Here is a 71,361-nt window from a genome sequence, read left to right on the forward strand (position 1 = left end):
CATGTGCAACCTAAACACTTAAAATAATCCTAATATTCCAGACTTCATTCATGGGGTTTCTAGTTTGTTCTTTATCATGGGATTTTTGTATTCTCAGAAGTGGTTCACAGACTGCCCCTAACACCCACAGGCTAGAAACTTTTAAAACTTAAAATTTGACAAATGCAGCTTTCCCCAAGCATCATTACATATATGCTGATGCTCATATACAGATGCGTTTTAGAGACGTCAACCTATGCAGCTCCAGTTCAATTCACACAGTTCCCCAGTTAGTATGGAGCAGAAATGAAGCCATTGTAATGACAGAAGTTCAACTTCAACATACACCTCACAGAAAACCAACCTGGAGCACAAGCCATCTGCAAACAGTAGCACATGCAGCACATTTTGAACTGTTGGGCCAGGGCCAAGCTGGAACCCAGGACTGGCAGAGGGGACAGGATCCCTCAAGTGAAGCAACAGAATGGAGACAAAAGGAAGGCCTGGACTGCTGACAGCAGTATAAATTATGATATAGTGTTTTGTTTCCATTTTAGTTGATACTAACATTTAACTGCTATTATCATAGATTAAAATAACCACTGGATCTCTCATTTTTGCCTGCCGTCCCAGGTGCTTACGAGGATAACTCTCCAAGAAGTGTCAGACGTGTTCCTCACACATATCTCATCATCAATATCCAGTTTTGCAAAGTGACTTTTATATATATATACAAGCTGCTTTCTACTTTGTATCTGAAACAAGGAATTCAAGGAGCGGAAAAAAAAAAAAAAGGATGAAGCAAGATGCTGTGGTTTAGGATGATCTAATAGCTCATAACACCTGAAAAGGTGTCCTGCCCACCTCCTTCCTTAATGCCTGGCTCCCAGACACACATTCCCTCACCTCCCTGCCATGTCAGCTCCAGTGCTCATTGGACCTCTTACTGAGATGCTTCAATTCATAGGCCAGAAAACTAGCCCAGAAAAAAAGGTAGGTAGGTTTATTCCAGGTTAAAAAATGGATTAATCTCCATAAGAGTCCAATGCTGCTAGAGCCAATGCAAATCTCAGCTTATGCTTGACTTGGGAATTAGCCTTCTAACATTGATTCAGCTTTAACATGTAGCTTCTTTTCAAAGAAATGCCAGCATCCTTGGCTAGCTTGAAGGTCAAAGGCAAGATCTATGCAGGGGTTTCCATTCACAGCCACCTGGGATATGCATCCCTATCCCTGAATTAGGCTGTGGGATCACGACTTCATCTGGGACTCCTTCAAGGTTGCTATGAAATTCCTAGTTTGTACCATGCCACATAAACCCAGAAGGCTTTCTGGGGTCATATCCTACGGCAGCACTGTTAACAACAGGCTAAGCCACACTGCAATGCTTCTGAATGAAAACAGTGGGAGAAACACCTGACAGCTATTCAACTTTTGAATAGCTTTTGTCTTTACTGCTAGGGTGGATCACCTGACTGAGTGAAAATTTCACTCTGGTTTCAGCTGACGGTACCAAGCAAGACTGCTGAGCCAGGTCAAAATATGCCATTAAACTCAAGCAATTGCATCTTTTATATGGAAAAGATAGATTTTCAGACAGATGCCTAAGGTAATTTTGCAAGAGAGATGTAGCTTCAGTGCATGACTGCACTAATACAGTGTTCCCGAATGGCCCCTTAGTAAGACAGCGCAAGACTTGGTAAGCTTTATGCAGCCAAAAAGATCCCATTCTTAAACCTGAAATGTTGACACAGCTTCCTGAATGGTGGACAAGACAGAGACACACATCTGATAGCATGTGGAGAAGTGCATTCAGCCAAAAATTTGGTAGAGCTCAGCACTACTAACTCTACAAAAACACTTTCCGGCTCGCTACAGAGCCTGGGGTGGTTAAAAGCGTCATCTTTTCAAACTTCAAAATGAATAATTGTGCAACACTTCCTTTTCTTCAGTACTTCCTTTTTCTTCAATAAAATACTAAAAAGTCTTTATTTGAAGAAGAAGAAGGAAAGAAATCTCAGTCTTGCTGTCTTTTGGTGTTCATGTTGATTCGTTTGCCAAAGAACCTTTCCCTCAAAGAAGATAACCACAATCTTCTTATCGCTTCCCTGTGTACTGGCAGAATTTTTTTTTCCTGTACACAAAAGACATAAACTACATTAATTTTCATTACAGAACTCTTTAGTTATCATATTGATTTTTTTCATCATGTTGAATGACTAACCGTTAGACTCAGTAGAAGGAAAACCTACAGGATACTTTATTAAGAGGCTGGTTTTATTCCATAAATTTATGTCAGTCTGTGACAGAGTATTACATCTTTGTACAACATCTGCATAAGGTTCCCTCTCCAAGGAACTGCTGTAGCTGTTTCCTTTCATTTGGTAATATCACTCCCATCTTGTTTGTACTAACCTTCATCCATATGCTGTCAGAGAGATGCGGGATGACTGCGCTACTCCTCTGTATTAGTCAGTGCTAATAGGATGAGAGCATAGAAGGTGGTATCATTATCATGTGGATATATTGGCTGTGGTTTATTTCCTAAGGAGGGGAACACCAGTTTAAATTTATGAACTGAAATCTATTTACAAATTCCAAAGTCAATTTAATCTGGTATAAATCAGCTCTGTTACAGAAAGGGGCTGTCTGTCACATGGCCATGGCTGCTTATCCCTGCCTCCTGCTTCTGCCAGCACTAGTGCTCATGTGGTGAACCACATCAGGGAACTGATCCAGCTGAAAACTAACCATTTTTTTTTGCCAGCTGAGTTTTCATTCAGATAAAGTCCCTGCTCCAGTTCACTCATGGCTGCGTAAACAGTAATGGCAGTGTGAGGGAGGCAGTACGAACAAATAGCCCATGGTATAAGACAAAGAGGGACTCATCCTTTTAGCAGCAGTAGCCATTTATCCTACTTAAGTTGATCATGGACCTGTGGCATTAGTTAAACTGGTGCCAGCCACTGTATGGATTGTCTTATTTTCCTGCTTCTTACCTCCTCAAGTCAATTAGTGGCAGATTCCAACTAAACAAATGTAAGCCATTCTTAACCTGGAGTGAAAAAAGCTGCTCGGGGCATTTATACTGCTCATTTGAACCAGTGCAAGCTCTTGTGCCTGTGTATGATCTCCCCTTCATACACACACAGAGATGAAGAGGCAACAACAGCAATCCCTACACGATCCTACAGGAAATTCCTGACAGTAGTAAGAACTGGTCTGACCAGCCCCTGTCGGAAAAGTTCTGTGACAACAAGAAAATCATTCAGTCCAACTGTGTTTTAGGTTTACATAGCCTTTAAAAAGCAAGAATGCCTGGGTAGCTGTCAGAAGTCCTAGTAGCAGCTGCAGCCAACAAAAAATAAACAAATAAAAATAAAAATATCGGGCTGGCTAGTATTAGGTCTTTCCATCCAGGATCCTTACCATTTAATGAGTTAAGCACACCCTGAGAGCTCCCAGCCTAGACTGTCCGGGGTCTGCCCTTTTCTCAGAAAACTGTAAGTCACCCAGGTTGACAGCTTTGCTTCACGGAAGTCTCTATTCCCAAGATTTCAATAAATGTCCAGGGGGGGATAATTGCTTTCCATTGATTTCCATAATATTCTGCATAACTGATTTAACATTGCCCAATCTGGTTAGAGTCTGGTTAGAGTTGCCCAGTCTGGTCCTAGCCCTAAGCTGGAATTTGGGAATGTAAAACTTTCTTGTCAGCAGACACTTTGGCTGAACTTTGCATTCCTCTGAGCAGGCTTTTCAGCACAGCTCCCAGGAAGCCAGGGACACCCATATTTTCCTCACCCTTGTTTCTTTTTTTCCCATTGCTGCCTCCAGTCCTTATGCATCTACTGATCCTGAAGCTCTCAGAAATACTGAGTATTTACACAGGAATACAGTTGGTATGAAACACTTACATACCAAAAACCAGCACATACTACACACATTTCAACTTTCAGTGTAGTGGCCCAGTTGCACGTTGGGAAACAGTGCCAGAAGATGTAGGCTACAGACCTATAGTTCCCTGGATGATCACAAGCGGGGTTATGCAGACTAATAAAGTAACACCATGTTTTCCTACCACCCTTATCCATATAGACTACTTGACCTGCTGTCAGAACTAAGAGCACTGAAGGCCCCTAACTAATGGTTACCCATCTCCTGTGTGCACAGGGCTTGACTGAAATGCTCAGGACCAGCTCTTTGGTTGGCTCCACTCTTATCTTACTTGATGTTGATAAGGGGGGTGCATCTTCCCTAACTGCAGCTCCTCGCAAATCCCTGGGCAGAAGCAATCACTTTCTGACAGATTCTGTCAACAACCAGCAGCACTTTTCCACAGTGTGACACCAATCTCACCTCTATAGAGCAGTCAGGGAACAGCAGCATCTAAGCAATTTATGTTGCCCCATTCCTATGTGTGTCTTGCTGGTAAGGATGTAGGGAGAAGGAAGGAAGAAACAAGGTATCACAGTGAGAAATATTTACCAACTGCTTTCCAGTTCCCCAGGTTGTTAGCTCTTGCTGTTACAGGGCTGACTTCTGATCTTAAACAAATGGCACAGGGTGTGAAAATTGATCAATATTTCTTTACCAGCAGCCCTACTTTGAAAGTTAGCTCCTGCATAGGGCTGGGATTCTGATACCCAGAAAAGCTCTCCAAGAGAACTATATTGACACTGCATTTAGTAAAAAAAAACAGTAAGTGTGATGTTCCTGTGTTTACTTACCTCTGTTTATTTTTTCTGCCTTCGATCTATGGGAAGGGGAAAACCAGCAAACTAGATGCTAAATGACGGCGTTTCAGCATATGAATATTGTAACTTAAAGTGATACTACCAGTTAGACTAAACTGAAAATTAATATTTTGTTCCTAATATAGTAACAAAGAACAGCGAACAAATGTAACTACAGCTCTTCTTTTTAAACTCAAAATACTAACCCCATTATACCCCTGGAGAACTCAAATGAAAGCATGAGTTGTTTGGATTGTAAGTATTTTCCACAATTAAGCATTTTCATATGTTGATAAAACAAACATACATGTTTTGTGAATACACGCAAAAATGACATCTGTTTCATTTTGTGTGAAACATCTCACAGTCCTAATTCAGAACAGCATCTGTTGTCATGACAGTACTTGAACACATGTGATAGGTTTTAAGCAAGTACCTAAACCTTAACCCATGTTTAGTTTAGAAGTTCTTGTTAATCACAGCAGGTAGAGGCAGACAGCATAAAGGTGAGAGTAATCCGTCTCTTCAAAATTGTTGCTATTTAAGATAAGAAAAACAAAATCCCTTCCTGAATTAACATGTTGTGATTTTTATCATAACATTCTTTCTATTATATATCTTACCTACAAGTGTTAACATATAAGTTCTTCTAGCGCTGATTTAACTGAGTTACACACAAACGTACATCACAGACTCTCAATTCCAAACGACTTGGTATTTCAGTACAAGTCTGGAACAAGAATAGCTTCATCTAAATAAATTTAAACTAGTAACAAACATGGAACATACCATGAAACAAGTTACCATGAAGCTAAAGGAGTTAGCCTACAAGAAAACGGTTGAGCTTAGATCAATTGGAGTCAACAGTTGTACCAGCGCTAGAAATGCCTTATCCACTAAGATTGACGTAGCCCAGCAGAGCCCTCCCTGCAAGCATTCCCTGCACAAACAGCCATTTCACATCTCTAGCCATGCACCTCTATCCTCTTGTTGAAGATCAGTGTCTCCACTGGAGACATGAAAGAGCATGTCCTCAGAACACTATCCATCTGCTTCAGTGCCAAGCAGGTTGACTCAATTTGGACATCACTCTTTGTAAATTAAGCCAGCCTTTGTACCACATTGGATGAGGGGTGTTCACAGATTCCAAAGCATTAGTTTAGATCAGGCAAAGCTGACAAGTGTCAGCCACAGGGAGTTACAAACAAGAAGACATGACAATGTCTTTAGCCAGTACAGCCATTTCTTCAGTGAAGGTCTGACCCATATGTCTGATGTGATCATGTATCTAGCCATGGTACAATTTGATTGATTTGCAGTGGCATAGTGAAAGCATCCCTCTTCCACATGTCCCCCCAAAACAAAACAAAGTTGTGTCGCTGCAGTTTTGTGTTACAACTTAGGTAAAGGCCACGTGCACTCTGGGGTACAAGTAGAGCCATTTGAGAAAAAACTGCCCAAAGCTGCTTTCTTACCACTGTCCAGCTGCACGTCGTTTTGCTGATGCTGCTGAGCCATACTAAAGTTGTGTGAGTGGTCCCAGCCCATTTCAGCGCACATGGTAAGTTAAATCTAGGTATCTGCTGATATTGCATGGATCCAGACTAGCAATATGCACTAATGGGTCTAATTTTACTAATAGTAAAAAAGTTTCAAAAGGTATTTCAAGAGTTTATGAACAGCTCTTTTGAGACAACAAACCTCTGTCAATAACCTTATATTTGTTTCTGTAGTACTTTTGGTAGAAACCTCTTATGCAGACTGTAAGGATTATCAGTGCTGCAAAGTGATACAGTTTCATAAAGTAGAGCCGCCTGTGGAAAACCCTGGTAGAGACAAGGCATGTAGGTAGAGTTGAGGCTTTTCAACTTTCATTATATACCTGCTGCAGTTTATTATACATCTATTGCAGTTCTGCAGAACAGTTTTTTTCTTCCCCATGCAGTATGTGGTGGTACAAGGTTTTTTATGTTAAGAAATAAACTGGAGTTGAGATCTTCCTGTCTTGGGCTTTTTTGTGGTCGTGGGCCCTTAAGTCTGTCCCCAGGAGTAGGTGCCTCCACTTTGCTCCACCCTTCAGCAGTGCATGTAAATCAGGGGCAGGCCACAGAGTCCCAGGTTGGAGAGATGGTCCCTGCCTGCCAGGACCTCACTGAGGGCTCAGCAAGCGGTACAACTGGGAACTATGTCTTTTCGACATTGTTATAAGCTGGACAGAAACAGAAAAGTTTCATCCACCCTCCTTTCTCCTTCACTTGTTGCCGTGTATGGTATGAGGACTGCTGCATGCAACAGCCTTCAGTGAGGAGCTTTGGACCTCTTGCTTCTACTTAAGCGTTCCTGGAGGATCTCACGGGTGTTTCAGGCTGCAGGAAAATGTACTGGGGAAATCATGTTAGGTAAGGCTGCCTGAGCTGCCAGGCCCTTCTCTAGCCAAGGATGCTTTTGCTTTTAGCAGTGCTTTTTTTTGGTTGATAATCAGGCCAGGAAGCTGAAAGGAACAAATGTACCTGGACCTGTGGGTGAAGTGAAGGCTAATGTTTTCCTCTTGCCTTTGCTGCTTTTGTAACTACTGGCAACAGCATAGTTGTGGTAAAGAAATGTACAGAAAGAGAAATTTTTGACTGTTTGTTAACCAGCAAATGTATGGAATCCATCGCTTTCCAGAAGCAAGCCTAATCTGTATGTCCCTGTTCTCCACCTCCCAATTTTCAAGCTTAATTTGAGGTTTTTGATGCGTTAATTCGAATTACTGCTGGCATAAAGTATTTATAGTTTACATTATCAATGGTTGATAAAGCTTTGAAAAAGCTCCCTCCCACCCATCTTCATTTTGGTGTTTTGTGTCTTACTAGCACAGATTTATTTCAGCTCTTTGGTTTTTTGTAGAATTCTTTTCACTGTGACTCTGGTGTGGCAGGCTGTTCATTTAGGAAAAGGTAAGAAAAATTTTGTGTTTCCCCCCACCATCCCGGATTTCACTTGTACATTTACAGTATACATTGCTGTATTACAAGCTACCCTTCTCTTCCATATTTGCACTTCTTGTCAAGGCCGTGAAAAAGAAGAACATGAAGATGTGAAAAGTCTCAATGCCACAGCACAAAAGCAGCAGCCCAAGAATGAAGAGACTGTTATAAATGTTCTCAGTGACATGAATCAGAGTTATGAAAGCAGAAAGCAACAGAATTCCAGGGCATTTGTGCCTTTCACTGGGATTACAGAGAGTAGGTAACATCATTTATTTAAACAATGCCATAAAATTGCTTTTAAAAATATTATATCATAGTAATGCTTGGACTGTTGTCCTGGAAGAGTCCAGCCGGTTAGTTTTCTGTGGCCACTCCTTTACATTAGTCCCGTGGCCGCCTAGGAAATGGTGGTTAAAATTTAAGGTAGAACCGCAGACCTCTTACCTGCAAAAGGTGGTAACAGAAAACAGGGAAGGATACTAGGAATTAAGAAGGGGTTGGTCCTTTGGATTTGCAAAAGTGTTTGTAACATTTTGTAAAATTATGTTCATTTTCTAAAATTCACCATATTTCATGAACAGAAATTATTTAATTTAAAAAAAAAAGTTTGAGCTGTCTGAAGGCAACAGCACTAACAGAAAAAAAAAAACAAGGACAGGCTTATATTTCCTCCTACATGTATAAAGTTTTAGACTGGTACTCAATCCCAGGAGTCTGAGAAAGGCTTAGAGAGCGCGCCCCTCCCCTCTCAAAACTAAGCAACTCTTCCCAGAAACAAAGCCTCCTTTCTTCAGAAATAAGCACCACTGCCCAGTAACAATGCCCCATTTCTTGGTGTGACTGAAACCTGCCTCCATCAGTGAAATATTTCACTTGAATATGTGCTGCTGCTGCTCCTACGGGCGTTGCTTCTTGACCGTCCTGTAATCCCTAGTAGTTTGCTTCTAATCCTTAACTAAACAAACCAGGCTTAACTGAACAAACACTCCTAACAGGCAGATAATTTTATTGTCTCTAAAGACAATAAAACTAGATACCCTTAAGATCCTTTGGCAACTGGAGAGACTTGAGAGAACGAGTGAGGAAAAGGGGAGGTTCAGAGCCCTGGGGATGTTTGGTAACCTCTATAATATTGTCTTGCAGGTAAAAAACTGAACAGACACTGCTGCCAAAATGGAGGGACCTGTATCCTAGGGGCTTTCTGTGCCTGCCTAAAACATTTCACTGGCAGATACTGTGAACATGATGAGCGGCAAAGGTAAAAACCAGACAAAAACCAGAGAGAGTGAGTGAGCTGCTCTGGATGGTTATTTTCTGTGGTGGAATCAGGGACGTACCAAATGTCTCCCTTGTCCTTGACAGCAACTGCGGGAGCATTGCCCATGGCGCCTGGGTGCTGAAGGGCTGTTGGCTGTGTCGGTGTGGCTATGGTACTCTGAACTGTCTCTCAGAAATCATGCACGACAATTGTGGTAAGGAAAGGCGTTAAATCAACTATTTTTATCTTGTGGGTAACATAATTGCTTTCTGCAAAGGTGGGGTGCTCCAAGGATGCTGTATGTGCTTTATTTAGACTTCTGCAGTGGCCTCTTTTGCTTCAGAGAATGCATTAGTGAGACAGTAAATAATATCGCTGTTGCCTCTATAGTACATCATGTAAAATACTTTCAGATCTTTATAATCCTGTGCAGTAGGAAACTTTCCCCCATTTTAACTGAAAATTACAGGGATTAAATATTTCTCTGTTCTGCAAAACCAGCACATGTCTATGACTTCCCACTTAATGAGCACAATTAGTACAACTACATCCAAGCATACAAAAATGTTTCTTGGATGAGGAAAGACAAAAGACAGCAGTGTAAACTGCTGTGGTGGAAGTTGAAACCAGTATTACACTAGAAAAACAAGTACTGAAAACTTGAATGCTCTTGCATAAGCTACTTAACACATAAATGGCAGAAAACTTGTCTGAACCTTATTTTAAGATCTGTATCTTAATCTTCAAAATATTCTTGTACAGCGTTCTAAGACTGAGCACAGGCCACAAAAAATGTGTACCCATAGTCCTGATCAGTGTAAAGTAGTAGCACCCAGTCTCCTCAAAAGCACTATATTACTTTAAGTCAAGTCTTTATACATCAGCCTGTGAAAACCCCTGTATAAAGGTTTGAGTATTTTTGAAAACAGTGTATCAGCTAGCATAAAAACTTGAAGGATTGCTTTACAGGTACTATTTTCCATGGATAACTGGCTACTGAGATCCAGACTATTTTCAATACTCTGAGATGACTAATAGGAGTTTAATATTATTTTATCTCCAGTGGCAAAGTTAGTGCAAAATATTCTTGCCCTTCTCCATCCATGATGTCTCAATATCACTCTTTGTTGTACTATACTTTCCTTCAGTTGTGCCAACATCACAACAGACCTAAATAGCTTCAAGATTCATTTGCACCCCAAGGAAATACCAGCCTCTTCTTTCCTGACCAGATTCCTATCTGAATAGCGGTGCATTGAAGCTGTGACTCCTGACTTATACCACCAACTCAGAAGTAAATAAAAATTTCAAAACTTGAGCCTCTTGGGTCCCCAGGATATGCCCTGCTGTGTGATAAGCCCACAAACCCACAAAGAAGTGAAATGCGAAAGAAAGGTGACATTTCTATCTTGGCAACCACAGACAAAAAAGAAGGGGGGGGGGGGGGGGGAAGGCAACACAAACACCACTAAAACCAAAAACATACCACCAAAACTACTTTTGCCTTGAAGTCTTCTGTATTGACTAATTATGTGTGGCACCCAACTTGCTCGTTAAACTCTTCAGAGGAGTTAAATGCTCAAGTTCCCTTGGGTGTTCACCTTTGAATCTTCCCCATTTTTTCCCATTACAGGAGCAAAAGACCTAACAGGCCTCACCGTGCTTGGTAAAAACAACTTAAGCTTACTACTCTTGAGCTTAGCTTAACAAAGGCAATAAAAGTGGCAGTGGAGAATCATCTGCTTATCCTCTGAGCAGGGACCCAGTGGCTTTCACATGCATGAGAGTATGGCTTTCTGTTTGTGCTAATAAATGAAGCCCCTTCTTGTTAAAGGAAGGGTTAAAAGGCTACATGCAGACTTGAGTGCATACCTCTTGTGAAGATCTTGCTCTTGCTTTTTCTTGGTATTTACTTTTGATTATTCTGAGATTAATGCCTGCAAGAGCTGATAAGTGCTATCAGTTGCTCCTCAAACGATCATTGATGGGGCACCTATTCACATCTTCCCCCTGAGAACAGCCTCTTTGATTGGCTTTAACAGCTGATACCTTTAACTTAAGTACCTGTGAGATGTCGGAGGACTTTCAAAGTATGTTGAAAATCCTTATGTTTAAAAATTTACATATTTTACTCATTAACTGTTTTATTTTCTTGAATTTTTTTTTTTTTTTTAGAACTGAAATCAGAAAAGGAGGAAATTACCAGACTATATTCTAATGGGCTAAGAGTACAGCAAACAGTGTTTGCACTCGCTTGCCTGCTCACTGTCCTCCTGGAGCTCTGCTGCTGGCAGTTGTGAAACTGGACAAAGACAAATATCTTAGGGTTGATGTAACCTTCACCATGAGTCATACAGCTTTTTTCTTCTGTAAGCTACAGAAGACATTTCTACCTACATGTTGGAGGCAGATTAAAAAGTATTAGTTAATGCTGAAACACTTGGATTATTATAAATTCAGATTATATAAATGTGAAGTATTTATTATTATATTATTATTTTATTACTACTATCAATATCTGATTCTAATGGTTCTTTAGTTCTAAAATACCGTTCTTCCAGTGGAAGCAAAAAACACCCAATGTTCTATGCCTTAAATATTGTAAATTACAGTAATTTCCTTTGTACACAGTACAACTATTTTAACAAATAAATCCGATTTCATTTCTGAAGAGCTTTTATGTTTGGCTTTATTTAAACTTGAAAACTCTTACCTACCATTTGTCATTGTATTATATCCTGTAACAAAACAATAAGAAAAGGGCAGGGTAGAATGAACAATCTGAAATTTGAAGAGATAAGGAGGGTTTTAAGGGTAGGTATATTTCAAACCCTAATATACAGAACTCTAAAAGTTATATACTCTTTCAGTTTTTATTATTATTTATTATGGCTAAATCGTATGTATGTATAACCTTAGGCAGGAAGCATATGTTTCTTAAGAACACATAGCTGATACTTATTTGTCTTTTGGAGGTTTATTTTATTTCACATCCTAGAAATATGAGCTCCTCTTTTCTTTTTAAAAGGACAGCAAAGAGCAACGTCTTTAAACTTTTTCTATAGGAAATCTGTCTTGATTTATATACCATATAAATATGAGTATTTCTAGGCTGTAAAATAAAAAATGTTTGGAACATGTAACTGCATTTGTAATGTAAGTTTATAAAACATCAGAAACATGTTCGTTTAAAAAAAAATTGTAAAGAGAAGCCTAAAATGTACCTTCATTCTTTGAACGTGGAGCTATCACATAGAAACAATCTGATTTATAATTTTGTTAAAAGACATCATTAATGTATAAAATCCTTAATGACTTTAAAAAGTTCAATATATTTAATTCTTAAAATTTCTTTATTAATTTCTTTGGTGTCACAAACCACAACATTAAGCAGAGAAGGATGCATCACCAACAAATGACAAAAAATTGTGGCTGCCTTTGAATCTATGACTATTCGGTAACAGATTTTTATAGGGAGCCATTGTCTAAAAACTTACTCATGTTAAATACTGCAAAGGGTTCAGACTGCTCCTTTTCACACCCTAAACTTGAGTGAAAACAGTAAAGTTTCTCACTCTTCACATAAGATACAGTAGACCAGAAACAGTCCCATTCTCATTATTTCCCACAAACTCGTCCACACCCATATGCCTGTGTTTCCACAGACTTTGAAAAGGAGGTACCAGCTTAGGACAATTAAATATCAAAGAGAACAGCTGGAGGAAAATACTCATGCCTTTATTTATCACATGTTGAAATTGCAGGAATGCCATTGTGAAAACATCTTGGCTTGCCATAAAGTATACCTGAGAATTCTGTAGGCAATACAGCTTCTAGTGTGCTCCAAATAGGCTTTACCTTTTGAAGGAAAGCAGCAAGATACGTGGAAAGTACATAGCACAGTAAAAATATATCTGAAGTAATACTTATTTTTTATCCCTGCAGAAAACATACAGAGCCATAAAAGGTTGCAATTAACAAAAGGAAAGAGTGGTCTAATACAGGTCTTACAACAGAAGAGCTATTTCAGTTGCAGTAACATCCACAGCAGATTTAATCAGGAAAAGCTGATTTGGAATGACTCCTTATGTAGATGAGCCTATGTGCCTGCAAGAGGCACCCTGATGGAGCTGTACGTTATTGGGTCGGTATGACTTGAAGAATTAGAGCAATTGAAAAGTCTAGCAAAGCAACATTTTCCTGCTGTACCAAAACATCAGTCCAAAGCATCTAATTAGAAGCAGCAAGGTACAGTTTCTACAGTTTCAAAGCATTTCATGGGGAACTTAGCTCGGTAAGTGATTCTAATTAATGTCAGTGTAAATCACTGCTCACTCTGAATGCTAGGATTTGAAAATTTGCTCCTGTGTATCTGGAAGAAGTGATGGAAGGTTTTTGTTTGTTTGTTTTTAAGATAACAGTTCCTTTTCTCTCTCTATCTTTGTATTCTGTGTTACTAGAAAATCTGAAAATGATTACTTCAGGACTGTTTTACATCTACCATACTATGGCAAAACATGTCCTCAGTGATGGTTAGTTGTGGAAGGTGTTTGTCTGGTCTTTGTGTCAGGGCTCTGGAAGTTGCCACGAGTAGGCAGAACAGACCACAGAGTCTTGTTCTTGCATACCTCTGAAGCAGACGAGCTGAGTTTGAGGAGAAACAGGTATCTCCTTAGGTTAAAGAAAAAAAGAGGAAGAAAAAAAGAAAAAGCATTCAGAAGCTGTCCCATGCATAAGTCTCATTCGCAAATAAAAATATAGCTAAGAAGGAAGAAAACAGAAAGCACTGAGGAACAAAGGAAAGCACATAGTCACCATCTTTGCTTAGGTTAAAGCTGTCTCCGCTTTTATCTGTCTCCAGCTGTTTGCAAGAACAGATAAAACAAAGCATTATTTTCCTCCCCTGCTACCATGTAGGCCTGGCCAATCTTCTAACACTGCAATTACAGGCACTTCGGTAAGGTTTGTTTACAGCAAACAGCGATGCTTGTTCTCCAGCCTCATGCTAAATCTTTATGGGCCCACTCTGTCAAACATGGCACGTCCCAGCAAAATAGACATCTGTTGCCACAAGTTCATGCATGTGCCCTCCCTATATGCAGCCACGTTTGGGCAGGCGGAAGGCCCTCAAAGAGAAATATTTATCAAATGCTTCACAGGCCCCAGAGCCATTAGACCTTTCGCTCCTCGCAGTTGACTCCAAAACTAAAACAAATGGTGCAGCCTGCGACGAGCCTCCGCGGCTTCACCCCTGCAGTCACTCCAGCCTCCACCATTCCTCGGGGCATGCTGCTGATAAGGACCCCAGACTGGGGGAGCAGCATGGTGATGGGAGCTGCCTCCTTTGCAGCCAAGAGTCCCCAGAGCTGGAGCTCCGCAGCCTGGCACAGGTCCACAGGAGGATGCTGCCATCTGCCCTAAACACACTGCCTGTTTAAAGGAAGTGATTTGTTTTGCATAAAGGCCATCTAGTGCACCAAGGTTTCCTCATACAAACCTGAAAAACTAACTTGCAGGCACCAGATGCTGAGAAAGTGTCACTCATTTTGCTTCTTGAGTATCTGATGGTTATTTCTCAAGGTGACTTTATTCCTAGCAAGGAGAGATGAATTTCTGTCATCCTTGAGAAGAGTTAATGGTGCCCATAGATGCCAACAGCTTTCCCTCACCTACAGCTGTGAAAAAGGCCTTTTTTTCCCGGCCAGCCAAAACAGAATCAGAAGTAATTTCCCACACTTGTTTATCCAGAGTTGGTTTTTTTAATTGGTGTATTTAAGATTGCTGAGGTCTACCCCCACACATTTCGTTATTCATCTTTCATTGACTCTAGCAGTGTATCAGCAAGCTATGTGTCTGGATCATTACACCCACCAGTTTCATGTGTCTGAGTAAGTAGATAGCAACTTTATATTTTGGCTTCCATTTATTGGAAGGGTGATATACTACAGCAGGCTGGCTCATGTACTGAGCAGCCCTGTGAATTGCAAGTTATAGGCGTATGTCTTGTGGAGGCCTATCTAGTCACCCTGCAATCATCGTCTGTAATTCACTGCCTGTCTCACCTTTTTACAGCACAGTCATGTATGAGTGTGGGAGACTTAACAACAACCGAGCAGCAGTATACTTATGCTCTGCAAAATTACCCAAGTGTCGTGAGTACTCCTTGTGCTTACAAAGTACATTCTCGGTCAGAGAGACATTAAAACATGTAATTCCCTCCACATTTGGCTGATTGACCTTGCCCTTGGCTGATGCTGCTGTGAGGGTGACTTGTTGTTAAGGGCGTGAAGCTGCCGTATGCCACTGGAATAAAACCAGATGCCTTATGCATATTGGGCCTAGCGTTTGCCTTCAGGTACATGCTGGCACAGAAATAGCTTTCATTAGCAGCTGTCTTCATCTGCTGCAGCCCAACCACATCTTTACAAAACTACAATTTATAAACCAGCCTGTGAGGCTTCAGCTCAGATATTTGTATGATAACTTCTGGATGAAATGCTGGGAAAGTACCACCAGGACAGAAGCACTGGTAAAGGCTCAAAAGCAAACAGCCAGAAAGGCATCGGCATTAGTCCCACTAGTTAGAGAAGGCACATTTTCCTGGCTAAGCCTCCTGGCAGCTGGCTTCGTGGACTCAGCAGATCTCTTTTTCTGCCAGATGAGATACTTCTCTGAGCTTCACACATTGTCTGGGGCATACTTGGTCACCTTTCACTAGGCACAGAGACTTGTGAGCAGAAATAGACATACGACCTATGAGGCCCCAGACTGGGTCTGGCAGGACTATGGGAGGCATTTTCAACCCATCCATACAGAGATTTCTGTCATCAGACAGCACAACAGTGCTGAGCATTAACTTCCTTTATAGCCATGGCACGTAATATCCTGCATCTCTTACCAGCAGTGTGTCTTTTGCCCCTTCTCTTCAATATGATATTTCTATCTTCCCACTAAACAGAAAGTTTTGTGTGACTCATCCTACTCATAAAGCATTTCAAAAGGTTTTAATTAAGAGGAAATCTTGTATATAGACTAATGAAACAGACAGTTCTGTCTCCTGTACTGACAGAAACTGTCCAGTCAAATTCTAGAAAGCTTTGTAGGGAAAGTTGTGCTTCCTGTTTTCATATCACCAAGATTACATCTTTCCAAAGAGTAAGGAAAGGAGTACCATGAAAAATTTAATTAAAGATTAAAAAGTGGTACAATGCTGGAAAGACAATCTTTGCAAGAGCATCTTTAAACAGAACAAGCAGAGAGTCAGGATCAAAAAGAATAGGTGTTAAAAATCCTTCCCACCTGACTTTGTACATGAGCTCTTCTGAAGCCTGTTTCTTGGACCAAAAAGTTTAAAAAAAGAAGTAAGATTAACAGACTTGTCAAGTCCTATGCTTTACACGTCAGCCTTGTTCTTTCAGTCACAATGTTACGTTTCCTCACCTCAAACCTGTACAATGCACCACCAGTAATGAAGCTGCTTCTTGTACAAAGAGGAAATCCCAGCTGGAAAACAAAAGTGTCAGTAAACATTGTCTTTAGCTTTCAAGGTAGATTATGAAGGCCATGTGGTGCTGAAAATGAATTGAGCTCTGTTTTCCTGTCTGCTATGCTGGTGTTGGTTTGCTAAATTTAGTCAATACCATTCATGATGTATATTGGTAACACAGCTGGAAATTTCCTATAGCTTTTAACATTGGTCTTCAGAGGAAACAAGAAATGTAGGAGTCTCCTCCCTCCTCTGTGTCTCTGCCTTCCCCTGTTCTTCACAGAGGATATATTCCAGCTCTGTCTGTGTGGACATGTAAGTAGCAACTCAGTGGAAAAAAAAGACTTGTGCAGAAATGCTATGCAGTACACCTCCAGCAGTGCAATAGCATGCAACAAAAGCCAATTCAGTACATTCCTATGCTGTGTTCTCCTTTTATCTGAGCATATCCTCTTAGTGATATGCCTGTCATGAGTGATGCTAACCAAAAACAACTGCAAAAGTTCAACAGTAAGACATCAGTGCTGAAATATATGTAGGCCAGCCTCCAGTCCAACAGCTCCAACAGGGAATGATCTATGCAGATAAAACTAGGTAGCAAATGCTAATTCCAGGTGCAAAGTATATGCCCAATGCTGCAACTTTCTCAAGTAGTTTGAGGTGATAACAAGACCACAAAGATGTGTCTACTCTCCCCTTTGTACTGGTGTCAGGCACAGCCATGCTGTCAGCCAGGTTCACTTGCATAGCCATCCAAAATTTTCTTTTCTGATTTTATTGGCCTAGTTTCCAGCTAAACCATCTTTACTGACACAGGGATGTGGCAGAGACATGCAACAAAAGTGAAGCAGTTAGACAAGCCAAAACTTGCTACATAATCACTGCTTTAATGCTAATAGCTTAGTTAGTTAGAAAGATTGCAAGTCCTATTTTCAAAAGAAGACAGCAACCTGGAATGCAGACACAATGGAAAGAACTAAATGTTAATGGGCAGAAAATCTGCTCATGAATTCCCATTACAGTATATAAAAAGTACAATATCCCATGGGGACAAGAGAAAAATGTAATTATGTTTTTGGCAGTAGTGACACCATTAATGGAATGTTACATGCCATTTTGCCATCTTCACTTTGTAAGGGATATTGAAATTTGTAGAAGTTCCAGGAAAAAAAAGATATAGGCATCATTTAAGATATGAAAATATACACTACAATGAAAAGTGCAGCAAGCTCTGTCCATTATGAAGGCAAGAATAACCATTAACTTCATCCCTCACAGGATCACATGGGATGATACTCAACATCATCACTTTGTTGAACTGACAGGGCCATTTTCACTGTTTTACACAGAGGTGCCCCAATGCAGCCAGTGTACCTTTCTCCAGGTGACAAAAACGCCACTTATTACCAGTGTTAAAAATTTAGATTCATCCAATATTTGCAGAGAGGGTGCTTATTAAAAGTCTATCAAGCCAATGAACTGGCACTGTTGCATGCATGTTGGTGTGTGCACGTACGTACCTGGTGAATGAAAGCAATTCTGGAGCAGGCTTTGATACCGCAATCACTGAAGGTGTTACAAGTGAAGAAAGAAAGCACAAAGAAATGGAGCGAAGAAGATGAGACGTTATTAGCAATCTGTGCACTGATTCATTGCAAGCAATAACATTAAAAGCCATGAACATGAACTGCAAGCAACATCACTGTGTCAAAACATGGCTATATTATTAGTAGAGTGCCTACAAGCCCTGACCAAGATTGAGATTTTGCTGTGCTAGGCACTGTACAAGTGCATAGGAAGAATGAACTGCCTTCAGCAACTGACAAAAACTGATGGATTATTTTCTGACAGTTAATAAAGTATCTGTCACCACAGTGTCTGACTCCATACTCCAAGGCAAAACCCTTAGTGTGCACACAGTCCTACTTCAGTCATGTTTTTATCAGCCCTGTTGGTTTTGCTGCTTATTTTCCATCGTCTCTGTACTGCTCCTAGATCACACCACCAGCACAGGCACCACTCACCAGGAGATGGCATCATTAGAAGTTAATAACACTGACTCTTAACTTTGCAGTCAGATACAAGTGTGAGACTGACTATAGCACTAATGAATGACTTCCTGAGCCTCACACTACTGATAAAACCTAACATACCCAAAGCAAACCACAGCAAATATTTGAATGCAAGGTGTCAGTTTTTTAAATGTAATTTTCAAAAGACGAAGCTGCTACTATCTGCTACTTTGGCTACAAACCGTGTATCTCCCTGTATGTACTAAGGTTGAGCATACTGTCAGCACTTAGCAAAGGCTGGTTTTACATTCACTGTAGAATCAATGACAGACAGTTTTTCCGAGGCATTTAAGAAAAAGAAAATCTGAGGCTGGTAAAAAGGAGCATGCAATTATATAAAGGTTATCACAGAACTAAAGTTATGGGCAGTAATACATTATTTTTTCAAGTGGTTTTCATATCATCATTCCACTCTTGTTAAATCAAACTTGCAGCAAGCAAATAAGCGTGATCCGACCTACTGCAGGGAAGAGAAGTGATTCTTGTATCACTATGCTAAGACTTACAGAAAGTGAAATAATTACCTTTAATCTTACTGTTCTATCAAAGAGACCAAGGAACTCACTTGCTGGGTTAAGTGTGTCAGAAAGACAAATTATACCAGCCCTGTGTACATGGATTCTGAGGTGCTGAATACTAATTTTAAAGGAGTTTTATCAGATAGCCAGATGAAAAGAAGTAACAGGGACTTGTTACTTTTCAAGACTATATGCTTTGCCTGGCTGCTGGCAGTTAAAGTTTGACAGTGTGCCAAGATACACATACAAAATAGGCTTGAAAATATTTGTTTTCAAAAATCACTATTTGTATAAATATTCAGATCTTGGAACATTTTATATGGTAGAGGTAGAGAATAGACTATTGTATTTTGATAATATCATTTGGGGACACCATAAATAAGTGCATGATGATAGGTTAATTAAAGTACTTCACAGAACTCAGCCTTATAGATTGATGCTAAAGAGGAAAATGTGTCAGTGCATGAAATAACATTCCCAAGAGATAAATTAGTTATCATCTGCTGCATTTATTGTTTTTCCTTAACACTCTCATGCACTGACCTTGATATTCTGCATATGTGATTATCTTAGCTACAATAAAAATATTTCTTTAATAATTCAAAATATATTGAAACAGGTACTGTGGTATATGCTGCCTGATCTCCTTTACTGTATCATTCTGCTCCTGAATACTGATGAGAACTGCTGCTAGGCAAACTAAAGTTGCTCTAACCTTAGAAAAAGCTATGGGTAAACAGCTCTGCCTGTGATAACATTCTCAGGAATTAAGAGTAAAAAGAGACTGGTACTTTAGTTATGCCAGTGTACCCCAAATCACAGAAACGTTAAGGTCAGGAAAAATTGTATGGTGCTCTGGGCAGTGAACTGCCTTCTTTTAGTGACCTGAGGAAAAGCCTATGCTGTATGCCCATTTTCTATCTTCATACAAAATCCTTATAGGTACAGCTAGGCTAACACCACACCTGTGTCACCATTAAACAAAAGGCAGTCAAAAAACACAGATATGTATCTCTTCTGCCAAGAGACTTCCATGTATTTATATAATACTGCCTCACTACCCATTCATTCCCTGCCAAAATCTACCTGCAAACCCATATACATTCTTCAAGTGCTACCCCTTCATTTCCAAATAGCATAGTCAACTCATCCCCAGTTTCCAAATATAAAAGTGTTTTCTGCCCAAAATGCCTCTAGCTGTCACATGGAGCAGACAAGCGCTCATAGATCTGTGGAGAACCACCTCCCACACAGCCCACCCTCTACTACAACTTCAGTTTAAACTTGAAAGATCTGAGATCTGATTTCTACCCCTTCTGTAAAGAAAAGGCACCAAGAAAAGCCAAGGGAGCTGAGTTTCAGGACCAGCCTGAAAATAAGGTAGGTAAGTATCAGCTCTGATAGCCAGTTGATCAAATAAAAAATTTGAGTAACTTTTCTTTTAAGGGCAGGTCTAAGGAGCAATCCAGGAAAGAAGAAATGCAGGAGCAGTATCATACTTCAAAGCCTTGTAAATGCTACTTCTCATACTTAATCTCACCAACAGAAACATGACATAACAGGAAGGGATTTTTCAGCTGTGGCTGATTATTGCAACAGATGATTCTATAGATAGTGGGTAGGATTTAATTTTGGTTGATGGGTCTATGTTTCTTCCTAGACTGACTTACAGCACATTTCTTTGGTCCCCTTTTTATTATCCACCAGCATTTGTGATTCAGGCAGGAATAACAACCCATAATCTATGAGACTTAATGTTTTTTAATCACTTTTGCAGTTACCTGGTAAAAAGTAACCCCAAATTTCTCCAGCATCACTGGCTGTACAGAAACCACAAGCCTGGAAATCCATTCCAGAAGATGGGTCTGGAAAGGAGAGGTCAGTTTCCCCATAGTACATGATGAACTAACTCCTGGAGCGTCCTTTCCTCTTGGTTAGTGAGGTTCAGGAATGCTGAGATACGTACAAAACACATGGGAATATATCATTGGGACAGATGTGAAGTCATAGGATATAGGGCATGTGTGACTTGAAGAACGAGTCATTAACATGAGTGTTAGATTTGCACATTTCATATAACCTTACATGTTTTACCTTGGTCCATGTAGTCACCTAGTGCAGCTAGTTAGAGGAACAGCTCAAGGACCCAGACTAACACAGCTGTTAGTAGATAACTTCAGCCCCAGCTAATGGAGAAACCACAGCAGAAAAGGACGAAGTAGTCACATAAGAGCAGTCACTTTCCAGGACCATAATAGGAGCTCACCAGGGTGAAGGGGAGGTACCTCCAATCAAATTCCCCAAAAAGGCTCAATGTCCTTGAAAATAGTCAACTCACTTAAAGTCTTCAAAAAATCAATTTAGAAATAGCATCAGGACCACTGGAAAGACACCTGCAAAAGATGAACATCAACAAGATCTGTTTTTGTGATGAGGATCACATATGTCTCTCAACTGCCTACACAAGATCATGAATATGAAGTCAAATGGGGAAGTTACAAGGGGTTCAAGCTTCATTCTCAGCCCTGGCAGCCTTCTTGCCAGGATCAGAGGAGCCATTGGTACTGATTTCATGGGGCTTACATTATATTGAAGAAGGTTACTATTTCAGGCCTATTTCTTTTATAGGGCCATTGCTTTACATAGTTACCTTAACACTGGCACGTAAGAGGGAGTTTTTGCACTCTCTGCATCAACAGTCTCCTTTGTCTATGTGGCTTTTCATTTTCAGAGGTGCTAAGCACTCATGACTCATCAAAGTGTATTCTGGCTGCTGACTCCAAGGCCCCAAGAATATCTACATGACTCGTGGCACAGTTTGAAAATGGAGTAGATTCTCAGACCAAGATAACAAGAGAAGAACCTAATTAAGGAATTCTCAGCGATTTCCACACTTTCAGGTCTTTACCCTACTGGTTCAAAGCACTCAAATTAATGCACTTCCATTAGGAACTTCCACAGTCATCCAATGCCCTCACCCATGAAGCACTCCCCTGACAAGAAAGTCAGAGTCTGATTCATCCCTGATTTCCCTTCTTGAAAGTCAAAATGTATAGCATTAATTGTATTCAAAGACAGAAGGCAACCAATACATAATACAGTCCACTAGGGCCAGGTTCTCTTGTAACATTACAATAGGTAGCTTCCCAGAAGAGACTGATATGGTAAATTTGTATGCATATACACAACATAATGGCCAGAAACTTTGAGCAGTTAGTCTACAGAGATAATTGGAGAGCGGGGGAAAAAAAAGATTTGCTTTGAACATGAAGCAGAGCAGAAAACATCTTCTTTGCTGAGTGGTGAAGCCCAGGGGGTACTGTGCTGTCCTGATCAGAAGTGACAATGACATGAACACTGACAAGAATAGTCTTCCCTTCAAGACAATTTCTAAACACAGGTGGAAAATGAAATGTATATTGCCTCCTGCTGCCTACATATCTTGTTCCAGACATAAATAATCTTTCTGTACTTGGAAGTTTCCAATTTGCTGGTTCATTTAATGAGGTTATTAATTCTTCTGCAAGCCTAGCAGAAGCCTAGCCTAGCAGTCCTCATCCTCTGTTGTCAGTTGGAATCATAGAATCATAGAACCATAGAATAGTTTGGGTTGGAAGGGACATTTAAAGGTCATCTAGTCCAACACCCCTGCACGGACCAGGGACATCTTCAACCAGATCAGGTTGCTCAGAGCACTGTCCAACCTGACCTTGAATGTTTCCAGGGATGGGACATCTACCACCTCTCTGGGCAACCTGTTCCAATGTTTCACCACTCTCATTGTAAAAAATTTCTTCCTTATATCGAGTCTGAATCTACCCTCTTTTGGTGTAAAACAATTACCCCTTGTCCTATGGCAACTAAAAACTGTGCCCCCATCTTTCTTATAAGCCCCCTTTAAGTATTGAAATGCTACAATAAGGTCTCCCCTGAACCTTCTTTCTCCAGGCTAAATAATCACAATTCTCTCAGCCTTTCCTCATAGCAGAGGTGTTCCATCCCTCTGATCATTTTTGTGGCCCTCCTCTGGACCCGCTCCAACAGATCCATGTCCTTCTTGTACTGGGGACCCCAGAACTGGATGCAGTACTCCAGGTGGGGTCTCACCAGAGCAGAGTAGAGGGGCAGAATCATCTCCCTCAACCTGCTGGCCATGCTTCTTTTGATACAGCCCAGGATACAGTTGGCTTTCTGTGCCGCTAGCACACATTGCTGGCTCATGTCCAGTTTTTCATCCACCAGTACCCCCAAGTCCTTCTCCTCAGGGCTGCTCTCAATCCCTTCATCTCTCAGCCTGTATTGATACCAGGGGTTGCCCCAACCCAGGTGCAGGACCTTGCACTTGGCCTTGTTGAACCCCATGAGGTTCACATGGGTCCACTTCTCAAGCTTGTTCAGATCCCTTTGAATGGCATCCCTTCCCTCAGGCATGTCAACTGCACCGCTCAGCTTGGTGTCTGCAAATTTGCTGAGGATGCACTTGATCCCACTATGTAATTGAAGAAGATATTAAACAGTACTGGTCCCAATATGGTCGCCTGAGGGACACCACTCATCACTGATTTCCGTCTGGACATTGAGCTGTTGACCACTACTCTCTGCATGCGACCATCCAGCCAATTCCTTATCCGCCAAACAGTCCATCCATCATATCCATATCTCTCCAATTTTGAGAGAAGGGTGTTGTGGGAGATTATATCAAAGGCCTTACAGAAGTCCAGATAGATGACATCCTTTATTGCGTTTGCATGGCAAGGTTTTGGTAGCAGGCAGGCTACAGGGGTGGCTTCTGTGAGAAGCTGCTAGAAGCTTCCCCAATGTCCAATAGAGCCAATGCCAGCTGGCTCCAAGATGGACACACCGCTGGCCAAGGCCGAGCCAATCAGCAATGGTGGTAGATAACATATTTAAGAAGGGAAGGGAAAAAAAACTGCAAGTGAAACCACAGCCGGAGAGAGTGAGAATATGTGAGAGAAACAACTCTGCAGTTACCAAGGTCAGTAAAGAAGATGGGGAGGAGGTGCTCCAGGCGCTGGAGAAGAAATTCCCCTGCAGCCCATGGTGAAGACCATGGTGAGGCAGGCTGTCCCCCTGCAGCCCATGGAGGTTAATGGTGGAGCAGATATCCACCTGCAGCCTGTGGAGGACCCCACACTGGAGCCGGTGGATGCCCAAAGGACCCTGTGGCCCCATGGAAAGTCAACGCTGGAACAGGCTCCTGGCAGGACCTGTGACACCATGGAGACAGGAGTCCATGCTGGAGCAGGTTTGCTGGCAGGACTTGTGACCCCTGTGGGGGACCCACACTGGAGCAGTCTGTTCCTGAAGGACTGCACCCTGTGGAAGGGACCCACTCTGGAGCAGTTCATGAAGAACTATAGCCCATGGGAAGGACTCACATTGGAGAAGTTCATGAAGGACTGTCTCCCGTGGGAGGACCTCACACTGGAGCATGGGAAGAGTGTGAGGAGTCTTTCCCCTGAGGAGGAAGGATCAGTAGAGACAACATGTGATGAACTGACCGCAACCCCCATTTGCTGTCCCATTCTGCCACTGGGGGAGAGGAGGCAGAGAATTCGGGAGTAAAGTTAAGCCTGGGAAAAAGGGAGGGGTGGAGGGAAGGTGTTTTAAGATTTAGTTTTTATTTCTTATTATCCTACTCTGATTTGATTGGTAATAAATTAAGTTAATTTCCCCAAGTCAAGTCTGTTTTGCCCATGGGTAATGGGTGAATGATCTCTCCTTGTCCTTATCTCGGCCCACGAGCTTTTCATTATGTTTTCTTCCCCTGTCCAGCTGAGGAGGGGAATGATAGAGCAGCTTTTGTGGGCACCTGGCATCCAGCCAGAGTCAAGCCACCACACATCCATAGCTCTTCCCTTGTCCACTGATGTAGTCACTCCATCATAGAAGGCCACTAGGTTGGTCAGGCAAGATTTGCCCTTGGTGAAGTCATGCTGGCTATCTCGAATCACCTCCCTGTCCTCCATGTGCCTTAGCATAGCTTGTAGGAGAATCTGTTCCATGATCTTCCCACACACAGAGGTGAGGCTCACAGGTCAATAGTTCCCAGGGTCTTTCTACCCTTTTTAAAAATGGGTGCAATGTTTCCCTTTTTCCAGTCACCAAGGACTTCACTTGACTGCCATGACTTTTCAAATATCTTGAAGAGTAGCTTGTCAGCTACCTCAGCCTATTCCCTCCAGACTCTGGGATGTATCTTGTCAGGTCCCATAGATTTATGTATGTTCAGGTTCCTCCTCAGCCTATTCCCTCCAGACTCTGGGATGTATCTTGTCAGGTCCCATAGATTTATGTATGTTCAGGTTCCTCAAGTGGTCACGAACCTGATCTCCTCTTACAGTGTGAGAGACTTTGCTCCCCCAGACCCTGCCTTGAGGTCCATCCACTCAAGAGGTGTGGGAAGAGAGGTTGCCAGTGAAGACTGAGGCAAAAATGTTGTTGAGTACCTCAGCCTTCTCCTTGTTGATCATCACCAGTTTGCCAGTCGTGTTCATCAGGGACGGGATCCATCCAGATTCGTAGCTAGAGTAATAAACAGCAGACTGGTCTTTTCTTTCAAAGGTATTCTTGGCCCACCTCCTGGCAGCTTTCCCCCATATCTGAACTGTGTGCTTCATCCATCAAGACTTAATCTCCACTATGCAGACAGTAAGGTGCTCAGCTGCAGAGTAGCATCACAAGAGGAAAATAAACACAGGCCAGGAGCAGGGCATTTAGTCACCACCACCCATGTCTCTCCACTAACACTTCTGTGTATATGATGAACAGAAAGGGAGACAAGATGATAGTCCAGGGAGCAGAGCTCAAACGAGTGCAGGGATGTGCTTTAAGAACGCCTCTACACACTGACACAGTTGTGAAGAATTTTCTGATCCTATTAAATCTTGTATTCATTTTCCTGCAAAGACAGATTTTAAACGCCTGCTCAGCTAAGATTATTTTCTGGTTAATTCAACTCCAAAGCAACTTTAGTATAGGTCAACCTTATACTGAAGAACATTTGCCTTCAAGTTAAAGACATTGGATAATACATTTTGTGAAGGTTCTTTTGGTACTTGTTAGGGATATAGTGGTTCCTTACATGAATTTGATTGATATGTTTGACACACCAAACATTTTAAAATTTCATCAGCAATCCATGTGTACACAATAGACAAGGAAAGAATTTATTCTTTTCCGGTTCAGAAAAATATTCTTAGTCAATGCAACATGTCATTTCCTTTTTTTATTCCATTTGAAATCACTGTGGTCTTCTTTCAACAACTATGGACAAAAGCTTCAATTCTTGGTACATAATATTAGGCATTTAAGTCCATACCTACGAAGTAGTTCAAGTAGTCTAATTGGCCATAGGACTTACACTTAAAACTATTTATCATCTATACTAATTTGCATTAGCTATATGCACTAATGCAAAGGAAAAGGAACGGAAAAACTTTTCTACTTGCTTTCATCCCTCCTTCAAATCTGGCTGTTTCACAGCTGACAGATCTGTGTCTCCAAACTATTCACATAGCAGGTCTTGCAACTAAACTAATAGAGCTTTTGCAGTGCTGGGGATGCTGATGTCTGCTACTGTATAATGGCCGGGGCCACTCCCCTCTCTCTTGTAAATACATGATCTTAATCTGCCATGACTTAAATTTTACTTAACACATACCTGGTACCTTTGTAATCTTGATAGCAATCTTTGCTCACTGAGGATTGTTTTAGTCAGAGACTTTGATAATGGCAGCTTCTAAGAGCTAATGGTCAGTTTGGGTCTCAGTGTTTACAAGAAACATGTTGGTGACAACCTTTCACATCCAACATTACTTTTCATCACTGGATTGAGTGCAAGAGTTAAAATCAGATTTCTTTCCAGGAAACACACGTAAGAGGAAGCATGGGCCCTCAGATCCCACATTCGTGTAAGTCTCAGGCCAGACAGAATAAAGTCTGGGCTGTCTTTTTAATGCTAACTGATACAGTCTTAACAGGACCCAAGAAGCAGCAAAACACAGTTTGCTTCTCAGTTCGGTTAACTGGCCTTAGTAAAGCACTGTAGGGCAGCACAGAGGTGCCCTGAGATGTAATGCAGCCACATGCCTTCCCTCTGACACAGGAAAGTGAGTACATCTAAGTATATCTATTCTCAGTACTAAGTCGAGTTTTAGTTGAGTTAAAACTGGGGTTCAGCTGGGGTGCAGCAGGGGTACAGCTACACCATCCTTGAGGTATTTACACAGGGACTCCAACCAGAGATTTATTCATGACCATGAATTTTACTTTTAAAAGCAAATAGGGATGTATAGGGACCTTAATCATCCTTCTTCTTACCTTACCTTCTTCACAACTAAAGTTGTTCAAACTCATCCAAAGATGATCTTGGGGAAGACTTGAGCTTCCATAAAGGAAACAGTGAAGTAGTATTTGCCTCTGTCACAGGTACAGAAGGGTCAGACGCTTGTGTTCTGGTAAATATTAAAAGAAGAAAAAAAGCCATGCCAATAATATGCTGCCTTAGCTCTCTACTTCCCTGTTACCAAAGTATCTGTCATCATCCTATGGAAATTAATACCAATAGCAAAGTCCCTGTGGACCTTCATTAATTTTCTAGCAGCAAGTTTGAAGTCTCCAACAGCTCCAGTTCATCCCATCTAACTTTATCTAACTGAAGTACATAAAATTTGGCTATATAGGAAGTATAATGCTATAAAAAGACACAGAAGACTGCATTACCCCACTGAGATACTGTTCTCTCTCCATGGTTTGTATGGGGGTAGAACAGCCCCAACCCTGCTAAAACAGCATGTGCACTGGAGCACGCTCTGCGTTGGCTGATTTTAACAGAGGATCAAAAACCTCTTTCCTGCACTCATTACATTGATGCCTGAGGGTGTCTAGAGCAATTGAGTTCCTAACTCCAGTGCCGTGGTAAGATGGAAAAACATCCAGGCCAAATTTTCAGGCAAATTCAACACATCATCATAGAAGCCTTTCTGGACAGGTCCCTATAGACGTTCATTTGATGTGGACTTTAAGGTAGTTTCAAACACATGGAAATGCTGAGAGAGAGAGCAGGTGACACCAGCAGCCTTTTCCTTCCTTTGTAGCAGAATTCCCTCCTGCAGTGCAAGGAGCCAGGCTAATTACACTTCCATGGGAAAGCATCTGTGTATCTAGCAGCTCCAGCGGATAAATTTCAGCCTGATGTAATTTAAACTGCTTGAAAACTTTACATTCCTGGAAAAATAGAATCACGAAAAAGCTGCAGGCAGGCAACTAACAAGAGAATTACCAAAAGGTACTAGTGGATCTTACATATCTAATTTTTCTGGTCTATGTCACAAAGGCAATATCACGATTGCAATAAACAGTAAACGACCTCTATAAATGTTTCAGATGTCATGTAATTGGTGTCAATAAGAAGTTTCATTCAGCTAATAAAACATGTCAGCTCTTCAATCTGCTGCTTTACTGACCTTGAGATTGTCCTATAAGAAGTATTATAAAGAAAACAACTGTGTGTTACAGGCATGGATGATGTGATATATGCACCATCCAGAATGCACTCAAAGGAAAAATCCAGTGTAGATAAAAGCTATTCTTGTGTGTAAAGTGGAATTCCAGTTCCTACTTAATTCTGATTTTTTTTCTGTTATTTAAACAATTCCCTGCTGCTTTCTCACTGCCCAATCCAAGGCTCAGCCCAAGAGAGGAAAAATGGTTTTGAAAACCTCAGTGAAATTAATTGAGCCATTCAGTTGTCCAGTCATGACAATTTTTCCCAGACACTTTAATTTGACACTCAGTGTCATATCCAGCAGGCAGGGCTAGAAACTTCTAAGCAGACTTGTTTTCTCCAGATGCACTTTCAGAGAAGCCAACACAGCATAGCAGGGTTCAAATAAATGCATGTGCAGCAGGGAAGCAGGGAAACGCTGGCCCTCCGCACAGATGCATGGCATCAGGTGCAGGACAGTCCATCGAGGAACCACCTGCCTGCTGTCTCACTCTGGAGTACGAGACCCACTAAATGACCCAGTCCGATGGTTTTCAAAGGCAGATTTTAAAAACCTCACACTATAAATATTTACAGACACATCAAAATCTGTTAACAACCAAATTTCATGAGAAGATAGACACCTAAACTGATCAGGCTTTTACTTACTGTCTGAGTCATCTGCTTCGTTCTGGCATTTGTGAAGCTTGGAGAGGGCTGCTAAAATTGCTGTGGCCTGTGCTGCACCTGGGCCAGCGAGGACAAGGTCCAGTAGTGACAGAAATCCCTCATCACAACTTTCTGACTCCCATTGCATCAATCAAAAATTAGAAGGATGTGAATACCAGATGCACAGTGAATACAAAAGAAAGCCACCCCAACAGCACGGTACAATTTCTGCTTTAAAAACTTGTCTTTCTGGATTTTATTTTCTCTAGCATCAAAGAGAAAAGAGTCATGAGATGTTTACTTAATTAACAAGTTCTTGTTGATTGTGTTTAATGTCTTCTCCTTTCACCTCCTCCTCTAAAGGCCTAAAACCACACACAGATCAGGCCTAAAAACACACACAGAATGAAGGGGCCAGACTGACAAAACAGGAGCAAAATGTACCAGGATTACTTGTGTAAGAGTATGAGCTGATTGCTACTTTTATTTCCAGCTCTCCCACACAAGAACAACAGCACAGAGTCAGAACACCGAGGCAGAATTTGATTGCTGCAGGTAAGTAACACCTCAGGCCCTCCAAAGGTTTGCACTCTGCAGTCATTTTACAGATTCTTCTGTGGTCCCTGCTAATGACATTAAGCAGGTGTTTACAAGAGCTTTGGCAAACTAGAGATGAGTGCTGTCATACAAGCAGGTTATGGTAAGCAGCTCTGAGATTTGCTCATGAAGTAAACAAAGGCTGAGGTGCACAAACAGCCTAATTTCAACTGCATAAAAGCTTACTTGACAGCTGCCCTGCTTTTGAGGGTGAACTATGTCTTCCCAGTCACCTGTCACCTAACTGTCTCTTCAGATATGGGTAGCCCAACAGCGTACTAGTTCTGTCCAGGATTTCTGCATGCTGGGTGTCCATTTAACTTGCGCAACAGGCTACCATGAATGCACAGATGAATTGTTTATTGTAAATACAGTCAGTGTGCATCATGCAAGATGCATCTACTGCAGATGACCAGAGTATGTGCAATGCTATCACATTTTGGCTGTTCTTTACACAAGGCATCTCATCTGCACAAATGCAGAAATGTCAATGCAGCTAGAGCATATCAGACCAGAAATACATGTTCTGGTCTGATGAAGCCTGAACACTGAAGTCCCCTCCTGAAATTAGGTGTTTGCAAATGTTTAGGGAAGTTATTGCCTATGTTATAACATTAAAAAAAAAAACCCTCTGGTTTATTGTAAATTTAGCTAGATGTGTTTAGGGAGAAGGGGAAGTTACTCAAGCTCTGAGTCAAATGGCAAGGAAGCAGTTGTGCTGCTCTGCGTGGTGGTTAGCATCCTGCTGTATCAAGCCTGGGCACAAACCTGTCTTTATAATACTGTGTTATTTTAATATTCACCCAGCAGATTGTATTTGCTTGTGATTTCCAAAGCCAGCCAGAGTTTGATCTGGTTTTCCAAATACAGAGCAATCAACTTTACCTATGATATGTTTTTTTTCAATGCCATGGATGTATCTAGGATCAAAAGCTCTGAGACCACATTACCTTTGTTATTATCATATGTATAGAGTGAAGAGCAGATTTCTGTGGTTTCATATGATATGAGGTGGGACAACACATTGAAGAAAGTTAGTATCTTAATGATTTTAGGGAGTTAAACAAACTGACCAGTATTTGGAAAGAGTGGAAATTTGCCTTTACAGAGAAAGGCACTGCAGCTGCTAGGTTTTGCTCAGGGTTTTCTGCTGTAGAGCTGACTGCAGAAAAAATAAGTAAATATGAACTACAGAAGGCATCCATCTAATGGCTGCTGCTTTTGCTACTTGGGGTCTGAAAAATTACAACAAAGGAAGGTTAAAATAATCAGCAATGGTATAAATACTACTTAAGCCAGCAGCCACATATGGTATATTAGCAATGTAGATGGATTTAATGAAAACTGAGATCAGCACATACATCTGTCATCAACCAAACCTATAAAATATTCTCCTCAGAAAATGAAACGTAATGATATAAGTGCTCATCTGTAATAGAGTTATAACAACTCCAAATGGTAAAACTAGTGCTGGTTTAATGCATTTTGTCAGCTAATGTTAACCAAACAGACAATTCCTATGACAATTGCCTTGAAGAGAACAGATTGTGTGGTAGGTCATAATCAAGCACACATCCTTAGATTAACAGCTCCAAAGTACTGCATACTTCTGTAAGTCACCCTGTAATGCAAAACCAAGTGTGATTTGTCACACCATTTCAGCCTCCATTACAGCTAAGATAGTAGTGTGGAATTTTTCAAGCTTCACAGGAGGAATATTAAAATGGATAATACTAGCATGCATTTTAAAGAAAATTCTCAGCACTTGCCAAGTCATGCTCTCTGAGGTATCTGCCCGTGTGGGAGGGATGCATGCTCTCAAGGGGGCCTGTGTTTCATGGTTGTCTCAGGCAGGGGGCTGCAAAGTTCATTAAATGATCTTATCTCGCTGCTGGTTCTGTTCAAAATAGCCTTGATATGATGAAGGATTTATGTTACCCCCACTTCAAATAAAACGTACCGAGGGATGCATTTCATTACTGCCCTGTGACACTGGAGAAGCCAGGGCTGCAGTGGCAATATTCCTCATTTGTTTGTGTCACACAGAGGATTTATTTGCAGGAAGAGTCCAACTCCAAAGGTAAGTAAGAGTTTGGTTTTTGTAGCGAGTTTTTCATAATAATGTCAACAAGAAATGCATTTGTTCTCTAACTTTAATTCTCACAAAAGTATATTCTAGGAAAGATGAGAGTGTGAGGAAAATGCCAGGGAAGAGTGCCCAGTTTAGCAGCATTCTAAGGAAGCTGAGTAGCATTGATACAGAAAAAATATTTACAGGCAATTTCCATGCCACAACCCTGGATAAAACACCAGGAGCTGTGGCTGTACATTCTCAACTGATGGGCTAAACGGTAGCCAAGGTTACACACACACTCCACTCACAAAGGTTTTTTAACAGTGATCTGCTGTCGAGAGGCTTTTTAATTTAATGGTAGACACCTTCATTGAATCAGGATCAGTTTCTCTTGCATGTTTTGTCAGAACTGGCTGATTTAACGAAGAACATGAGCCCTGGGCAGGATTTATCTTCTTTGATCCTAGACCACCGAGTCCTCCTGTACTCAAAAATCAAACAACAAAGCAAAACATGTTCAAGATACTTGACTAATAAATATTAATTTATGCTATGTACTTGATCTTATGAATTCAGCAGTTCATAGGAGCAGGCTTCAAATGTATCTGGCAGTGGGGAAAATCTAGTGATCAGAAACAATATTTGATCATGCAAGCAAACTACAGCCACTTTAATATGCCTTAGATGTTGAAAATTAAAAGCCAATAAAAGTTCGGCAAATCTATGGAAAGCTCAGGAAAGGCATCTGGACATTCTGTATTGCACAATGCTTATGATTGCCTTTTCGTTTGATGCTCACCTCTGTGCATCTGCCACCACAGTCCTGTTTGTGTGTGCTGGTGGCAGGATGTGTGGGAACGCAGGCGGCCACCACGGAGGGCCAGGCACAGGGAGTGGGAGAAGGTGGGAAGCAGAGGGGTGCTGAAAAGCTGTTCCAGGGAAAGTTTGGTGAGATTAGCATGAACCGTCAGGGAGAAATGTAGCTCCAGCAAGAAGCAGAGATTTTCCAGAAAGAACAACAGAGCTGGGGAAATCAGCCAGAAAGATGTTTGAAAGCAGAGGTGTGAGTCAGCCAGGTTAGGCTGGAGGGCTGGCATGGGAGGTGAAGAAGGCAGGAGGAGAAGCTCAACAGACACAAAGGCAGAGAAGGGAAAAGTGAAGGGACTTCTTATGGAAGCCCTTGGCTGTGGGCTGAACGGGAAGAGTCAGTGAGAACCGCAGAGTGGAAGAGAGCAAGTAACTAAATAAGTAAACAGGCACAGGAGCAGAACTAGGATAGTAACAATTGAATGGATGACCTGAAGGAAAATGAAACTGTTGATTCCTCAAGTGTTTTGCTCAAAAGGTTCTAAGAATCTTAACCCTTAGCCAGAGGACTGCTGAGACCTCTGATACAGAAAAGCAAGGCAGAGAATCAGTTCCCTCCAGTTTGATAATTCTATTGTTCAGATGTCTGGTATCCAGAAAAGAGAGAAAGCAGATAAGGAGAACTGAGGCCCAAAAGATGAGGAGGACAGAAGAAAACACTTACAGTGCGTGGAATTCAAAGGCATTGATACTGCCACTGTAGCAATATGAGATGCAAAAACTACACAGCTGCCACAAGCCTTGTCTTAATATGTTTCTTTGTCATAAAGCTATCATATGAGAAAATGTCCAAATCTTTTAACAGTTCAAAGCATTTCAAGAATAGCTATTCTCCAAGTCAGAAAAATGGGCTCAGACTCATCAGCTTTTCATAGAAAAGCAATAATGAACTGTGGGAATTAGGAATAAGGAGAATGGTTGAACAGAGACTGCTGCATAGTGCCTGAGTGCAAACATTTTAACTTGCATGGTAAAATTGCTTAACTTGCATATTAGAATTGATTTGCCAGAGGCACACCTGTAACTCATGCACACAGGTAACTCCTACTAGTATTGTTCAGTCACATACCAATATGGTTGTCATTTTCATACACAGAAAATTCCCAGTGCATGGAAAAGTGCAATTAATTTGATTGGAGTTTATACCCAGAGACCTCCTGACTGAGCACACATCCCGGTAAGAGCAATCAAAGATGATTACCAGAAAGAGGCTCTCGTTATTGTCCTCTTGAAGGATTTTAGCACAGAAATTTTATCTTAGGGCAAGTGAAATGCTGATAGACTAAGTTTGATATCCCTGATTGCCCACACAACCCTGAAGGTTTATGGCAATAGCTTTGAAATGGATGGCAGGACAGAGGTGAGTTCAAACACCTATGCATATGATCCATAAAGGCAAAGGAAACCAGGTGGGTTATTTTAGCAGAGTTATTGTGCATTTCCTACAATCACCACATGAACAGACTCAGATAGACGGTTTGAAATAAAAGGTAATTTAGGGTAGGATGATTCTACAGTTCAGAGAAACAAATGCTGGCGTGTTCACACACTAGTGTTTATCAAGGATGTACAAGGATCGGTAAAATAATGATACAGAAATTCTAAGTTCGGTTGCTTTGATACATATTTGAGTGTTCTCCAGTACCAGAGGGAAAGAAAATAAAGGGGAAGATTAAGGGCTGAGTAAAGAAAATTCAACACCAAGGTATCCATAGGTTAACACAAAATAAAAGGTTAGGAAAGAAGGACAGGCTTGGACAATGCTCTTAGTGTGCTTAAGCAAGCACACACAAAGAAAATTCACAAATAATAGACAAAGAGTAATTCTCCCCCTCCCCCAAAAAAACCCACCCAAACCTGTAATGTGTAGTACTATACAGACTTTGTAGTTTCAACAGGGTTCTAACATTCTTCTAAATGATGCCAGCACCAGATGTAAGGTGAATAACAATGAAAACTAATTCTGGACTTCTCTTTTACTGCATTTAAAACTTTTTCCTTGGGATTTTTTGCTGTGGGGAGTGGTGTTGGAGAAACACATCTATAAAATACATTCAAGCCAGTACCAAGAATATATGCAATCAAACCAGGAGGAAGAGCATTTAAAACCAGTAAAGGATATGTGTATTCTGAAAGCATACACTTGGGCTCAGTTATACCTCGTGGCAAAGAGTTCCACAACTTCGCCTTATTCAGGAGAGATATTCACCCTCATATATATAATATAGAAAAGATACATTCACAGTATATTAAACAGGAATTCATAATCACTCAGAAGGATGAATTATTATGCTTTGGGATCACTTCTGATTAAAGAAACCAGGAGACATTACTTCCTGACAGTTTATTTTGGAGCCTCAGGGATGCCTGGGAATTTTGCTTGCTGCTCTTCAGAAATATTGTTATTCTCAGAGATTAACTCCTGGAGTGGAAAGTCCATTATTCTGACCCAGATGGCTGTTACCATACCTTTTTCATACATTTCTAGATTACTCCTGGTAGACAAAATTTAAAAAGGGTAGCAACTGCTACCTGGGAAGAGAGATTTGGGTTGGCATTGATACACGTGGATATTTATGGAATACATATATTTTATGAAAACACATACTTGCATTAAGAGAACTTTTGACCTGGAATTGGTTATCCCCTAGCACAGCTGGAGGTGTTCACCTGTACTTGCAGTTCACATTACAGGCTGCTGCCAACACATGTACATCCAGCTATAATTTGCTCAGAACCTGAAAAAATGCTCAGTAAATTTCTTCTGCAAAAGTCACACTCAAATACTGTGCTTCTATCATTTGGAGGCTGTGAGTTGATATACGGAGGTTTTACAGGGAACCACAGGGGAGTCACAAGGAAATCCCAGCAAGAAAGAGACCTCTTCAGAAGGTCCACTTCTGTTCTCTGCTCATAGAGCCTTTATAATGTGTCTCACAGGTTTTCACAAAATGGCCAAACCTCCAAATGAAATTATGTAAAGATTACCAGTTCCCAATTTTGATTTTCTTAGGATGCCTGGCAGAGGAATGGCAGCAGTTTCTTCAAGCTTTTCCAAGTTAGCCCTGAGGGGCTTGTTTACTAGCTCTCTATGGCTCTGATTAAAATAAATTACAAATAAGTGCCATGAATTCAAACAACGCATGAGAGAACCCTAAATACTGGTTAAAAAAATTAAATGTTCTGGAAAATATTATAATGGCATATTCATGCAAAACCACACAGCAATTTGGAAGGCAGCATGGATATACTCATTCCATATTTAATGAAGTTTTGAAAGTAATGGTATGATTTTCTGGCTGTAATGTGGGATACAGGGGGCTGGCTGTTAGCCCGTGAAGAGTCATACTGAGACAGATATTCTTTTCCTAGGATAAGACTCATGCTGAAATTTATTTTTAAGATGACATTAAATGAAGGTGGAAGTACAGAATGAGCACAGATATATAAATATATTCAATGAATTTGCTCTGTTTTGAAAATTGCAGAAGAGGGAGAAATATTTAATAAACAAGGTGGCTTTTGGAAGTCAGCATCTTATAAAATGACATACATAGTTTCATACATAGGAATTTTCTTCCTTCCCAAATAAAGCTAAGGCAAGTGTTATAATGATTAACAGCAAATCACTAGAGCTCTTTTTCTTCATTGTTTTAATCCTAATCTACAACGGTCATTTTGTCATTTTATAGACATGAAAACAGTGAGGCAAAATCCCATTAGATCTGGCAACTTTTATATTTGCTTTCCATTTATGAGTACAGTAAAAGGTATCTTAATCATTAAGCTAGAAAATACAACAGAACTGTCCTGCACTGTGAGCTTAAATGTCACAGGCAGATGGAAGTGAGAGATATTTGAGGTGAACAACTAAGAATTCAAATCACTGCAGACAGCAAATCCTCCAGTGTCAGAGCTAAGAAGAAAAAGCTTGAATAGTGAGTCATCCCCACTGTTATCCTGATCCTACAAGAAAAAAGACTGTATGAGCCTAACTCTCTGAAAATCCAAAACAGCAAGAGTGTGCTTTAGCCATGAAAACAGATGAGGAACCAGTAATTTGTCATATGGTTGTTTCAAATTTCTCCTTTAGAGAAAATGAATAGCCAATACATACGTCATGAAGTGCGGGGATGTGAAACTAGTGACCTGAGGAACTTCTGGGAAAAGGCTATTGAACAACAAACTCGGTATCTGCAAATTGAAAAAGAACGTCAGCGAAGAAGTGCTCTGACAAAGTGGGTAGCTTGCATCCGGAAAGGTTATTTGAGTTTGCATTGTAATTCCTTTTTAAAGAAAAGTGATACCTATATTTAAGTCATGCAATGAAAGCTGAAGGTATTTTTCTCAGATTTTTAGAAAATTATAAAGCTTCCCAGACTGGCATGCTAATGCTAATGTGTCTAAGCTATGGCTCCACAAGATAAGAGAATAATTCACTCTTGTTCCATAAGTGGGTCCAAAGTGCGGAACTTTCTGAAGTTATCAGGACAACATCTAGCATTTCAGGCTTGTCTTGAACATCAAGGCTTATGTTCACAGCAGAGCTAGCACAGATGCATACCTGACCCACCTTCTTTCTCTGTGGCCTTGTTTTCACAAGAATATAGTTTGAATTAATCAAGATGGCTTAATTTGCATAAGATAAATCCATAATAAAGCAGACAGTCCAAGTGTACTAACTGACCAAGACAACCATCACCCATATCCTTATTTACCTCCATCAGCAATACTAACCTTAATGAGCCACAATGAGAAAGACTGGTCTGTGGCAACATCAGTACAGTTTTACTTCATATGAAGTCTCCATAAATTGAAGGCACATGCAAGATGGCTATTTTGCCTTGAGATCATTCAACAAGAAAGTATTTTTCCAAAATCTCTCTCATACCTCTCTTTGTATTGATGCTTGAAAAAATAAAAGCAAGCATGGCCTTGCATTAATAACCCTGGGTGAAGGAACACTGGAATTATTCTCTAGCATGTTTTATCCATTTGTAACTAAGCTACTTTCAACATCCCAGCTCCTCAGCTGTGAAATTCCTGTCTTTTCTATTTGAGGCAGTCTTTCTGTTGTACCTAGATACTACCAAAAAGAAAGTAAAGTGCCACCTATCACCTAAAGCTCTCTGCTATGGGTCTAACAGAAGTTTCAACATGCACAGTGTTTTCAAGCCAAATAGTGCTCAAGAGCCTCTATGCAGTACTTTTTAAAATGCATTTCTGAGGAGGAGGGGGACTTGGGAAATGTTGGGTGATGCTACCCAGCAGGTGGCAGCAGGCAATCTCCAGTGGAGATGACAAGTCACTCTGGCACACAGAGGCTCTTGACAGAGGGCACACTGGAGGTGAAGAACCACAAAGCTCAGGTGAGCCATCATCGGGATTTAAGAGCTAGTCCTGAAGTGCCATCCAGGAAAGCACTCCAAAGGGGCAGGACAATTTGCATGGCATCTGGGAGAAAGCATCAAAGGATAGCACTGTTGGGAAACATGAAGAGTATAAATCTGTTCCCTGTAAAAATATGGGGACAAGCTGATCCGTGTTTCTGTCCATAGGCTCAGAAATGAATGGATGGAGAGACTGGAAAAACGGATAAAGATGTTGAGAACCCAACCCGAAGACCCATCTAGCTGAAGATACCACACTCATTACATGTTTGGGGAAAAAAGAAAATTGTTTCATAGGAAAGCATGATGGTGTGATGTAAAAGCTTAAGTCAATTTTACTTTGTGGCTTAAATGAGCTATAATTAATTAGCTGTGATTGTTAGAAGTTTCATATGTGAAAAGTCTATTGCTGCTTTTAAGGTTATGCATCCACCGCTTCATTTGATAAACAGAGATTGAAGTCCTCTGAAGTCTTCAAGACTAATAAATCATGGTTCACTGAGCTGTAGATGCCTGGAAAAAGAGTTTAGTTACACCGTTAGTGCTCAGCAAAGTATTTCCTCAATATTTTAGGTTTCTGTATAGACTGATTGTAATCCAATGAAGTTATTTTCTTTCAAAATTGTTTAATGAATAGTTGAGATTTTTTTTTAACACAGCGGAGCCCAACTCAGGCTAAGGAAGAGGGGATATGCACAAACAATGCCACCACATCCCAGATCACTAGTGGAGCCAGACTTCATGGGAGTTACAGATCCTAGCTGCCATATTAAAAGTCTGTTAAGCTATTAATATGTATCCTGAGAAATAGGCTCTGTGAGACACCAACAAGAGTTTCTTAATTAGTTAACCCACATTAGCTAACTTGAGACACTATATCAGCAAGGACAAAGTGACTTGGAGTTTTGAGGCTGCTTCTGGTATCCAACCTGGCTTGTCTGGAGCTGGACTGATATTTCTGTTTCATAGAGCATCTTGATGCATTTTCACAGCTGTCTCTCATCATGAGTAACAAGCACACTTTTTTCCTCTAACACTTTTTCCCTCTGAGACCCAGAATATAATCCTTAACAACGAGTACCTTCAGAAACATGGCGGGTTTCCTCTCCCATGTTCACCATTAGTAAAAAATGTTTCTAGTTCCTCTCCTAATGCTTCATTAGGAAATGTGGCATTTCCTCCAACAGTATCAAAGCATTTCAATAGGCTGGTGTAATAAAATTGCTTCCTTTTTAGGGTGACTGCTTTGTTGTCACCAGAATGCCTGGGGTAATGTACTGCAAAATGCGTTGCTTTCAGCATGCTAAAAATCTCTTCCCTCAATTGCTTAACCTTTTAGTCCCTTTTTATAAGACCGTTTCACTACTTCTTGGGTAATTAGTATTGTTTCAGAGTAAAGAAGATTTGAATTGCCCGTGGAGTGAGAACAGCAGAAGGGTTTGAGGTTCTAAAATATTTAGAATATCTGTTCTTTTTAAAGCAAGTAAAAAACTCAAAATGCTATTTTTTCTCTCTTTATCCATCACCTTTTAAATTCACTTTTGTGTGTCCCAAGGTCAAACCAAATCTGTTATGGGAATTTAAACATGTAAAAAATGTTTGGGAAGCCTGAGAAATCCAGGAAAGCATGAAAAAAAGATGACCTTGGAACATGTACTCAGAAATCAAGGCATCAGCAGGTATGTCACTGAACTTGAGAGCAGAGTTTGCCTGCCAGCTGAAAAAAACTGCTAAACTCATGTTCTTCAGTTGAGTCTTTTTCTTAAGCAATTTTTAAAGTAACATCAACGGGGAACATGCAGGATAACAGTATAATTACAATATAGCTGTGCTTTAATAAACAATCACCAGGTAGACACACAACTTAATATTGGGTTTTACTAACAATTAGATTTCTTTAAAAATGCCAGTTCACACATTTCAGTTCTCCCATAATCTGTCTGTTCCTTGTGCTTACTGAAGCTCTACGTGAACTCCATCATGAAACAGCATTGATTTTTATACCATTTTGAATGAAAGTAGAGCTTTAACTGAGCCAAGGGAAACGTTTTGCATCCCCTCATTCATTGTGTAAGTGACTGCACAAGGTGCAAAACAGAGGAAATCAGAGTTGGAATATTTTAAAAATGAAAAAAGTACCCATGGAATAAGTTTTTCTTTGCATCTCACATAGTTGAGAACCTTCTTCTCCTCTTCTTATAAAGTAAGTCAGAATGAGGAAAATCCATGGAGAGCCAGGAAAAGACGTGCCAGGAAGTCACTCCCATCTGAGTCCCTCATTGCAAGTCTCGTATGGTTATGTCACTTAAGAATGCTTTGGAATAGATCCCTATCAAGCTAGGACACTCCAAAATCATCTCTTTAAAATGATAAAAAGGAACTTATTTTTTACAGACTGCATCTATTACAGCCCAAGGCCAAGAGGAGTTCTGAAAACATATTTCCAGAATTAAGCCACTTTTCTTCTGAGCTTTGCAATTTCACCTTTAGTGTCTAGATGAATTATTTCAGGCTCAGGTTCCACAGCATTAGATTCAGGACTTTGGGCTATGTAATCTTTATTTATCTAAGTGCTAGCAACAAGTTTTGATACAAACGTCAGCACTTTTGCAGGGGTAATCTACATAGGAGTTTTGTAAATTACCACCAAAAAAAGAATACTTATCCAAAGACATAAATATAATCTAGAGTCAATAAGCAAAAAATAAAGAAGCGTGATAGCATTAAAATTCAAATCTAAATGTCAAGAAACAATCTTAATCAGAAGCTGGAGCAGACTCCAAGGTTAAAATTGTTCCGACAATTTGAAAACACAAAAATATAAATCTTTAATTTACCTTGAAGGTCATAAGACAAATTAAAAGGAGGCAAAAAAAAAAGTAAACTGCAATTTCTGTAAGACTCAAAAATGAGCCATAATGTTACAAAAAGGAGTAGAGAAACCTGGCTGTAGGACTGGAAAACTCATCAGCTAAAAATTGATAAAATCAGCTTGGTTTTATAAAATCATTATGGTTAGAGAGGATGCTTAAATACTCTTCAGACTATTTTTCACCAATATGCAGTTTCAGAGGAGTGCAGTATTCAGTTAAACACATTAAACTTAATAACTAAAATATTTATAAAACAGCTCCTTGAAGAAACACTTCATTTCTCTTGATTTTTTTCTGTCTATAGTTTCACATTGCTTTTGAGTGTAACAGTAAAAGATTTTGAGTTATGCCAATCTAATTTTATTAGCTTTGTAATTAAAATGTGGTAGATACTTGCTTATCTTCCTAGCTTTCATTATTTTACCATTCATTTTCTTCATCCTGACACTGAGTAGCAAGAAAATTCATGTCCCTTTCTCATTACAAATGCATGGTACAGAACTTTTTAAAAAAGCTTGTAACAGTGACAAAAATCAATTGTCGTAAAGTTTTACCATCCTCTGAAGCAGACACTAAACAAGCCGGACCCAAGTCCTTTTAAATAGTATTTATGGGAAGTACGCTGTGTTTAGCACAAGAGTGACAGATACTCCATTTTAGCCGTATTAATGGTCCTTCTAGCACATGGATAAGGGCTGACAGCTGTGAAGAATGATTCTGTCAGTAACAGACTTCTTAACACACTTCTTAGCAGTTTAGTCCAAACTGAGACAGCTTAAATAGAGTTCTTTGCTCAGTAGTCCTTCCTGACCAATGTCCTTCCCTAACCAAGGAGCTCCTCTTTGGAGCTCTCTAATTAAGGAGCAAATAAGCATAACTCAGTCACTGCACACAGGTTTTGAATTTGAACAACTGATGCAAGTCAGGCGAAAGGCAAGATGTCTTTCTGGTAAGATGGTAGAGACAAATCAGGGAAATGGTTCAGCCAGGCCCGTCTGAAGCTCCCTAGCCCTGCCACAGCAGAGTTTCTGCAGTGAAGCCTGTCCTGCATCCCAGTGTGGGATTGCCCAGCAGGCTGTCTTCAGCGTGACACCCAAAAGTCATGTGTTCCCTACTGTGCAACCACTTCATGTCCGAGTAGCTATGCTTCTTTGGGCTTCTGGCCACATTCACTGAAGAGGAGACTGATTTATTGGCCAATTCTGAGGTGCTTGAAGTTGTCAGCACTGAAATAAATCCACCATACAATAGCAAGTTCATCTACCATATTCTGTGTTTAGTGTAGCATTAAGTACAGATGAGTTAGTTTGCACTATAGAAAAGCCTACAGGCTACCTCTGAGATTTTGATCCCATGATACACAGGCAATGTGAGGGAGAACCCCAGCCACACAGAGCTCACTGTGTAAACAGGACAGAAAGTGGAGGAGGAGTGGAAAGATGGGCCAGAGCCAGAGGTCAGGGAAGAGCCATGGCACCTGACTTGGGTATGAAGTCGAGGTCCAATGCTCCGCACAGATAATGTGATCCATGTACACAGTAGCCAGTGCTCCAGCTAGAACTGAAATCCATAGACAGTTTCTTCTAATAAACAGGTCTGAAAAATACACACATGAAAGGTGCCATAGCTGTGGCAAAATACACCGCATGTCAAGGCAATCACTACGCATGTAACTGGATTCTCACCATAAAAGTCTGAGGAAAATAAAGAGTCAGATGCCGCTGGGATGCCAGATTCGTTAAGAGAACTGGGAGATCACTGAGTCTGGAGAAGCAGGATCTTTGGAGAGGGAAGTTAAAGAAGATGAAGAAGAGGTAATGTCTTAAACTGAAAGTGTGTTGAAGAGATTCGGCTGAAGACCTAACGTTGATTACAGGTTTTACTGTTTTGAACTCATCCTCTCTCCTTTCCATGTTACACGTGGATCCTCTCCCAGACATCACTGCTGGTGTTAGCTCAGCCACGTGCACATTAACCACACATGATCTGAAGCAACTGCTCAGTGGAAGTTACATTAGAGATAGATCTGGACCCTAACTCATGGTGTTGTATGAGCCTTTCTATACTCAGATAAGACATCTCCCCATACAGCCACCCTCTTCTTGCATAAAGAAAACTCAGTTTGTGTCAAACTGACTGACATCCTACAAGCAAGACTGGTAAGAGAGTCCTGCAGTTCCAAGGTTGATGAGGAATGTTCATATCCATTACAAAGTATGTCAAAATATAGATAGCTTTTTGAATGGATTACAAATTTACAGGTCTGAATTTTTCCCCCTTAGGATGAGAATCCCATTCTGAGAGTGGCCTGTGGGTCAGGGAAATCTCCAATATCAATACAGACTGGGGGATGAATTGCACTCCACTCCTGTGGAGAAGGACTTGGGGATACTGGGGGATGGAAAATTAGACATGAGCCAGCAATGTGTGCTCGCAGTCCATAAAGCCAATAGTATCCTGGGTTCCATAAAAAGAAGTATGTCCAGCAGGTCGAGCGACATGATTGTCCCCCTCTACTCCACTCTCATGAAATCCCACCTGAAGTCTGGCATCCAGATCTGGGGTCCCCAGTACAGAAAGACATAGACCTATTAGAGTGGGTCCAGAGGAGGGCCACAAAAATGGTCAGAAGGCTGGAACACCTCTCCTGTGGAGACAGGCCAAGAGATCTGGGGTTGTTCAGCCTGGAGAAGAGAAGGCTCTGTGGAGAACTTATTGCAGCTTTTCAATATACAAAGGGGTCTTATGAGAAAGATGGAGGGAGACTTTCTACCAGGGCCTGTAGTGACAGGACAAGGGGTAACAGTTTTAAACTGAAAGAGAGTAGATTTAGATTGGACATGAGGAAGAAATTTTTTACTATGAAAATTTTTTACTATGAGGGTGATGAGACACTGGAACAGGTTTTCCAGAGAAGTTGTGGATGCCCCATCATTGAAAGTGTTCAAGGTCAGGTTGGATGTGACTTTGAGCAACCTGATCTGATGAAAGATGTCCCTGCCTGTGGCAAGAGCATTGGACTAGGTGATCTTTAAAGGTCCCTTCCAACTCAGACCATTCTACAATTCTATGATTCTGTGATTTTCTGATTCTATAGTTACAGCAAGGACAGAACAGTGCCTGAAGTAAGAAGGGAAAATCAAACCAGAGTGCCCAAAGACATGTTCTGTCTGAGAGCCTCCAGAGAAGACAGCTATGATACACCTAGCTCACAGCCCTTTAGGCTGATGCCTTACATTTGCAGGGCACTTCTCTGTTGGCAACCTACTGTCTGTAGCTGCTCGTAGCCATTTGGAGAGTTAGCCTGGTACAGGAACAGTTTATAAAGTGCTGTCACAGGATACCCTACTTACATCTCTTAACTTACTCTTCTACCAATGCAATCTACTTTTTGCTAATGAGTAAGTGTGATATCCTCAACCTATCCTACACTTCCACAATTCATCTTCCTTTTAGGATACATATGACTAATGCAAGCACCCCCACAGCATTCCTCACAAAGAAAAAAATCCTTCAGCCCTTCATCCTCCTCTGCAACCATTTTCTTATTAGTGTGCATAGTGTGCAAGCCCTTGGTTGAAGCTGCTTTAAAAGCACTGAACCTTTCCCAGAGTGTTGTTTTTATTCCCAACTCACTCTTTGCACATATTTCTTTTTGTAATCTCACCATTCTTCTGTCCCAGCAGATTCGATGCAATAGCCCTAGTGTCAGAGGTCACTGGCAAAGTTTACTCTGAGATTTGAGTGCTTTGTATTTGTGACCTTTTGCCCCTTCTCTGCTTTGGGAAGCAGAAAGAACAAATCCACCAAGCAGTCTAATAGCAACCTGCCAGCATTTACTGTAGAAAATAAAGCTCGTTTTGAACTGTAAAACTGATAGAAAATTTTCAGGCACTGGCTCCAACTGCTTTAAAATGCACATACTACCTCTAAAATCAGGGAGCAGGCACCAAGTGTTTAAATAGTTTTTCTTCTCCTTATCCCACGATGAGATTTTGATACCAAATTCTACCCCAGAACAAATTTTTATGGACAAGTAATAAAGTCCTTTGAAACTAGAGGATTATAATAGAAATACTGACACAGCCTTACCCATGGACAGGAAAGAACAGTGCCAGTATAATTATTGAATACAACCTATAATCTTCATGGTGCTCTAAGTCAAAAGGAAAATGAGAGGCTTTGCATAACGCTGAAAATCTACAAGGGCTTTGATGTCGCTCTAATCCTACACTACCTAATAGTTCATTTAATGTCCAAGCAATGTGAATGAAACTTCATGTGGCATTTAAGATTATTGTAATTAGAAAGGTTAGAGCAGAAACCAACTGGAAAAAAAAATTGTTCTCTGTTTGACTTGATTTACCTAGATTAAATGCTGTTGTCAGAATATCTAAGCAGTGTCTCATGATTTAGGTCATGTTTTAAAGGGAAGGTATGGGAAATTATCAGGTAGTCTGTTAAAAAAGAAAAGCAAACAGGAATCAGCTCATATAATCATTGTATTGCTTGCAGGTTATTAATAGGCAGTGTTACACTGAAGGCCAAATCCTGGGATAGCCTTTTTACCCACAGAGAGCAGCTTCAAAGCTGAGGATCAGCTGTACCAAAAGCAAGAGCAGTGGGACTCTGTGGGTTCCTGCATGGTCCCATGAACAGTATCAGCTGCCACCCCAACGGGAGCTCTGCAAATGATTCCTCAGTGGTTACTAGAGCTACATATGCACAGATTTGCATACTGAAACGGTACCAAAAGCCCTAGGCACCCTTATTTGGCCCTCATCATATAACACAACAGCCCAAAAGCAGTCATATTAACAAGAACCAGTGAGTCAGAAATACCAAGGCTTTTTTTACAGCCCTTGGGGACTTACTGACCTGTGGGAATACAGAGATCCTTTAGCCCAGCTGATGCACAGTGTAAAGAGGAGCAGCTGAGCTCAAGAGAGGAGCTCTGCAGCACAACCCAGGTCCTCAACACACAAGAGGGCCTGCTTGGTCCATGCCTATCTCTCAGCCCTCATGTCTTGCAGGATTCTCAGGGAAAGCTTTGCTCTGATTCTTAAGGTTTCACTCCACTGAACAGAAATCCTGAAGGGCCAGGAGACCAGCCTTTTCCTGAAGATTCCTCAACACAAGCTCACAGTGTGACCCATGGTCTGCAATTTAACAAATAAGTGACCAAACACTAGTGTCTCATAGCCCCACTCCTAGCCATGAGTTGTGCCCTACCCCCTAGCCTCCCCACCTCCCTCTTTGTCTTCACAGACCTGCTGGGGAGGCTGCGCAGTGAAGTAACTCAGAGAACCCAACCAGCCGAAATAAACAGATATACACATATTTTTGCTTGGGTGGTTTTTGGCTAGATTTGCTCCCTGATCTTATTCTCTCCCTGCTCACATACAGGAGATAGAGGGGTGCCAGCAGCATGGCTGATGGAGAGCTGAGATGCGCAGCACACCACTCATCCTGGCTATTTAAGACAGACTCCATTCTGCCCATGTCTGAGCTATTTAATGTGCTGCCTCCCTTGTCTGTTTGAATGCAAAAGCATTTCATTAATAACTGCTCTAAATGGTTAAAAAAAACCAAAACAACCAAGCCACCAAACAGTAACATATACCTAAAATTTAGATAGTGATTTTTATTAATAGGTCTCAGAGCATTTAAAGATGAGACTTATTATATCATTCTTTCACCGATAGGGAAAATAAGGCAGGGAACTGTTGTGTTTTGGGACACATAACTGGCCAGTGCTGGAGCTTAGTTATGATCGATCCCAGCTCTGTGCACCAGTCCAGCCCCCTATCTGCCAGGCAGCACTGCCTGTTTGTCAAATACAATCAAAATGCACCCAGACTGGCACAAATATTGCAAACTTGTAGTGTGTATGGCTTTGGCTCATTCATAAATTACATGCCCCAGTACTATGATTTACTCCATTCATCATTTTCCAGAAAACAATACTCTATACCATAATCACAGAAATAGCAAACCTGACCTGGACAAGTTCTTCAGTTCTCTTTAAAGCCATGTTTCATTCCCATGCTTAGATGGGGGAGAAACACCCTTTTTCCATCATTGTTTTGCAATCTAACCCCTCCAGAATTTCTGGGCAAAGCAACTGAAAAAGAGAAATCCAGCATGTACACAACAAGGAATGTATGAAAATTGATCCAGGTTAATTTTTTGAAGACTATCTATGGAACTGCTTGCACGGAAGCTCTTAGTTTTGAGTATCTTCTGTACAAAACATTTATTCATCCAACATATGTTCACATTAAAATGTGATATATTCAAGAAAGTGGCCATCTCAGGTCAGAGACTATTGTATTCAACCAAATAATCCTTCTTTACACATAAGTTATGAACACCACAAATTACTTTTATGATTATGATGACCTTGATCTCTTCTTTTATAATTTCTTTCAGCTCAAGAGCAATATTTTTTCGAGAAAATGGAAATAAAGCTCTTCAACTTCACAGTACAAATGTCCTGAAAGAGACTTTGCTTTACCTGAACAGAGTGGCTTTCAGGAGCAAAAGATTGCCTCCTAGTGTAATATTGATGTAATGTTTCTCTACTTTCATACCCCTGAAAGAATGAGACAACACATAGCTGAGCTGGAAGAATGATTTAGCTAAGGTGCTACTAGTTTTGCTTTCAGAATGTCAAATGCTAAAATTCATCTTGGACCAGTTTCTTATTTAATTTGATCTTTTTCTTCCAAAGACTCAGGAGACCCAGCATGCTGAACCAAAAAGACCAGGTTAAGACATGTGAGATCAAAACATAGCAGCTGCATAGCTCTAAAGGAGCAATTTCGAAAACCTCTGTCTTTTTAGCCTAAGTATTCCTCCACATGCCCACAGCTCTGCTACTGAACTGCCCAGAGCTGCCCCAGCCTGAACCATTAGGCACTTCACTCATGCCTCCCTCAGGCATGAAAATAGGCAAGGCAGCGAACAAGGCCTCTGACAGGGTCAGTGTGGTTGGCATATTTCTCACATATGCTTCTCTCCTGGAGAACATAGCAGAAACAGAATACCAGCTAGCACAGATGGGATACAGAACAAATGAACAAAGAAAATCCTTTCCATTTCATTAGTTGAGGTACTCTGCCTAGCAGTGAGGGCACGTTCCCAGCAAGGAGGAGATACAGATTCTCCTCAGCTGCAGCAAATTCCTGACTGCATCTCTGTGAAAAAACCTCTACTGTTTTATGGTATTTGAATGCAGTTGTGAAAAACCAAATTCACTGGTGTGAAGGTGAGTATGTACATGTATAAGCAATATGTGAAAGGAAACCAGCTTTCCTGAACCTGTAAGTTGCATACAAAATCTTCACATGAGTATAATACATATCCTAGGAAGCTGATTGAAGAGGTCCTCCAGGATCTTCCACAAGTCTCACAGCTTCATTTTGAATTGGAGCACAGCAGCCTTATATGTCTTACAGGCAACAACCCACACTACCCATCTTCCCTTCCAAACACAAATCTGCTGATGGTGATAGGACAAAAGCCCAAACAGAAGCTCAAGCTGTTTGAGAGGTCAAGGCTGAAATCACAAAGTATTAGTATTAACAATTTACAACTGTAGTGTTTCAGATACCATTTTCATCACTTTCATTTTATCCCCTCTTTGTAAGAGCTGGAAGTTCACCTATAACGGCTGATTTTCATTAATGGGTAAACAGCAACTTTTAATCAAATAATGAATGTACTACTCCCCATGATAGTTTAGTAATAGGAATGGTGACACAGTATAATGTTCTGACATAATCTGCCTTCTTAGAAGACTGTAATGCCTATTGATTGCCGTGTTAAACATGACTCAGAACTCACTCTAGGAGGCAATTAGTAAAGCACACCACAAATGAATGACTAGAAGCTTCCTCGCATTTTAACCCAAAATATACCACCCCTAGCTGTCAGTCTCTGAGAGAGGACCTGCTACACCTCCACTCGCTTTCTGATGTATATTGAAGAGGAACTAGCTAAACCGGATGTGATCCTGATTAGTGCAAGAGCAAGATAGAGAAGAGTAATTGTAGTTCATTCATGCATTTCAGTGGTTGAGCCTGTTACACCATTTCCGTGGAAGGCAATAAATGTTGCTCTTTCTGTTAAGTCTGTGCACAGTCGTCTCCTCCTGGACTCCAAGGCATTTCCCCAGTTCAGTTTTAGCAAGTAACTATTCTGCTCTCCTCACCAAATTACAGTCCCCATCTTCTGATCTTCATCAGGGGTCACCAACACACTCCCATTTTCCAGCAGGTCTTTGAACTACAGCCTTCCAAATTTGGGAGGAAAATCAGGCACTGGTAACTTAGCTGAACTCCTTATCAAGGTCAAGCTCACCCTGTCTCAGTCTTTTGGTGGTTATCAGGGTCCTCTCTCCTTTATACTTCTGAATGTGTCTACCATGTGGGGACAGCATAATGATTTACAAATCTGTTTGATACCAAGACAGTGTCACTAAGGCCGTGTCTCCATGGTACTATTACATTAATTTACTTTCCTCACTTGCAGGAAAGAACAGAATGGTTAAGCATAGCAGCATCCACCACACGTTATCTTACCACATATAGTTTTCCTGGTAAATCCTTTGCCTCTTTGCAGTTCTACCTTTGTTCATATTAACTGGTTTGTACTACGGGCATATGTCTCAGGATGGGAAAACCATCTCTTGCCATTTTTCTCCTCATGATTGTAGCACATCTATGAGAAACTATAAAAATTACATGAGAAGTAAAACTAACACATTCCTCTGATTATCTTCTTGGCATTCATTATTTTTTCCAGTGCCGCTTCTGAACAGCTTTTCAGGCAGCAAAGCCCTGGTTCTGAATGATGTGAATTTGACAGCTCTTAATAAGAAACAGATGGCACGTGTATTTGCAGTGATGCAGGTGGCTGGATTTGACTCTGATGTTTCATAGGGATGCAGATGCTACTCTGACTCAACTAATGAAAGAAGAGGAGGAGCAGGAGATTTAAATATAATGTTTACTTTGGCAAACTATATACCTGGACCAATCTGACTTGGGAAGTGCCACTTCAGGATGTTGTCATCTAGAAATGATTTAGAGGAAAGAGTAATGATGTAGAACTGAAAAGTCCACAGAAACAGAACTTCTAGGTCACAAAGGCCAAAAGGAAACCTACACCAGGCTCAGCCTGGAGATGTAGCAGCAGTACACTAGTCATGAAATCTCTCCTTAAGTGAAACAGGGAAAAGGACAACTTTCTGCCTGTGAGATGAAGTTGTATAAACTGGCTGCAGCTCACTATAGAGAGCTTAGCCCCTTGTCATGTCCTGATGGCCTTAAGACAAAATAATTGTTGTGAGGTGAGGATAGAAAGGAGGGATTGAGCTCCTGGTTTCTCTGTTAGTGTGAGGGTTGGTTTGCAGCCAGTTGGAGGGAAGTTTTCTTCACTTGGCAGAGGTAGTGTTTTGCATGCCCTGGGTAAGGCATGAGAGTAGTGTAGGAGTATCTGGAGATACAAAGTCTTTGGGGACAATGTTGGAAAATTTTAAGGTAGAAAGAGCCAAACCTACAGGCACCTTGTCCAACCGCTGAAAAATCCTGACGACAGATAAGACTGGCATAGAACAGGATCGTGTGCTGTCAGTATGGGTAAGAGGAGCAAAAGAAATAGTGTCTGCATGACCAGTCCCAAAGAAAATATTTTTCCTTGCACAGTTATGGAAATATAGACCATTATCTGTAATTTCAGCATTAATAAGCAGGCATAGTTCCTTGATTATTGTTCCAAGTTGAAAATCTCTGTAAGGATATTGACTGGAGAAATGTTTTTCATTGGCTCTCAGTTGCCATAAAGGTTCTGTGCCTTAGCAATATTTGGGGTCAAGGTATATTTAAATTTGTTTTTAAAATTTATTTTAAGAACTTTCTCTATGTCTGCTTATTCTTTAAACATAACACCAAGAGATATATTTCATTGTCAGACCCGCTAATACCCGTTTTCTGAACACGTGGGCAGGGATGCAGTGCATGGGCTGGAGGGCTAGAGCAGGCAAGACAAGAAAGAGCAAGTGAAGGTCATAAGTATAAACAAGGTGAAGTTGATATACCAGGGAAATAGGTATAAATCTTCAAGCCAACAGTGGAGACACCATGCTCATCACTGAGGTTTAAACAGTGAGTGTGCAGACAAATGTTCTTACCTCTGTCTCTTACAGCAGTGTATAATTAATCCCTGAAGGAAATAGCAGAAAACCTCAATTGTAGTTGTACTGTAACATTGCACAAAGCACTTGGAGAAAAAAGTTCCCTCCATAACATTTTCACACTGGCTCTTAGTGAGCTCTCCTCCACACTGTTTTCATTCAGACTACGTAGAAGATTTTTGTGCATGGCCAGCATGTCTACATGCTACAGCCCTGGAGAGATGTATTTACACATCTCTGCAGTCAGCCTCACACGTACAGGTAAAGCCAGCAGTGGCTTATAATAGACATGTGGATACTCTTCTCTGTTCACTTATGCTGCCTGTTAATTCGTGAGACAACATGCTGTCTAGGTGACAAAGGCTATGCACAGAGGTACTGGAAGAGGTCACTCCAGGTGTGGAGCTGCAGAGTGTGGGGCAGTGTCTGGACCTTTTGTGAATCCTTCAACAGCATCTTTCAACAAATAAACTCCTTTAGGAAATATTCTTGTCCTGAAGATGATTGGTGCAACTTCAGGATGAAGTTAACACCATATCTTGGCTCGTAACCCTGTGTCACAGCTCTATGCATGTTCAGATTATCAATACAAACATTTGCAGGGTCAAATTGTAACACAGATCACAGAAATAATTTGTGTTAAAACAACTCAAAAAAGTCCTTACATCTACACTTCCAAATACCAAATGATTTATTTCAGAAACAGCACATGTGAGCCCAAAGAACTTTAAAAAGAGGAACTCATGACATTTCTGCGATAAAACATGACTGGGTAGGAAAAAACGTAAACTGATGTGCTCTTCTCCACTCTCATCTGCTTCTGCAGAGACATAATTGAGCCCTAAAGCTATTGTCCTTTTGACATCTTTAACTCATTAACAAGAAATTAACTCTCACTTTATTTGTCTCAGTACCATGCATGACCTGTCCTTGAAATAGGCAGCTCTTGAAAAACAAGGCATTACAGTCTCATTTTGAACTTGACTGGGAAATGGATTTTTCTAAACACCAATTAGTATCAATTTATATTTGTTTGACTGGACAATGTCAATAGATCAAGACACATCTACTATGATAGCGTGGTACACCGTAACAAAACACATGGGGTTTACCTGCATTTAAAACAGATGTACTCCAAGGAGAAAACATATTAGCACCCATGTTTAGTTTTATAAAGTAAGGCTTTGTACGGATTAAATATACCAGTTTTTTTCACTGGATTACTTGTTTCTTGTCATCACAAAGAAAATCGTGTTGGTTCAAAGAATCACAATCTCTGAGCAGCATCAACAGACATTTCCAGTATGAGCCAAACCTGAAAAAAAAGTGAGATTCCTAAGTACACACACAGAGAATCTCTCCCTAATTAACCCCGCTGAAGGGAGATTTTTCCAATTCCCCTAAAAGTTTTGACAACAAGAAGAATCATAAGGATATATTTAAAGTATTAGCATAATTTCCATATACAATTTTGCCTGTCAATTTTAACCTTAACATCTGAATATTTTTTCGTTTGTTTTCTTTTGCTTACCTTGACCATGGACTTACCTTGCACAAAGAACGTATATTTAGACAACTCCAGCCTCTTAAAATTCCCTCTTCTCCTGCTCTTTAATCCTGAATAGCTCAAGCATCCTAGGAGCCTTCATTCCCTTCAAAAAACACATGCAGAAATGCCTACATAAATGGTGCCACTGGGCTGTGCAAAATGTGCGGGTGAGTCTGTAAATTATCTCTAGCCAAATGTAGAATATGAAACATATTTGACAACAGTGACCCAGGGTAAAATTTCCATGAGCTTATGGAGAAGAGAGTTATACATCATCTTTACAAGATTCAGACAGCTGCATTCTCCTGGTATAATATGTGTATCAAAAAGATGAAAACCACAATCTTAGTAACTGTTTTGAAAATGGTTTTAACCATTAGATAGGCATGCCCATTATCCTGAAGCCATTTATGACACTACTTTCTCAGCAATATGTTTGTGAACATCTTTATGTAACTCATCACATTTCTGAATGAATATAGGCTCATAACGCTCTTCTGCAAGGGAATGCTTTCATCTGTGTTTTATAAATGGGGAACTGAACCACAGAGATATGAAACAACATGCAGGTAAGGGAACATTAGCACTTTCTGGATTATGTCTTTGGAAGAGGTATAATTTACCAATTCACCTTATTCATGCTAAATTATGGTTAGAATGCAGCCAAGGGATTTCAATCAATACCGGGTTTGATCATACCCTTGGCATAAACACACATCGACAGAAAAGAAACTATAAAACTCATGTAAGAAGTAAGCAAGTTAAGGAAATCTGTAATTTATATTGATAAAACTTAAAAAAAATAAAAATTAATGAGTTTACTATTATGTTCTAAGGTTCTTGAGATTTAATCTGTGCTTCTCTGTTTCACGGAGTCAGGCAAAGGGCAACATGATGATAAGACCCAACAATGACAAACTCGAAGAGCCTTTGTGTTAACTGCCTTGCTATTTCGATGCCCTCCACCCTGGCACACATACACACTCCCACCCCGAGAGCCATTACGTTTTAAAAAGCTGCTAAGTTTTATTGCACCTACCCAAAAGCACTGCCTTTCAATTTTGTCTTGCAGAAAAATAAAAAAAAGAAATAAAAAAAGAAAGCAGGACATCATTATTTTTATTTTAACAAGAAAGCATCAAAAAACAAGTTTATCTCTGAGGTTTACTGCTACTTTTTGTTTATTAAAAAAAAAAGTTTAAAACAGTAGTTAGTATTTCAAAACAATCTTCAATAAGATGATTTTATATTAAGATTTCTAAGAAAATGTTCAGTCAAAATAAATTTCCTACTCATAAACCTTAGCAAAAATCAAACTTTAAAGAAATGACGGGATAGTAGAGAAAATAAATAGGCTTTGATTCAAATAGTGTAGCAAGGACTTTGAACTTCCTAGTAATGGTTGGTAACTAAGCAGGCTCATTTTGCCCTTAGTATTCCTGCAGTAATCCTAGACTCCTCAGCGCTCACTACAGCAACTACATATTTATCCTAATTTTAATTAAATATAATTTTTAAAATAGATAGATGTTGTAAGGAATCAAAAAGGAAATGTTAGGTTTTTAAATTATTCATCTGTCATGTGTGCTGCCAGAATTTTCATCTTGAGACGTGAAATGGTGAAACAGTAATTCACACAAGACAAATGCAATAGAGTGCACTGAATCACTCCCAGCGGGATTATTCAAGGCATGCAAAAGTTTAAGCCATGCTTAAGGCCCTAGATTTCAGCCACAAATCTTGCTCATTTGCCTTAGAATGAGTGGAAATGTTCATCTAAATTACCTAGATGTGCTGTAATCACTGGGGGGCTTTCAATGACAAGATGTTCAAATATCAACTACTAATTATTATTTACAATCATTAACCTAAATCAAAGTTGATAGAAATGACCACCACTTCAATTTGCAAGTCTTATTCTCCTTAAATTGTCCCAGGTTACTGAGGATGGCAATTGTTTCAAAGTCGTTTGTATGTGTGTATGTGGAAGGTGTGGTGGGAAGAGATAGCATCAGTTTTGGGGAGTAAATCATTAGAGGAGCAATTAATTGCTCTGGGAGATTAGTCCAACAGAGCAAAGCTACTCCTTGCTCATTATGCCTCTTAAATATGCACTCTTTCCTGACTGAACTCCAAGGGCAAAACCAAACAAGCGACAGGACTGTTACACTGGCTCCATCCCTGATCAAATTTCAAAAGTCCAGCAAATAAACCTGGAAAGTGTTTCCTGTACGTAAAGCCCATGTGTCTTCTTCCTGGAATGCCAGTCTACTGTTAATCTAAACCTCTGGTACCACAGAGTTGCATGACAATCCTGGTCTTCAATTAGTAGAAATCCAGTGAGTGGTTTGTTTGTGAGTGCAGAGCAATCTTTGGAAAGGTGAAGCCAGAAAATAAAAGCAATATCGAGAAACAGAATGCAAACCAAGTGAAGCCGAAAGGCTCAGGCATAACTCAGCTGTTTGAAGAAAGTTTTGTGGTGAGATCAACCGGTTATTTCAAAAAGGCGGAGACTTGACATTACTGCAAATGATATATGAAAGACATGCTCTTTGAGGCATGCAAATGTCCAGGAGAGTAATAGGTTTTATTGTGACTGTTTCCACACAGACTTGCACCGGTTTAGTGACATTTGTTTAGTTAAGGCAAGGCAAATCCTATCACATAATGTCTTTTGATTTAGATGATCAGGTCACAACAGACGAGGTTCAGAATTCCTCTTCTCACCTCCCAGGACAGTAATATTGAGACCCTAATACTGACAAGTTAAAATAAACCAATCTTAAAAATATTGCATGTAACATAAAAAATAGACTCTAAACCAAAAAGCCATATAGAAAATAGAAATTGTTCAAATAGAATCAAGTTTAAAATATTAACTTTCAGATCAATTCTTGATCTATTCTAGGGATTATAGTATGTTGACTATATAGCTCTATATTTATATCATTAACCAGACCTGAGTCATAGCAACGATATCACACCTTAAGACAAAAAAAAAAAAAAAAAAAAAAGGCCTTCACATACGAAATTCAATTTACCTTTAGCTCTCTTGCCCCCAGAGACCACTTCAGAGCAGCTCCTGTGATAAATCCACCACCCAATGCCATTGCAAATTGCTGGGTTAATGAACAGGGGTCAAGTAGGGAAATGGGAGGCAAGAGTAGAAAGGTGTTGATCGTCTGTAAATGACTTGCTGCAGGGAGTATGCTGTTAAAGCTCAGAGACTGAAGTACACCATTTTTTCTTGGATGATAAGCAGAGGATTGGCTTTACTTTCATTTCTATATTTCACCAAAACTTCCCTGTCAAAATAATTCTTTTTTGTGTACCTAGCAGTGTAAAGTTATAGCAGAGGAATTTAATGTCCAAAGAAAGGAGTGAAATACAGGCAGACCAGAGAGAAAAAATATGAAGCTTTTTAGGTAAGAAAATATTTTTTAATAATAATGAAAGTATAGACTTTAAAATGTTTGCTACTGCTTACAGAAAAAAAAATAAATCTATCAATTTTGTTTAGTAATTTTTTTTATTTTGTGCCTTTTGCACTTCTTTTTCTAGTAGTTACTTAAAACTGGGGGAATCATTTCTCCCATAGTACTTGTGTTGTACCTAGACAATGGCTTACTTCCCTTCCCCTTATATGTTCCAAAATTATAATTATGTTTCACTGGCTTCATGCTATAATTTAATAAGTTTTTTGTGAATTCATTATTCACGTATCTTTATCGTTGTCTTGCAGGTTTCTTTTAAGTATGTCACTACCTTTACAAGTGCTCCAGTTTGAAACTGGTAAGACATAAACTTTATTTCTTTTTTTTTCTTTGTGGGCAGTGGTTCTATCAAGCAAAGAAAATACTAAAGACTGCTCCCTCCCCCTCCTGTAAATATCATTAAATAACTACTGTCTTACAGTCTCAGCTTTCCTTCTGTGTTTTAGTTGTTCCCAAGAATGTCACTGTCCTTTCTTAATTTGTGTGTTTAAAGAGTGCAAAGGGGAAAACTGTAACAATTCCCCAAACCAGGAAAATCAGAGCATATCTTTAAACACTTTTACAGAAATTAATAATCTCAGTTCTAAGAGGAAAAGGAGAAACCCTTCTGACATCTTACCTTTCATTGGGTTAACACATAGTAAATCGTTCATCACATGAGGATATAACTGATTTTCATGTCCACTGTGAAGGTGTTTCTAGAGAGGGAAAAAGGGCATGAAGGTCACATAATAGTCTGTTTTCCAGAGGATACATTCTGTTACCGTCTTTTAAATGCACAATAAAATTCACAAAAGGCTTTGGGACATACTGATAGCTATATTAGTTAAAAACAAACAAGGAAAAGCCCTACATGTTAATGAAAACATGCAGACTCCGTGCAAAGGACCTTTACACCACAGCGTGGTTTCTTTGGCAAATAGCAGGGAGTCCTTGAACCCGAGAAGCCTGGTAAGTACGCAGGCAGCCATCGGCAGCCCGGTTAGCAAGCCTTTTCATGAACACAAACGCACTCTACTGCGCTCCTGAAGACATCACAAACACCTGCTAAAATATCCATCAAAGTACGTGAAATATGTTGGTCCTATGGAGAAACGGGAAGTGCCTCACCACCGTTTCATTACTTTTGCTAATTGGTGCAGAAAGCTAGAAAGGGCTGATGATTTTGTTCAAAAAACAAAGCAGATGTAGAGGTAAGTTCAGAAGCTTGTGCCAAATCCTCCATCCTTCAGAGGTGATGCAACAGCTTCAGGTTGTATGGCCAATTAAACACTGGATGGTACGTGACCAGAAAAACACTTTTCACCTCATGCTCCCAATTTTGAGATGTGAGGGCAGTTTCAAGCTCAAGAAGCCAGCGTGTAAAGAACAACTTCCTGTGTTTCATACACAGGGCCCAGAAGACCAATCTCAGACCCCCTGGTCAGTGCCTTGGGACATGCATCAGCAGCACGGTTATCAACACCTATAAATTCTAAATTGTTAATTCTAAATTTCTAGAGGAAAAAAGAAAACAGCAGTAATAGAGATGCCTCCTGTAGCCTGCTCACAGTGCTATTAATGAAGCTGGAGCACTTTATTTGCCATGGGAATATGAAGGGATCCGTGATGAAAGCTATTGCCCTGATTCAGAGAGAGCTATTTCCTTTTATGTTTCCTAACATTTCCGCCAGCTCCCAGGGAGAATATAAAGAACCGATACTTTTATACTTGATGTAAGATGTGTGTTACCAGCTTCAACTGCAGCTATATGTGCAGTGCCTGCTCACTAGATATATATGACACTTGTCTCTCTTCACTATCTGAAAACATCTTCCAAAACATCTCTGAAAATACGTACTAGTAAAGAGAGTTTTCTTCATGGTGCCTACTTCCTAACCAATCCCTTTTATTAAGAATTCGGACCCGTCTAGCCCAGAAATAGTCTGATTGAGAGTCATAGTTGCCTGTGCAGCCACCAGGGTTTGCATGTCTTTTCTGGACTTGGTAGCCAGAAAACTGGATCAAGGAAAGTAACTCTTGCTATGTTTTTAAAGAACAGACAAAAGGTCAGGTCCTCAACCCAGTGCCTCTACAAAATTTAATCTCTGATTAAGCACAGGAACAAAAACCAAAGCCTGAAGGCAAATGTGTCTGTTATTGAAAGAGTAATTAAAACTTATGAGGATGCTGCTTAATTTAGTCTTTGACCTTTTGAATCTGCTAACAAGTCGGGGTAACTGTGTAGAGTCTTTGCAATAGGCAAACAAAGCAACTTTAAAAGCATCAGGCTTAAACTGGTGGCCCGGCCATCTGCAGCTGAAGTGGGTGCCTTACTTGCTCAACAAATTTCCTGCAGTAACTTCTTATTTCTGACTCTAGCCCATGAGCTGAAGAGGAACTGCTACCAAAATGGAGGAACATGTTTCCTGGGAACTTTCTGCATCTGTCCAAAGTATCTTACTGGTAGATATTGTGAACATGATAAACTTACTGGGTAAGCCAAATGTGGAGTTGAATTCTTTCCCAGAAATAGTAACAAGCTTACTTTCAAGACATGTAATTCCACTTCTTAGGCTTTTTTTTTTTTTTTAATTATTGCTGTTATTTCCTAACATTGCAGATTGTGTGGCATGGTGAGGCATGGGGAGTGGACCAAGGACGGCTGCCTGCTCTGCCAGTGTGTCCATGGGGTCTTTCACTGTTTTCCTCATGGTCTGCGAGATGGCTGTGGTAAGAGACACAGGATGCCCTGTGTGATGGGAGTCCTTAAACCAGCACCCAGCTGTCTATTCTTGTTATTCCTGCCTCTGACTATCGCTGAGTCAATTCACCTGCCTAAAACAATGGCAAACTGTTTGTGGAGATCCCTTTCAGCTGCATCAAAGTGTTAAATGCGCTTAGGCATCTAGTGATACTTCTCCCTGAACATAACCAGGTCCTTATGACCCTGATCACCAATGTGATGGAAAGTCTTAATTGTTACAGAAGTAGTACTTACCTCTCCCCACAGAAAAGAGGGTGGATGTGGCTTGGGGCAGATTGGAGGGGGACAGATGGGGTTTAAGCTTGTTGGGTGGGGGTGGCAGAAAGTTTCTCAGGGATATGAGGACAGGCTTTGCTAGCCAGCATCAGTCCCATTAGAGACCAGCCTGTCACTAGTTACCTTAGGTTTTACCAGTTACCAAATCTTTTCTACATTAGGAACAATGGCATTTGACCCATCACAGTAGCGGAGAGACTCTTGAAAAACAAGTGTAGTCTGTTCTGCCCTACAATGATTCCTTTCGATCCAGATTTGAGGCACATGCAGGACATTGCTTATACAGTTTCCATTTGTGGTGTTAGCTTCAGAAAGTAGTAGAGGTTTGGGGATTTGTTAGCGGGTTGGTTTGTTTTGTTTTGTTTTTTTTTTTTTCACATTGAATTCAATGTGAAGATTGAAAGGTTTGAATAAATAATATCTGGAGTTTGTAGGTTTGTCCAAAGTGTGAAACCTACCCTTTGTGGGAAAGTAAATGGAGAAGAAGATTTCAATTTTCCTACTTTCAATGGTGAGTGATTCTAATTTATCAGACCTACCAGAGACTTAAGAGATCTGATGAGTATGTGTGTGTGTGCATGCATACACATATACATGTGAAAAAAATATATATGCACACATGCAGATATATGAATACACAGTTATATTTATATTTATCTATGTACATAGTGTATATATACACACAATATATTAAAATAAAAAAACACTGGCTTTCTATAACCAAACAAGGTGATGTTAATCGAATTTGATTCATGAGCAACTATGGTGAACTTCTTTCAGAGGCCCTTCAATTTAAACAAAAGTCTTCTAAATGCATGGACTTATCTATGTTTGTGTGTGACAAAAAAAAAGAGGGCTCTTCTTTGTTAAACATTTACCATGTTAAGCTATTAATGCTAGAATTAAGCAAACAAAAAAAGGACAACATTCTGATTACCAAATTTGCTAATTTACTTAATGGTTTTACTAGGTTAATTGGATTTTGTTAATCTCTTCAGAATGAATTTTTCTATTCGTGTTCCCTTGAGGATTTTCTTTGCAAAGGAAGAAAAAGCCTGAGAGCTTTAGTACTCTGACATTTTTGTTTCACATTAAAACAAATTTCTGAGTCTCTAGGGGGAACATTACCTCCAGCTACTTACTCCATATGCACTTGCAAAGAAAAATATGGCAGTACTTAAAAAGCAACATTCTGGTGAATATCTGAGATTTACATATGAATACTCGGATATTTTCTCTCCTAAGCACCATAAAATCTCATCAGTCATTTCTTAAACGTTCTGAGTGCTGCTGTTCCCTGCTCTTTCAAAACTGTGAACACTGTCTTTAAGGACCCTCCATCACTGCCTGTTCAGCTGAAGTAGCTTCTGGGAAGGCTGAAAGGAAGTAGTTTAGTGCAATAAAGAACTTGAAACCACCCAGGCAAATCATTCTTGTTTCTGCTTAATTTAAAGCTATTTAAATGGAAGTGGTTTTGTTTGTTCAGGTCTCACAAAAGAAAATCCCCCTGACTGGATGCCGGCTGGACCGATGTCTGAAGGATTGAGCCTTCAGCATAAAGCCTACCTCCTTACTGCACCAACCCTGTTCCCACTGCTTTGGCAGCTTCTCTAAGGTGAGACATAAAGGAACAAAACAGTGGTAGCCTGACTGGCAAAACAGTTTGTATGTGGAGCTTCAGGTAGCTGGCAGCTCCAGATCTCACCTATTATCTGCCTGTGGTGGGAGGATTGCAGGGCACCTCCATGTCCACCTTCCCCACAGCTGCACGAATGGAAAGGCTACGGCACTAGAGGGATGGCAACTTTCCTGGAAAATGAAAGAAAGATGCAAAAAAACACACTTCTCTGCATCTTTAAATGGCCTTATTACATCCAATAATTGACATATTGTTTAGTATTGAAAGATCTTCAGTGGAAGAAAAAAACTTCTTCATATACTTGTTATCAATTTTCATAACTTATTGTTAATTGTTTGCCTATTTTAGCTACTGAAAAGGTAAACTTAAAACTGTTTTCATAGCGTTATGTGTAAAATTGTTTGTGGGGGTGGGGTTTTGTTTGGTTTTGGGTTTTGGGTTTTTGGGTTTTTTTCAAGAGAAAATTTTCTCCTGAATCATGGTTTTAAAAGTTTGCATCTTAAATATTTATTGGGGTTTTAGATGTGTATTTCACCTTTCTAGTTACTACTGTCATGCATAAATATTTTTTTATTTCAAAACTAATTCAAACACTTAGCATGTTCCATTTCTTACAAATGGTAAGCATATGGTACTAATACTTGTCAGAATTTTGAAACTGCATTTCCAATATGTAAACTATGTAGAAAACACCTTGTTTAACCAGGTAATAGAGAGTAGAGAAATTTTGGGATATTTAATATTTAATAGAGAAAATTTGGGATATCAAATCTTCCTTTCAAAACCAAAAATAGCATTATTGATTTTTCTTGCTTTTAAAATTTTTATCTTGGAGTGCTTACTCAGTTATACTTTTTTATTTTAGCAGAGCTGGAAAATTCACTTGAGAAGTATTAACACCTTAAAATAAAGATGTCTTTATTTTCAGTGCACACTCAGAGCCTTTTCAGTTCTGATAAGTAACTAACTGATCAATTTGTTTACTTTCTGTTTTAAGGAGTGTCATTTGAAACTCAAAATGGGGCAGGAAGAATCACAAAATTCAATCTCATTTCCACTTTTCATATTTTTTTTCCTCTAGGGAAAAGTCTGGGGCTATTGCAGAGCAAATTTATTATACCTATACCCATCACAACAGAGCTAGCACATCATTGAAGCTAAATACTAAAATATACGTTCAATGATGGTTTATTGTCATTTGTTTATTAAGCCTGATGTCTTCAAAACTAGCACCAATTGAATGAAAAACTGATCTTTCTATCCATCTTAGGAAGCTGCTTATGATACATAGATCACTGCAGTAGGATTCATAATATTAATATTTATCTAGAGCACACATAACATGCTTGGGTCCTTGTTTCATTATTCTCAACATATTCAGTGACTGATTTCTTTGCTCCCAAGAGCAGGTTTGGTTTAGTTTGTTTTTTCCAGAGGGGACTCAAAAGAATAATAAGAGGTCTTTGCCTATCCTAACTGTTGTGGTTTAACCCCAGCCAGCAACTAAGCACCACACATCCCCACTGGGATGGGGGAGAGAATCAGAAAAGTGAGAAAACTCATGGGATAAAAACAGTTTAATACGTAAAGCAAAAGCTGCACACACAAGCAAAGCAAAACAAGGGATTCATTCACTGCTTCCCATCGGCAGGCAGGTGTTCAGCCATCTCCAGGAAAGCAGGGCTCCATCACATGCAACGGTTACTTGGGAAGGCAAATGCCATCTCTCCAATTGTTCCCCCCTTCCTGCTTCTTCCCCAAGATTTATATGTTGAGCATGATGTCATATGGTATGGAATAGCCCCTTGGTCAGTTGGGGTCAGCTGTCCCAGCTGTGTCCCCTCACAGCTTCTTGTGCACCCCCAGCCTGCTCGCTGGTGGGGTGGGGTGAGAAGCAGAAAAGGCCTTGACCCCATGTAGGCACTGCTCAGCAATAACTAAAACATCCCTGTATTATCAACACTGTTGTCAGCACAAATAGAAAACATAGCCTCATACTAGCTACTATGAAGAAAATTAACTCTATCCCAGCCGAAACCAGGACACTAACACAGGAAGATCAAGGTAACCTTATATAGTACCATATCTCACATACACTTCTACACACAAAAGAGCTCCATGTTTGCCAGCCTTGTACACAGTCAGTGAGGTAGGTGTATGAAAAACGACATATGTTTATACCCAGGTGGTATCTGTTGCGCAAGCAATAGTTTTGCTTTCATAACTCTTTCCTATGCTGGGAATTTTAGCCACATAACTGCTCTTGTACAGACCACCAGTAACTTAGCCACTGCCTACTGCAGGAAAAATGGATTCAGGTACAGCTCTCCCCAGTACAGCAGTAGACATTTTAGTTCTAATGTGGACTATAGAAATCTTGCTTAAAAACATGTTAGCTGATCATGATGGAGCTGATATAATGGAAGGAAGTAAAAAATGTCTTCACCAACATTTTCTTCAAAGATTGCCTGCTTCCCCATAGGTCCTAAGAGTTTTTGTCTTTTCCTCCGTTAGGGCAACCTGATTAAAATACTTTCATTCTTTCAAGAAAAGACAAAGAAGTCATCAAGAGTTCAGAAATGGACTTTTTTCCCCACCCAGCCTAATCTGGGACAAATAAGTTCTATGTATACATCGGACAAGTTCTGTTTTCAGCCAGCTTTTTGAGAAGCAATGTATACAGCTGCACTCAATTAACTCTGCCAAGAATATCTGGCTTTGCACTTCCCGTCCACACCTACACAAACACCTAGCAATATCCCCAATCTGATTGACCTAATAACAGATTGGCATTGCTCCAGGCTAAAAAAACCTCCCCATAAGGTATCCTATAAAACCCTAGCTGGCCATCTGTTTCTTACTTTGTTGTAAGGTAGCAAACACTGACGTGTAGTTAAGACAATAGCAGAAACTTGTGTTAATCCTTTTTAACCCCCAATTTTTTTTTTTTCCTAGTAAGATTTAAGCACTTAAGGGGGTACATGTCACGTACATTTTTTCTTATCCATGTACAAATAAATGAAAATGAGAAAGCAACTAGAATACTAATTCTCCACTCAGTCTTCATTAGATGTAAATGCAGTAAGAGCAGTTCAATGGAGTCCAGCTTAATTCTGATATCTCTCTCATCACAAAAGGAGAATGAGAGTTACCAGAGAGAAAAAATGCCATTTAGTCACAGTTAAATTAGATTAAACACATTAGCCCACTGTACACATTATCCCATTGTGGAAGTGATCTGTTCGGCAACAGAGGGGGATGGGACAGGAGTGTACAAGATTAGGACATATCAGTCAAAAGACAGCAAATATTTGTACTTCTCCTTTTCTGGTGAAATGTATTCATTTCGACTGGTACTCATTAACAATTCAATTACCCAAGTGACTTTTCTTATTCTTTCAAAACACAGCTTTTTTCTATTCATTACCTTACTTTAAGTATTAGTTATACTGAAATACAGAGGAGTTTTCAATTTCTCTTATTCTTATTTTTTTTGTCTCTGCATATCTTTATGGAAATGTGAGAAAAGGCAAATTTCACTACAACAGACATAATTAGAGGCTTGTCTCCTCAGCTGGAAACAACTGGCCCTATCTTCCTTCTCTCTCAGGGAAGCACTGAGCCCATTTTGCCTGTGCAGCTTGTCATGCTCCTGCACAGGCCTAGACAAACGACAGGCTCAGGTATGGATTTAGACCACAAATACATCTGTGTGTGCCTTGCCAAGGACCCAGACACGTGCCGGCTCCTGCATTCTCTAGAGGAGCTGTTGCAGCATGTTACCGTAATTTTTGGCCACAAAGGTATCCTGAAGCACCTGATTTGCTCAATGAACCTGGAACAGACACACCGCTAAATTGATCTTGGTAAAATTACAGCCTTCAAGACACACTAAATAGCCCTGCTCAGAGTTTTGTCTGCTGAGACTGCATCAGAGACTCAGTCTCTGGTTAGGAAGGCAGTGTTGGCAGCTGTGCACAAGGTCTGTGTGCTGTTTGTGTACGTAGAGTTTCCCTCTCCTGAAGGGACATAGCAACAGCTGCCAGGAAGCCCAAAGAAGCTACAACCAACCTGAATAGGGACAAAGATTTTTGGCTGAGTCAGGCTCTTCTCACAATGTTATAAAAATATGGATTTGTATGAGAACATACATTGGAGATGTCACCAAAAAAGCTATCAAAATAATGTCTCTCTTACCTGATGTACCATGAAAGAGCAGAAATTTCAACAAAAAAATAGTGTCACCATAGGATAAAATCTGTGACACTTTCTTCTGTGAAAAGGGGTTCTGAACTAACAGGTCTTTGGTTTCTTGATGTCCTTCATGAACCTAACATTAAAAGCAACCTGTGAAAGTCATTTGAGAAGTCACACTTAGAAGTGAGGTCTCCTATCAGATTTTTGTTGTGCACCAGTTAACAGCTGCCAAGTGTTGCAGCCCATCACATTTCAAACCCCCATCTTCTGCAAAGTCCGACTATGAACAGGACAGCTAATTCCTATGCGAGGACATACTAACTCTTTGTGTTTCCCTTCGTGTAGCTACATATCTGATTTCAGGCTGTACTTGGACATTGTTGCAGTGAAGGTCAAGCCGGATACTGATTTTATGATCAGTCTAAAATCACAACCCAGGCCCACAAAATTTTCATCTTCAAAACTCCATGTCCTTCAGCAGGACTTTTGCAGAACATACAGTTGCAGGTTCAGACCCCGGTAAATGGTACTGTTGTTATTACTTGTACCATATCTGCACTGTTGGACACTGGGACAGCCAGAATGAACAGATGGTCAGGAAATTATTCAATGGCATATGGCTGACCTTGCCATCTCATAGAATGTTTTGAAACATTGCTTATATTTCTTTTTTATGTGATTACGTAAAACTATTTCATGTTTGCTCACACTTGCTGAGAATAAGGAGGTCAATAAATCTGGATTACAGAGGAACCTGAGTACAGCTCACAGCAACAGTGTGGTTTAAATGAAATGTCTTATCATTTAATTTGAAATTACATTATTGCAACATTTCAGAGGCTTGAGTGAGCAATTATAGAAGTAATATTTCTGTAGCACTACAGAAACACAAGTTCTTTCAGAAAACGAAAACAAAACAGAAAAATGTTCCTGAAAATCTTGCTCTGAAAGCATTGCATGTATTTTTCAAACACCTCATAAAATCTGCTATTTCTTATGCCCAAATTGAGTCCTGAAGATCACCTTACGTAAAACAGCAAGTTTGACCAGACAGGAGAACAAATTCTACTTTAAACATGGATGTCAACAGTGAACAAAAATTACAAAATTCAGTACAAAAACGTGTTCAGAGAAATTATATTAACCTATGTCACTGGTATGCAGTTCTTTGACACCCATCTTGTGTCTTCATGGACATAAGACAATGGATTACTTCTCAATCACAGAAATGCCACTATTTTTATACCAATTATCTTTGACTGATGGTCTTTATTATTAGTCATTCATCATTTTTTCTGCTCTCCTGTCAATCTTTGGTGACTCAGTTAAACAGTAGATACAGTGTTGTGGGACTTAGATCTGTATTCACGCAAGAATAATTAACAAATTGAAGCTAGTAACAGTAATATTTCATATATAATGGGCTAAATTTTTTTCACATAACCTGTGTGAATTAAAAAACTAGCACCATAGTTGGCCACTTTTTCTTAGTCTTATTACTTCTCTCTGAAAATTAGCACATCCTGAGATGGTGATGAGTGAATATGAAATGTGAAGGTTGGCAACTGCAGTGAGATCAAAGATCTTTTTCCCTGCCTGTAAATTGCCACCAGAAATCTACTGTCATACACCACAATGCCGCAAGACGTGTTGGCATTTCTCTGGTCAAGAAATTATATAACCTCATATTGGTTTTCAGCACCTGCACTGTTTACAAGCATTTGAGTCCTCGTCATCTCAGTCCCTGAGGACTGCGATGCAGTCTTATGACCTGTTAACCATGAGGATTCATTTCTGTTGTCATGTTTTACTATAATTAAAACTGCCTGTTCAGTCATTTATAGTAAGTCTGAAAACCCAGCTTGAAACAGAGGAGCAGGGAACATAGACTTTCCAAGCCACGCATGGGCTACTCAGGGTATATAAATAAAACACTCACTTCACTTTTTCCACTCTCATAGTTTTGTTTTCCTCCATCTCCTTGTTCCCATTCTCTTTTATCATCACCACTCAGATACCTTCCAGCATGTACAGCTTTGTACCCTTGAAATCCCAGAAACTCCTCTTCCGAAGAAAAGGAGGATGAGTATCTCTTGCTTATGGTGGGAAGTGATACTGGATTTGGACTGGTCCAGGAAATCCACAAGAGATAGTTCCCTATTTTTTATAACATTCAGACCAAATTCATTGACATGTTCAGCTAGTACCATACCACTGAATCTGGCCTGAACAAGGAAGTTCAATCATAATAAAATATGATGTTGGGTGCAGCTAGTCCTACAGATTTCAGGCTGAGTCTTTAAGAAGCCCTTGCTTGCTTAGGAGAGGTCTGTTGGACATATATTTACAAAGAAAACCAAGAAAAACAAAAAAAATTATGTAGACAAGATGAAGCGTAGACCTGCGCACATCAGACAGATAAATAAACTGTCACAAAACAAATGCAAAGCATGCAGAATTTGTCTGGAATTAAGTCAGATTCCATCAGGAATTTTTAACAGATTAAGTGAATGCCTTCTACTGGGTTATTTGAACAGTATCTGGAAATAAAGGAAAGCAAGAAAAAAGACAGGGTCCAAATGTGAAAACTCGCTAAAAAAAAATACAGAGCAAGCCAGTAACTTCTCATAGTATGTCTGTAGAAGATATAGAGTGATAATAATATGTCAGTTCTTTTATGCCCTGACTTCCCACAGCAGAGCAGAAATAAGGTTGCTTTCATAACACACACAGGCGTTCTCTAAAATACACATTAAAGGCTGTGAAGGCAGTCAGATATTATGTGGAAAGGGTTTTTTTCCTGTCTCTTTAAAATAAGTTATCAAAGTCTCATTATGGCAATTCAGAAAATAGTAGGCTGAATAAGATTAGAAGACAGAAGAAAAAAGCATAGGGAAAAGTTATTACTAACTGCTGACACAGTCACATTAGCCTTATTTACAGGGCTACTGAGCTTCTGTGGCAAAAGCAGAATATGAAAGATTTCTGACGCTTCCTGATTTTTCCTGCATTAGAAACATCACAACAAATTTTACCCCAACATTTGTTCATGCCCAAGAGTGGCCCAAAGAAAGCACATTAAGATGAAAAAGGAGATGTGGAGGAAGTTAATAACTCAGCAAAAGCTTCCGTCTCAATCTCCAGTGTAAGTACAGGATAGGGCAGGTTCACTGCAGTTACTTAATAAATGGATTCCTGGATCAGCTATAGAGTTGCTTTGAACAAATCACTTTACTCCTCAAAGTCTCATTCTTCCCGTCTTTAAAATGAAAACATTAACACTTATATTCCAAATAAAATGCAATGTCTGTAAGTAAAAAGCTAGGAGCATTCCTCATGCTTCCACTACTGATAGCTGTGTCACCCTTGCTTTCTCCAAATTTCTGAAAAAAAAAAAATCATATCTCCTCTGATATCACCTCTGCAGTGTTAGTTTATCACTTTTTTTTTTAGGTTTATTGCTTGAGATGTGAATGTACAGATCAAGTTTTGATTTGATGTACAGTACTGTGCTTTCCAGGTCAGCTGATTATATGTGCTCAACATTTTACTTTCAACACTGACAAATTATCAGGAGGATTTTGGTGAATTTGTTCACATACAGCTTGCAAATTATTAAGCAGTCTGGTAATCAGGGTCCTAACAATGGAATAACATGACAAGCATTACATCAATGCCAAGTTTTCTCAGCTAAAACTCATAATTATTATTTGTCAATAAAATAAATATATGTCCATACATACCAGCTCATAAATAAGCACAAGTCCAGTGCTTTTCCAATGGGAGCAGAAGGTGATTTTCCTTCTTTTTTCTGCTCAAGAAGTGCTTATTTATAGGCTTCAGAAACTGACATCCAAGTCCTTACAGGAAACATTTCAAGACATAGCTTGACTGGGAGAAACACAACAGCTGAGAAATTGCATGATGCTCTATAGGATTTTACTGATGAAGGAACAAAAGAGAAAAAAAGAGTCTCTTTTGCTGTCAAAAGAAACTCTGCCTATTTTTTGTTTTTTATTCAAGTAAAGAAATTATGTCTTTCCTACATAATGCTTGAAGCTAACTTTCATTTGTGTCTGCTTAGATATGAGAGGAGATTTCTCTCTGTCTTGTGCTGGGGTAACTCTTCACTGACTTAGTTCAGTTATCTTTGATTTTTGCTGGTTTCACCAAGATTAAGATTTGACCCCTTTTCTTGTATTTGTTTATATAAGACATGAAAAATGACATGTTTTTCAAACAATTAATAACTGAGAGACCAAACTAATAATAAAAAGCTTGTAAATTAAAATGTCAAGCAGCCTAATGCAACATTTGATAAATGACTATGTTGTTTCTGAGGATTACATTTTAATGTCATTCTAATAGCTTGATTATAAAGGACAACTACTGCATTTAAAGTAGGCTGGGCAGAACATAACTAGATTCAGATCTAATTTTAAACTAACCTGGATGTAACATCTCAACAGAAATATATTTCTTAACCAGATAAAATTGCACTAAATTATTAGAATAAGGAGGGGTGTGGGGGGGGTGTCCTCTTTTTCCCCCAATATATCTATTCATTTAATTTCCTTTGATATTTTTTTCTTTTTTTCTATCTATGCTTTCCAATATACTTGGAACCTTTTCCTTCTAGGACAGTTTACAAATTGCTTGACCACCTCTAAGGAAATTAGTTTGAAAAACTGACATTCATTGCCACCTGAGGAGCTCTTATGCTGTGAAAGAGGAGACCCTAAAGTCCACATCCCTGCCCACAACCTTCCACTCATAGCATACTTCAAAGACGTAGAAAAGGATTAAAAGTGAGATGAAGGCAGAAAAGACCAAAATTTAAAATGTCTTGTTTGTGGGAAACATCTTTTCTATAAAATCTCTTCTAAAAAACATTTCTTCTCTTTTGCTGCCATTTTTTTTCCTGCAACAGAAGTTTAAGGAAACAGATTCTTTAAAATGGCCATAGGGTATTGAAAACAAAACACTGTTTTTAGGAGCCAGGAGCAAAAGAATAAGACTGTCAAAGTTGAAGTCATTTTCACTCACCAGCTGGCAGACTGAAGGAAGCTCATTGGGCTGACTATCCAGGGCCCAGGACCCTGGAGTTCCCAAAGTCTAAGGCCAGCATTAAGTTTTATTTCTACAGTTGCCAAAATATTTTTATTTCTCCAAAAATCCTTACTTTTCTAAATCATTTTATCTTATAAGGACATAACTTCTCAATAGCAATCTGTGGCTTGAAAGAGAATCAGTGGATGGTAACACTTATATATGTTGTTAGACATCATCTGTACCTTTTGGAAAGCATGTCCAATTGTGATATAACTGATTTCATCTTTATTCTCAGCCTTTAGGCTATCACTTAATTTAAATTAAAGATGCTTTGGCAACAGGGTGCTCAATGCCTTATCCATATTTGCACAAAACCCGGTGTAGCAAATGCTCTTAGCCATAGTCTTTTCCCCACCTAGAAACATTCATCGCCACGATGGACATTTGTTCTTTTTAAATATTTGTGAACAGTTTTATTTCCACCACCTTCAGGCAATGTGTTGCTCAGTCAAAAATACTTGTTACTTTTACCACTTCCTCCTAGATTCTTGATTGTTCTAAAGTAAATTATAACTAGGACAAAACCCAAACAACATTTGAATAGAGAAACATTGCATGTAGTTCATCAGTGTGACCAGAGAGAGCACATAAGAGCATTAGGAAAACAAAGACTTATGTTCTCCTTCATATCTGAGATTATACAGGCTGGTACAAGTGGTTTTTAGCTGCAGTAAGCTGGCCCTGTGGCAGTCTTCAGCATTCCACTCTTCAACCTGCTGGCTGAGCTTCTCATGAGATCTCATCCCAAACCATTTCCATCAAAACATTTGTGTAAGCAGGGACCTGCTCTTCAGACTCTTTAAACCTCTGGGTTGTGTTGGATGAAGAGCTCACAGACTCCTTTCAGCATTGCATCTGGCAGAGCAGGAGAGGAGGTAGCTGTGGGGGAGGTGATGAGTAGCTGAGGCAGGATGGTGGTGGCCATCGCCTCAGCCTGTGCAGCTGCATCCAGGGTGTGGAAGTGTTGAACGTGCATAATGGGGTGTCAGTAACACATCTGACATTGATAGATAATATTAAATAAAATCAGAAAGGAGGAACAATACAGTAAAAATGAAGTCTAAGAGCTCTTGAATATGTTAGGAGGAAGCTCCAGAATGAAACATTTTAAGATTTTAAGGTGAGCCAAAACAAAGGCACGGCACAAAAGT

The 71,361-nt window shown here is 40.0% G+C and overlaps 2 protein-coding genes across 2 annotated transcripts; both read left to right on the forward strand.

The window, feature by feature from the left end:
* Positions 1 to 6,852: 6,852 nt before the first annotated feature.
* Positions 6,853 to 11,324, forward strand: LOC104018574 (cryptic protein). Its single transcript, XM_087742333.1, has 6 exons — positions 6,853 to 7,114; positions 7,605 to 7,654; positions 7,769 to 7,942; positions 8,831 to 8,945; positions 9,050 to 9,159; positions 11,121 to 11,324. Exons 1-6 carry the CDS (start codon positions 7,092 to 7,094, stop codon positions 11,243 to 11,245), a joined length of 597 nt encoding a protein of 198 aa, XP_087598459.1. The 5' UTR covers positions 6,853 to 7,091; the 3' UTR covers positions 11,246 to 11,324.
* Positions 11,325 to 31,797: 20,473 nt separating this feature from the next.
* LOC148050550 (protein FAM240B-like) lies at positions 31,798 to 38,588 on the forward strand. Its single transcript, XM_087742411.1, has 3 exons — positions 31,798 to 31,875; positions 36,830 to 36,974; positions 38,295 to 38,588. The coding sequence occupies exons 2-3, from the start codon at positions 36,835 to 36,837 to the stop codon at positions 38,371 to 38,373; spliced, it is 219 nt and encodes a 72-aa protein (XP_087598537.1). The 5' UTR covers positions 31,798 to 31,875; positions 36,830 to 36,834; the 3' UTR covers positions 38,374 to 38,588.
* The last annotated feature ends 32,773 nt before the right edge of the window (positions 38,589 to 71,361 follow it).

This window comes from Nipponia nippon, unplaced genomic scaffold, assembly GCF_047370975.1.
Source record: "Nipponia nippon isolate SJK-2023a ecotype South Korea unplaced genomic scaffold, ASM4737097v1 scaffold_8, whole genome shotgun sequence".
Taxonomy (NCBI): domain Eukaryota; kingdom Metazoa; phylum Chordata; class Aves; order Pelecaniformes; family Threskiornithidae; genus Nipponia; species Nipponia nippon.

Bases quoted from the DNA above. Each gene is read 5' to 3' on its own strand.
- LOC148050550 (XM_087742411.1), top strand. From the start codon at position 36,835: ATGAATAGCCAATACATACGTCATGAAGTGCGGGGATGTGAAACTAGT. The intron at 36,975-38,294 runs GTGGGTAGCTTG...TTCTGTCCATAG, and splicing joins CGAAGAAGTGCTCTGACAAA to GCTCAGAAATGAATGGATGG.
- LOC104018574 (XM_087742333.1), top strand. From the start codon at position 7,092: ATGTACTGGGGAAATCATGTTAG. The intron at 7,943-8,830 runs GTAGGTAACATC...ATTGTCTTGCAG, and splicing joins TTTCACTGGGATTACAGAGA to GTAAAAAACTGAACAGACAC. The intron at 8,946-9,049 runs GTAAAAACCAGA...TGTCCTTGACAG, and splicing joins GAACATGATGAGCGGCAAAG to CAACTGCGGGAGCATTGCCC.